General features: G+C 36.5%; 1 protein-coding gene across 1 annotated transcript; it reads right to left on the reverse strand.

Moving 5' to 3' along the window:
- Positions 1-15,710: 15,710 nt before the first annotated feature.
- On the reverse strand, positions 15,711-56,948 carry Slc17a6 (solute carrier family 17 member 6). The gene is made up of 12 exons (XM_070032054.1): positions 56,534-56,948; positions 53,586-53,838; positions 52,034-52,152; positions 32,646-32,760; positions 31,461-31,548; positions 29,973-30,059; positions 26,979-27,121; positions 24,048-24,197; positions 18,042-18,174; positions 17,506-17,616; positions 16,969-17,096; positions 15,711-16,164 (listed from the first exon to the last, which is right to left on the reverse strand). The coding sequence occupies exons 1-12, from the start codon at positions 56,617-56,619 to the stop codon at positions 15,829-15,831; spliced, it is 1,749 nt and encodes a 582-aa protein (XP_069888155.1). The 5' UTR covers positions 56,620-56,948; the 3' UTR covers positions 15,711-15,828.
- Between the last annotated feature and the right edge of the window lie 823 nt (positions 56,949-57,771).

Raw genomic sequence — 57,771 nt, forward strand, 5'->3', positions numbered from 1 at the left:
TTCTATTACTGATTGAATCTCCTTACTGGTTTATTTGTACTTCTTCTTGGTTTGTTTCATTGCTTTTAATTTCCCATGAGTCAGTTATGGCAAGTTGTATATGTGTGTGTTTATAGGTAGCAAGTAGTTCCTTTCTTCTACATTATAAAATTTATTGGCCAGAACTCATTTTAATAGTCCGTTATTATTTGTATTCCTCTGGTATCTGTTATAATGTCTCCTCTTTTGTTTCTAATGTTGAATTCTGAAATATTATATGTCCTAGGAAATATTCCATTTACATTTCAGAAGAATGTGCTTTCTGATGATGTTGAATAGAATTTTTTGCACATGTGTAAATTCCATTGGCCTAAAGTCTATGTTAAGTCCACTGCTTCCTTAGTTATTTTAATATCTATCTATCTATCTATCTATCTATCTATCTATCTATCTATCTATCTATCTATCTATCTATTGGTCAGGATGATCTGCCTATTGCTGAAAAAAGGAAGTATAAATCTCATATGTTATTGTGTTCATTCTCTCTCTGTTTCTCTTTCTCTATGAATCTATTTAGATTTAGATTTTCAGTGTGTGTATTTATTTATAATTGTTACAATTTTTTCAAACTTTATCCCTTTATTATTATATAATAAATCTCTTTCTCATTTTGCAGTGTCAAAGTCTATTTTGTCTAAATATAACTACTCATGTGCTCGTTCATTTCAGTGTGCTTAAAAGTTCTGTTTCTAGTCTTTCACCTTAATTTTATTCCTATCCTTAAAGATATGTCCCATGTATGCATTACATCTTATTCTGTTCCTTGTATTTTATTTTTGGATTGAAAAGTTAAATTCCAAGGTAATTACTAGTGTGTCAGGACACACTACTGTTACTTTATTTATTGTTTCCAAACTTTTAAAAATTAACCTCTTTTCTCACTGCCTTTCTTTGTAATAAAGTGATGTTTTTCCTAGTAGTGTGTTTTGATACCTTACTTTAAATATATTTGTATATCCATCACATAGTTTTGGTTTATACTTGCCAGAAGGCTTACATAAAATACATGCACTGTTTTGTCAATCTATTTTAACCTGATAACAATTATGGTCATGTTTAAAGAACTCAATATTTTACACCACTCTCCTACTTTTATTCTTTTGATGTCATAATTTATACCTAGTTATACTACATGCCACTCAAGAAGTTAAGTATAAGCATTACTATTTTGAGTAGTTTTGGTTTTTGACATTAGTACAAAGAAACAAATGATTTACACATCATTGTTATTATATTATAATATAGTCTGAATGTTTCCTGTGTAAATACTAAAACAATGAATTGTATACTTTAAGATAAATTTGTAATGAGTGTAGTTTGCACTTAATCAAACTTTTTTTTCAAAGAAAATTTCTCAGGCAATAGAAGAGCCATTGGTACCTGTGCTACAAAAGAACTATCAGGTAGGATCATTTTTCTGTGTGTGCATTTCAGTTAGCGAGCCTAGCTTCACAGCTTGATAGAGAAGAAAGCATGCCTTTTTTGTAGGGAGAGCATCCTGAAATTATTTTTGAATTATTAGGACTTGTGGTTTAAAAAAATGCCTCTTTTAGCTTGGAGACTGATCAGAAGCTGTGAATCTATCACTATCCTTATTAAATAAAATCCTGAAAGACCAAATCCTCCTATGGATTAGAACCAAGTTCAAACAGCTGCTAAGCAGTAAGGGGTCTGCTTTGTCACCAATAGCTATCAAGGTGTTCTTTGAAAGTATTGTCTCTTAAGCAAATGGAAGAAAGGTACAAGAGCTCTCTAGCCCTACCAAGGACACGGCCAAACAAAAAGCTATGTAGGATGAGTGCTTTTAAAGTAGTACAGCTTCACTCAGGGACACTGAGACGTGTTGCCTGTCTTCTTGTGGGGTGGGGCACGGGGAGGCACATAGTCAATTAACAGAATTAAACCAAGGCTTTCATAATGTGAGAAATCAAATTCACTAAAAAGAATATATTCTTCTATCACCTCCAATAATGTTTTCCACAAGAATATGTTTTCAGTGCTCAGGCTTACAAGATTGTTTATACTGAAAACTTCCTACAAGCTGTATTCACCTTCCATGTGTCTTTTTTCTTTCTAACCAAAAGTTGCTATTTCTAATTTTTAATGTGTTAAGAATCTGTTCAATGGTAGCTCGTCGTTTGTTGATTCTATGAGGAAAAGGCGGTTGTATTACAGATTCAATTAATCAGAAAGGTGCTAACTCCAAGAGACAAATTAAACTGGTATTTGTATTTATTACCTTGAAGATGAAAAGAGTTACTTGGAAATAAGCTGCAAACCTGCTCCAATCGGAATGCAAGTGAAAATCAATAATTCATCCTCATATATCTTCCTGTACTTTGCTGGCAATTGCAGACAAAATTAACAGCAAGTCTGACAGCCAAAAGGAATGACTCTATGATTCCCCAGGGATAGAGGTAACACCATTTCAATCTCGGTGACATATTGTCCCCGTTTTCCACAGTCTCTGAACCTGTGGGTTTAGATATTTCTTGTGGCTTTGCTTAGTTTATTATTTGAGCAATTATTATTTTCATGTAACCCAAAATAACATGTTGATTCTTCTTGCAAGAAACAGTCATTTATTGGGTATCAAGTACAAAATTCCAATATGATCAAATTAGTAAGGACTAATTATGAGCTGTGGGAAGAGGCATCAATATTTTACAGTGATTGTGCACAATGGGAGAAGAGAGATCATCACGTGTCATCCTCAGGAATTGTCTCATTTCCAGGAAACAAAACCGTAATGTCATTAATCTAGACAAAACAGAGTTTACAGTAAGGATACAGAAGCAATAAACATCTCATAAACATCTAGAATGAGAAATGTAATATATCCAAGCAATATAAATTATATGAACTCTCCCTCTTTCCCTCTGTCCCTCCCTTCTTCTGTCCCCACCTCCTTCTCTCTCTCTGTCTTTCTGTCTCTGTCTCTCTGTGTCTCTGTCTCCCTCCCTTCCTCCCTCTCTACCTCTTTACTAAAAACTGGACCTTCTATCCAAAAATTGGCTTAGACGTTGAGAATAATAATGCTATAGTTATGTATGAGGAGATTGAGAAGATGCATTTTTCATAAAATTGAGCATTTTGACAAAAGTAGATAGCTTCTTCAACACTTCCAAAATGACATGAGACACCAAGAGGTAAGGGACCTCCAAGGTTTATCATGGGTTGAGTGTTGCTAAGTGAGAGTTCTCAGAAAGTTTTCAACTTCCCACCAATGTCAAGGGAAGGGAATTCCTTATCAACTTGCTAAAATGTGCAACAGGAAAGAAAGCAGAAGTTCATGCAATTTCTTACATTCATTCTCTCTTATTGGGTCCAAATACCCTGTGGTTTGAGGGGTAAATACTTTCTGTTAACTTTTCTGAAGGCCTTCTACTTCTGCAGTCTCTCCTTTTTGTGTGTGTATCTTGTAGGTCTTGGTTAATGTTGGCAAATGATGCTCTTATCTTGTAACAGTAATGCCTATCACCATGACTAAAGATCTGTGTATATTCTGCACTGTAAAAAGAAAGGGAAAGGGAAAAATAAAGAAGCAAGAAGAGAAAATTAATCCTATGCTTGTATTTATCAAGGGCAATATGTTCATAATGGACTATGTGGGTCTATTCCCCTGCTAAGTTCATGTAGTATAAATATAGCCACTCACGTACTAAAAGTCCTGTGGTTGAAGTCAGAGCCAGATCAAGTTGAAGAATCATTGTATGGACTTTGGTCAAAGAAACTAGATAGCCTGGATATTTGGTCAACAAAGGACACAACAAATCATTTAACTAGGGATACAGGTGAACCCATTGCAACAATGAATGTACAAGTCGTTATGACGAAAAACGAACTTTATAACTTTGGTGGGGGGTGGGGGGAGGGTTGGGTGGGGGGCGGTGGGAATATGGAAAGGGATAGGAAGGGGAAACAAAGAGGAGGCAGCAATGCTTGATAAGAAATGTACTCATTATCTTGCCCATGTAATTGTAACTCCTCTGTACGGTATTCTCATAAAATAATAATAATAATAATAATAATAATTATATGCTAATCATAATGTGCTGCAATAATTTAGTATACAGGTAAAGGGATGATCATTGACTGCTAGTCTTAAAAAAAAAAGCTCTTGGGTAGCCTTCAGATTCTAACTTCAAGTGCCAGGACCAGCACAAAATATTTTTTTTAATAAACAAATAAGCAGATTTGAACTAAAAATGTAAAATGCTAACACTTTTATTAACATGGACATATTAACATTGCATATGATTAAGGTATAAAATTGGTATATAGATAAAGATATATATTGGATAATGAATACTATACTGTAGATAATTATTCTAAATATTACATCTCTGTTGTTATTGTTTAGTTATGATGGCAAGGTTTATTTTAAAGTCTATCCTTTTAGCAAATTCCAAGTATGGAATGCAACATCTTTAACTCTTTTCCTAATGTTATCTATGCATAAGAACGCCAGAACTTGCTCATCTGGCAGAAGTGACATTTTTAGGACCCCGCTCTGCCATCACAAATTCCTGTCAATTTGTCAATAAAAATATATTCAGATTAAATAAAGTACAGTATATAAGTGCTTGCTTTGTGACTAATCACTCTACTGTTTAAGCTATGTTTGCTTAATTCTTCTGTATTTTTTTCTACAAACTGTAACTTCAACATGCTAAATAGACCAATACAAATGTATTGAACTACTTTAATCTCAGCCATTTGTCACATTTCCTCGTCAGAATCTGGCTCTGTAATACACATATGAACATGTATTTTACATCTATTTGCCTAATACCAGGAAATTCATTTGTTTTTCACATTATGTGAGATGAGCTAAAATTTCAACTGATTATTCAATTTTTAATCTAATTTTATTGTTATTATAAAGGTGCTGTACGAAGGGGTTACAGTTACATAAGTCAGGTAAAGAGCACATTTATTTTTTGGAAAATGTCATCCCTTCCCTTGCTCTCCCCAGTTTTCCCTCCCATCCCTGCCCACAATTTTTATAATTCATTAATTACTTTTATTCACAGCAATCATATTGTAAGCATTGTTATGGTTATCCTTGACATCTGAAGGGATTAAATCCTATTATGGAAATGTCACTGGGTTAATCAGAGCCACTATTCCTAACATTACAGGTGGTTAGATATTACATCATTTATTTTCTCTTTATTATATTTCTTTTATTATGTTTCTTCATTATATTTTCTCTTATATTTCTCTTTATTATATTGAATATCTTATTTATAGACTATTTTTAACTACACTTGTTTTCTACACACGCAAAGATTAGATTCAAAGAATATAGGAAGAACTGAATTAGTGAATTTCATTATTTCTGATAGTGTCTGCAGACATACCTTTGAAAAACTGAAATGCGAAGACAAGAAAGTGAAGAACAACACTGTCATATCCAACTTCTCATTGGCCTTCAGCAACACCGTTATTTTGACAAAGTCTTCTCTACTGGAACTCTCTCCTTCTCATCTTTTAACAAAAGCTATACTCAGAAATCTTATTTTCATTTAAGTTTTATTAACTGAACTTGAAACCCCATCTGAAACACTTTATTCCAAGACCCTTCTGTGTGCAATTGAATCCACTTTCTACTGGCTCCTCAAAGATCCTCAAACCCAAGAATCATGTCATGAGTCAATAGATCCCCATTTTATACCATTAGCCCTCATTTATTGAGTATCACATTTATTGAGTACCTACTGTGTGCCAGGCCCCATCCTTCACCTTTTTATACATAGCCTTAAATTGAATCTTCACGTTCCTATGAGATGTGTGCTTTTTTTCTCATTATGGTTTTATGGATGAGATTTTTTAAACACTTTGACAGAGCTTTGAAGTGGTCGACTCAATAGGAAATGATGTTGGATTGACTTTGGATGTTCAGGGCATCCTTGTTTAAAACATAACTTTAATATCAGGATAGTCTTAGAAAATATTCTCTGTCTCACCAGGCCTAGATTTCTATTTTCTATTCTAATTTCCTTCACAAAAAGAGACCAATAATTGTGTGAGGCTACAGATGACTTGGGAAATTTCTCTTGATCATTATTTTACAGGCAATACCATTCACACCAAGTAGATTTGAAAAATGACTGAACTTTAAACTGTCTGTCTTAATCAAATCTTTATTTAAGTATACACTCTTCTCTTGTATTTAAAGAGCACAATCTCTGTGGTCCTTAAGCTTATCAAAAGGTCACAGTAAGATAAATTATAAGAGGAGAAACGTGGCAAGGAAAAGGAGTGGAGATTTGTAGCAAAAGAAAATAGCAAATCCAGCTACTGAAGAAACTTGAATCAGGGTTGATGAATGTAAGAAGGAAAGTAATCTAGTTCCTGTACAGGTAGGTCCAGTTTCACAGTCCAGTTTTCAATAGGTAGTGATGTCCTGCAGACTTCCTTTACTCACTTATGACTTTGAAAGTTACCAAATGTACACTGTGGACAAATTTTAGAAGCATCAATTTTAATATCCAATTAGCTATAAATAATATATAGTGAGTTTGCTTTCAACTTTTTTCTTCCCTTTCCCTACTGTTTATTCCTGTCCTATCTGATTGTTTCTGTTTATCCTTTTCTGCTTTTCTAATTGCCCAGAACCCTTCTGTGCTTAGGATGTGATCCTAGATAATTCCTAAAGCTCATTTGTCTACTTTTATTAAAAAAATAGATATTACCAACTCTGTATATGGCCATCAAGGTAAACATTGTGTATGCTGTATTTATGTATCAAACGATGGACTACTAACAGAACAATGTCTTTAACTATTTGGATCTTGTCTTTTCCTTCAAAGCTGGAATATGAGAGTGAAGGAACAGCATCTGTGGATATGTATGCATTCAAGACAGAAGGATAGAAAATGAATAAGCATTGTTGCCTCCTCCTTTGTTTATCCCCTACCATCCCTTCCCTCCCACCTCCACAACTACAGGAAATTGACTCATTACCTTGCTCATGTAACTGTAATCCCTTTGTACAGCATTTTTACAATAAAAAACGTACAGAGAGAGAGAGAGAGAGAGAGAGAGAGAGAGAGAGAGAGAGAGAGAGAGAGAGAGAGAGAGAGAAATGAATGAGTCCTCTGTTTTCTCAAATCACTCTGCTAGCCTTGGACTCCCTTGAAGGAGATGAGAAAGAGGCAAATGTTGATCTTGGGTAAGCCATAGAAGGCATTCCGCTTGGATTTTCACAAGCAAGCCCGCAATGTAAGTGCGGTACTAGACATTTTTCCACTGGATTTGTCACTCTGTATCACAGAATCCTTAACTACAAATGAAGCTATTGATTTTTAACTGCCTAAAGGATGTGCATTAGATTTGTTGCCCTGCCCCCATATTTAAATAGGCTTTTCTTCATTTCAAAGCACTACTGGAATCTGTTTCAAATGTATGATATCAACTTAAAAAAAAAATCATAGACCTTCTGGGAAAGCAGCTTAAAGATATAAAAGTTCTATAGATATCCAAATGGAGATCCTTTGGCAGAGAATTTTCTTTTTTTTTTAATTGTGAAAATACTGTACAGAGGGGTTACAATTACATGAGCAAGGTAATGAGTATATCGCTTATCAAGCATTGTTGCCTCCTCCTTTGTTTCCCCTTCTCATCCCTTCCCATCTCCATCCCCTGCCCCATCCAGTCCCCACCCCCACCCCCATGCCAAAGTTGTAAAGTTTGTTTTTCTACATAACGGTCTTGTACATCTCATTATTGCAATGGGTCCACCTGTATTAGCAGAGAATTTTCTTGTATCATCTCCTTTTAACTCAGTCATCTTGTTCATGTTCTATGCTTCAGAAACTAAACAATCTAACAACCTTCTCACCCAGCTTTTTCTGAACTATTATGTATAGACATTAGTCTGTTTTTCTTTTAGAAATTGTTTTAAATCCCAGAAAAAAAACTTTTAATTAAAATTCTTCTTAGGAGAGGAACAGAAAGGCACAGTGCCTGCATGCATCTGATCATCCAAAATAATATTTCTCAAAATGAACTCCAGAAAATGGAAACAACAGGTTTCATTTTTTTCCTTTTTTTTTTGTTCTGCTTGTTCATTTTTATGTCTTTGGGACTGTAAGAGGAAGCACCCAAATGGAGGGACAAGGGGTGAACAAATGCAGCAGTGGTAATTACTGGGCATTATTGAAAATAAACTATACAACTTGTGGGTGTGGTGGAAAACCTGTGGGTAGGTGGATAAAACTGTGAGAGAGCAAAGGAAAGGGTGACATTATCCATAATGAAATACACTCTTTACTGACTTATGTAACTGCAATGCCTTTGTACATTACCACTACAGTAACAATTAGAATTTTAAACAAAAAAAATGAGAGAGGGCATTAGGAAAAAATAAAATAAAATTAGATGAAATTGCAATAACATGAGACCTTGGGTCAATCATTTATAATACTTTTGTTTATATCTTCTTGTTTTACTTCCAGTTTTGTTCCAAGTTAATGTGATGTGTAGGATTTTACATTCAGTGAGCAGCTTTACATTGTGTCCTATTCAGGCATGTTCAGTGCCACATAACAAAGGAGTCTCCTTCACATGATAGTTAAATATGCTTTAATAGAGGCATGCACTGCCTTCAGCCATGACTCAGGACCCTCTCAACAGGGGTTATGTCATCGTGGGTTCTTTCAAACTCCTATGATAGATCTTGCCAATAGGTAGGACCTGAGTTAATATGAAGGCCTTAATTTCATAAGAGATTGTTTTCTTTATTGAGATTTATCACATAAAATACGTAAATTTCACAGTATGGGGGTGATAGTGATAGTTAAAGTCACAAACATATTTTTACCTTCATAAGGCACCTTGTCATTATCAAGGTCTATAAAGCTTATGAGCTTCCATTGCATTTTGGTCCCTTGCCTTCTTGCGGGGTTCATTTGCATGGAAGATCATCCTCTGTCCCTTTATTCAGAGTTTTTTTTATATGTTCTTTTTATTGTAAAGATACTGTACAGAGGGCTTACAGTTACGTGAATAAGTTAATGAGTACATTTCCTTCAAGCATTGTTACCTTCTCCTTTGTTTTATCTTTAGCTGTTAGATGAGTCTCTTGGAGACAACAAATGGATGGGTCTTCTTTTCTGATCCATGCTACAGTTCTTTTTCTTTTGATTGGTAAATTGAGTCCATTCGTGTTTATGGTTATTATAGAAACATGTGTTGTGTTTCCTATCATTTTCTTGCTTTCTTGAGTTTTGCTTCTTTATTTCTCCTACTAAATTGATCTAGTGATATCTATCTGATGTGGTTCCTTGATCTTGATTGTTTTCTTGAGACTTTTAATTATTTTTTGGAATACTGGTTTATTGTTTATGAACTCATTTACTTTTTCTTTTTTGTTGCTGTTGTTTCTTTTTTAATTTTTAATATATATTTTATTGTAAAAATACTGTACAGAGGGGTTACAACTACATGAGTAAGGTAATGAGTACATTTCCTACAGAGCATTGTTACCTCCTCCTTTGTTTTTCCCCTACCATCACTTCCCTCCCCACTTCCCCAACTCCTCCCTCCCCCCACCCCGACATTGTAAAGTTCATTTTCAACATGGTGCCTGTACATCTCATCATCACAATGGGTCAACCTGCATCCCCATTTAAGCATTCCACTATACCCCTTCCCCTTCCCAAATTACAAAAATGTATATACAAGATGCAGAACACTAGAATCAAATACAGTGAAAATTGGGGTTGTACTGTGGAGGAAGAACATACAAAAGAAACAAAAGAATCACATAGTGCATTATAAGTACATTAAAACAATAGGAAAAAAGTAAAAAAAACACTTGTGTCCTGTCTTGGGGTACTTTTCTACCTCTTACCTTTTCTTTACTATTAAAAATGTTTCTGTGTCAAATGTGGATGCTAGCTTTGCTGTATATACCAGTCTGGGTTGGCAGTTGTTTGTTCTCAGGGCATTGATGGTACTTTTCCAGGCTCTCATTGCATTGAGGGTTTGTGTGGGAAGGTGTGCAGTGATTCTGATTTCCTTTCCATTGTAGTATAGCTCTTTCTTTAATTTTGCGGTGTGTAAGATCATCTCTTTGTTACTCAAGTCTAGTGTTTTTACTATGATGTCAGAAGAGATTTTGAAGAGGAAGGCTCAAATGTGATTCCTGTAACTTCTACCTACAACACTTTTACCAAAATGTCGTCACATTGGGATACCTAACTGCAAGCCTGAAGGACAAGTTTTTGCCTTCACATGATTTTACTCTGCTTGCATTGTTTTCCTTATGTTTGACCACACATAACAACAAAAAAAGATACTTCATGTAGCAAATATACATCATTTCCACATGAGCAAAGTCTGCTGGGATTTTGGTGCTGATGCCTTACTTTGGCTGATTAATGTATTTTTCATATTCTCCTTCTGAAGTAAATGGTCTCCTCCTTTGCACAAATGCTTGGGTTTCTACAGGCTGTGGTGTTTGAAGTCCCCAGAGTGACCAGCTGAAAAATATTTTTATAATCCTAGAATCTTTCCACAAAATACCTTTGCTAAGAACTTTAGCTTATCTTGATCTGTGCTATGAGCATTCAAAGGAAAGAATGAAGTATCCTATACCTCAGTGAACGATTAAAGTAAAACCTCCCTGTACCAAGAGGCCAGATTAAAAGATCCATCGGGGTGAAAATTCAGCCAGAACTCTGAGTACCAAGGAACGTGACCTAGAATGATGCAGCTTCACCCAGAAGGAAGGGCTATGCTTTCAAAACTCACTTGCCTCTTTGTTATTCATTGTCCAATGGCCATATATAGAAGCTGTGGCCTTGGGACAGCAACACCAAGGAGGCCATCCTCTTAAATCAGGAAGAATTCCTGCAGGTGCTCTTAGTGTCACCAGAGGCAGTAGCTTGAAGGTGAATTGGCTTTCCAACACCTCATACAACAGAGGCCTGGTAAGTAACCCTACTAGTCATGGAAGTCTAAGGTAAGCTCTTCAAGAAGAAAACTGGTGACAGGAGTAGACCTTCCAGTGTGATTCTGAAGTGCCATCAGTAGTATTAGAACCTAAGTGGTTTAGAAGAGTTCTGGTTTGGTTTGATTTTCAAGCCAAATTTTCATTCTTAACATACTTTGATGATCTCATACTGAGGTACACACATTTATTTTCTTTTAAGTATTAAGGATGAATCTCAGGACCTTCTATTTGCCAGGCAGGGGCTCCATCACTTGAACCATAGGCTCCAACTATTTTTGAGTAGGAATGTGACCACTGCACCCAGTCATTGTGTTTTCCCTGTTCTTGAGATAACAGACACTTGACATTGCACTCAAAAGTTAGTTGAGATAGAGTCTCATATACTTCTTGTTCCCAGGGCTGCCCTTGAACCACAATGCCCATATCTCCACCCAGTAGTGATGAGGACACTCTTGAGCTGCCAGACCTGGCTTTAATAGCTGCTGTTTACAAATAAATGCATTACTAAAAATATAAAAAAAATGGTTCTACCTTCTATATGGACTGAAGTTGTTATTATATTGAATTCTCTGAGTAATGTTAAGCATCGACCACGGAGGAAATAAAAATCACCAAGTGAACAAAATCAGACTTCTGAATGATTTGGAAATCCAGTCACACTGCCAAGTACACTTGTTTTATGCCCTTGACTCCAGTGCTCATTTTATTTCTTGCCCTTTGCTACAGGAGTTCTGCCTTCTGATCCTTGGAGGAATCGACAGCGTGTCTTGTCGGACAGACTTCTTGTCAACACAGTGGCAGCCCAGAGTCTTTGTGACATCTTCCTCACTATCAGGAATCTGTGCTCATTTTTCCATTGCTTTTGCTGGCATTCCGGCAAAAACAATGTTTATGGGGTAGAGGAATTGCATGACCACATTCCTTCATCGTTTAAAGACAATGCCAGGAAACCAAGGCACACACTAATCCAAGCCTAAAAAGCATGGTCAAATTACCCATAACAAAAGAGAGTAAGGGAGAGGCTAACATTAAGAGCAACCATGTTGTGGTCACAAATTGAATAAAATCTTAAAAGCTAAGAGCTTGATAGATTCTCTAAGACCAGAGAAAGGCTATTATGTACTACATTGTATCTTCCAAAAATTTATGTTGAAATTCTAACCCTTAGTAACTTTAGAGCATGAGTTTTTGGGTTTTTTTTTTCCTGGAAAAGGGTCATTGTAGGTAGGCTTGGTTAAGATGAGGTTATACTAGAGTTGGTTGGGACCAATAACAATACCATTTTAAAAAAGAAAGTTATGTGAAGAGACAGACATGTCCACAGAGAGATTTCTGTCAGTACTAATTATGCTACCATTGAACAAGGTAGATTCAGAGCATATGAGAGAGGCCTGTAACACATCCTTATGAAATTTCAGAAATGTTTGCTTATCTCTAGACAGCAGAATGATTGATTATAAGTGGAGCACTGATTTTTACCTAGTGAAATTCCCAGTCAAGAAGTAACTTTCAATTAGATGGGTAATAATGGGATTTAGAAGTAAAAGAAACAGAAAGTACTTTTTCATCAAGGCCACATAGTCTGTATTCTGCTTCATCCTTGCCTAGAGAACCTTTAGGAGGTTAAAATATACTCTCATAGACCTGGCCTCCTTATGTAAAGAATAGAATTTCTAATAATAAAATGTAGGCTTTCAATTTTACAAGGCAGATATGAGGGCCAAATGAGATAATGTATGGGTAAGTATGTTGTGCACTACAAAATACTAGATGTATATGATAATAAAGATTAAGTGAGGAAAATGTAGGATGGGAGGAATGAGAAAAGCAATGTAATTACTGTAGGATTAGGGAATGCTATGGTATTGGGAAAACAGTGCATTAGTTGTGACATTTTCACTCTTGCCTTCCTCCTTACACAGAGAAGGATAGGAAGGGAAATACAACCCCTCTCTTTCCACCAAACACAACTCTGGGACTGGGCTGGGAATGTGGCTTAGTGGTACAGTGCTTGCCTAGCATGCATGAAGCCCTGGGTTCGATTCCTCAGTACCACAAAAGAGCTGGAAGTGGTTCTGTGGCTCAAATGGTAGAGCGGTAACCTTAAGCAAAAAAAAAATCAAAGAAGCTCAGGGACAGTGCCCAGGTGGCAAAAACAAAAAAACTCTGGGGCTTATTTCAGTGGGATATGGAGATAGTGATTGAAGCAATAAATACCTGTTTAAAGTAATCCTTCTTTAGTAATAACCTGATATATAACCATCTAGTTCTTCATCACATCATTTTCTATATTGACCTTCAGTGTCCTCAACTGTAAGTAATGTCAACAAAATTAGCCCAAAAGTCCTTTGAGCAGTACAGTTTCACAAATCTCAGATTCTATAAATGCTACATGTACAGAATATATAGATCATATAATAGTTACATATTTCTCTTTCTGCACACATGTAGAAGAAGGACCAGAGGCTATTTGATCACCTTTCTAGTGACAAAGCTATCCTATTGGGTGTTCAGCTTACTGTTTATTGTTTTAATTAACATGTTTTAATATAGTACCACTATACTATTGTATTTTGGCAAAGTCATTTGAAGTCTAAATTTCCCTTTTTCATTTGTAACCTGGAAATTAATGGATGTATACCTCAGGGGATCATTATGAAGCCTCTTAAGATACTGTACAAAAAATATACCTGCCAAAAACTGGCATAGGCTAAGTGTACAGTGAAAGTTAAATCATGGTACTGATCTGAGAACTTCAGGTTTGTTTCACAATATTCCTCTAAATTTAGCCTCAGGGAAGATGGAGCTCAACTCAGAGAACTACTGCTTAGTTTAAAACTCTCACTACAGAACTATACCTCACACAATCTAGAAAATATCATGTTCTTCCATTAAATCCCGAGAGGCTAAAGCGGCTGTTACTCTTGAGCTTAAATTTAGCTTCATTGGCACATCCACAGGAAAATTCACACTAAAGCTACAAACTAAACATAAACAAATTAAGCCCAAGTTAATGTGTGTTTTTTTAACAAAAAGATAAATAGAGCATTTTATTAACACTTTTTGATGCCACAAAATGACAGTCCACATATTTTTATTCAACACAACAAAGTTATGGTCACATGATATCACTTTGAGACACAAAGCATAAAGTATTTTTTATTTTCTTGAAGTTGAGAAGAATTTGCATTTAAAAAAAAACAAACTTTATGTTTCATATTTGCAGTAGCAGGGCCTCCAGTCACTACTAGCACAATACAAGAAACAGACCAAATATCCAGAACAGACAATTAAATACACCTATAATATTTTGTGTTGACTTGGGAAATGCATTAGTATTTTTTAGAATATTATAAAGAAATCTGATGTTAGCTTTTTTTTTTCAAAGAAAATAGTCATTCCAACCACCCAAACAGCTACTATTAGCAAAATGAAGTTACTATACAGAGAGGAAACTTTATGCATTGCACTTATTGCTTGGTACACAAATGTTGCAATTCCTGTTGAGTTATATTAAGAAATAACAAGCAAAATGCCTCTTCCTCATCTAAAATTGTGACTCTATGAAAGTAGAAATTGCAGTCCCCTAACCCAACATTAGGTGTATGCTGTATTTGGTATTGTGTGAAAATTGTTTATGTTTTGTGTGTTTATGGATATGTATAAGATATACAGATATAGATATAGACATAGATATAATTTTAATATAATTTATTGTCCTATCTAAGACAAATATCTCTTTAATGGAACTTTAAATAATAAAATTTTCTACTTATAATATCTCTATTGTTTATTTTCTCATATTACATAGAGTTCTGTGGCACAACTTTCATATAATATTTAATTGTTAAAGAAGGACTCTAAATCATCGTCTATTTCTTTTGGTGTTAATATTGCATTTTAAGGGCTATATTTTCATAGTAAATTCTTTCTTAGAATCTTTATGGTGTATATTTATATATTTTTTCTAATGCAAGTTACAACCAGTACAAAGTTGTAATAAAAATACATTGAAGTCTATTGATTTTTATAATTCATTTTTGCAAAAAATTTCTGTAATATGCTACATGTAAAGTTGATCTTTATTGAAATGCAAAGTGTTTCATACTGTCAGGTAATGAATGGAAGAACATGAAGCATACCCCTCACTTTACAAATTTTCTTTCACAAAAATAAGTGTTTGTGCCCTGGCATTTTATATAAACACTGCAAGATATTCTTTTCTGAGGCACACAAAATATCCCAAACTATTTAATTAATCCTAAGAATTGCCTCATCAGTACAATTTGCTGGCTGTGAGTGTACCATATGCTTCTTCAATGGAAATACATCTTAATTCTCCAGCTTACTAAATATTGCCAACAGCTGATGCAGCCAATTTGAAATTTGCATTATTTTTTTAAACAGGACTTCTGCATGATATCTTGCAATACAGTGTAACAAATATATAAGTGCATTTTGCATGATCAAGTAGCTTTGGCTTCCTAACTTCTGTAGGATGAGATGTGCCAACTGTTGTAGTTGTGCTTTCTTAAATGGTAATGAGTTTCAGTTCATAGGAATCCAATGAAGAACTATGCGTTTCTACACTGATCCTGTAAATCACAAACGGAAGAATGATGGCCTGAAAGGAAAGGATGAACTTCACAACTTCTACAGATTGCACTTGATGGTAATTTCATGGGTTTGTTTGGATTTCATTTTTACAGCAAGACTTGCCTGGTTGATGTGTGTACATTGTTTACACCACTCTTGGTTATATTTGTGTGCAATCACAATTAATTTAATCACAAACACTAAAAGGACACCCAGTAGTAGTTTTGTTATGAATAATCATCTCGGTCTTTATAGGTATATGCATCTTGTACCTCCTCTTGTACAAACTCTTCCTTCTTTTCCCAACCATTGGGCCAACCTCCATTGGCCTGTGTTGTAGCTCCATAAGATTTGGCGGTACCATAATTTATATAATTTTGAGTAATATCCCCTGTTTCTTCATCAAGTTCATCTTCATGGATAAAGCCACACTTTTCTTCACTTGTTTCCTCAGGATCTGCCCATGGTTGTTTCTCTCCTGAGGCAAATATTGCATAAAAGATCACTCCACCATAGTGGACTAGGGCAGCGATCAAGAAGACATACTGCCATTCTTCACGGGACTGTAGGGACAGAAAATGAATTATGATAATACCCACCCCATGACAGCACCTCTTTATATCTTTGGGAATAGTCAAAGCCTGATTATATAAAGCCATCATTCTTACAGAACCTTTCTATAAAACTATTTGCTATTATTTAATATACTATGCTAGTAATAAAATGTTATGCATATCTATGCCTTGCTGGGTATGTAGATACCAATAATTCCTTTCCATTTCCAGTGATTTATCTTTTCATTAATAAAAATTGCAAATTCTTCCTATGTAGCTTATGCTGCTCTGGAACTCAACATCCTCTTCTCTCATCTCAGAATGCTAGAATTAAAGTATAAATCACTATTCCTGGTTTTCCATTAGATTATCTTTTAATCCCACTTCTTTCCTTTATTGCCTTCTGTTTAATCATAATTTTGACCCTCTATATATACATGAAAGGACAAATATGACAATAATATTCTCCCCTGAACAACTGAAAATTAGTAAAAATGAGGGTTTGCAAATAAAGCTGTGAAAATGTTCTGTCTGTTTTAACAACCAAGGGGAAAAGTTCTTTTATTTGTCACACAGATAGCATAAATAGTTGTTATCTTTAAGGCCTAAATCTGAAAAATAAGTAAGTGTTGAGAAACACCTTGCTTATAGATTAGGGAAACGGGAATATCTCAGATCCTAGGGAAATAACTTCTTCTAGGCCACATTTATCTTTCTTACTTAGAAGGAACGTTCCAGGGAGAACACAATAACTCTTTCCCAGCCATGGCAGAGAATCTTCTATGACTGAACACCTATCTTGTTCTATCTTACCTTGTTTTTGGTCATCGCGCCAACAATGATAGGACAAACCATCCCTGACAATGTGCCAACGCCATTCGAAATGCCCATTAAGATACTAGCATATCTTGGAGCAATATCCAAGTGGTTCACATTAAAGCCTGAAATACACATACAATCTTTGACTAAAGGAATCATAAAAGTTTATGAGATAAAAGTATCACCACATAACTCCTTAAAATATCCCGAGTACATAGCATGCGTTCGACAACTGCATCATTTGGCTAGAAGATATAAGGGGACTGGAATGAGGCATATTTTGTCATCCATTACTTAACATGAGATGTTCACCTCACAGAGTGAAAAGGCTCTCTTCACAAGCAACAAACAATAACAGAAACAGAGAGAAAAATAGTAAATGGAGGGGGGAATGAGTAGTAACAAATCTAAATGCTTTCTAAATGTTTTGATTGTCTAAAAGAATACATATATACATATTGATCATATTACATATACACATAGACATATTAGCAAGATCATAATGTCAAATGCATAAAATATATAGCTTACCAGATATGGCAAATCCACTGAATCCCACTGCAAGTACCAAAAATGAGATCGCTACACCTCTGGTATGAGAATAGCCAACAACAAGAAGCAATGTGGCTTCCATTCCAAACCCTTTGGAAATAAACACACGGAAACACTTTAAGAATTTGTATGAACTTAGTCCATGAGCCCAAACTGCTATAATTGCCTATACTTATTGATTTAAATATTTTGGTTCAGAAAGCCTATATCAAAATAATAATAGTAAAAGTAATATTCAATGCCAGAGGTTACTGAGGTCTTCATGTGTTTAATTTTTTAAACCCTCAGACAACCTAAAACTCAATGGTTGTAAAGGTTAAATTAGTTAAAATATAGAATAACATTATCATTCAATGATGAAAGAGTTATGAAAAATTGAAGGTGGGAAAATGGTTGGACATGAGCAATGAAAGCACAAATTTAGCTGCATTAATGCATTTAGAAGCATTATTCACTTGGGTAAATGAGAAGTTAACGAGTTATCTATTTGTCTTTGCTACCATGTATCCACTTACCACCACAATTCATGATCTTTCTCACTGTAGTAGTTGAAAGGATTTGTTTGCTTCTGAGAAAATCTGCAATTTGTCCTCCAATGGGCACAATGATTGTCATGACTAAGTGTGGCACAGCAGAAAGCATGCCAACCTGATGAAGAAGAAGAAGAAGAAGAAGAAGGTGGGAAATATACATGATCATAAATAACGTGAGCAGCTTGCTGGCTCTGGTGTCCTCAATCCTTCATCAAGTGTTTATGAGTAAAAAGGCAACATGGTGAATCCAAATAACTACTTATTCCTAGAATGAACCCTGACTTCCACAGAATAAACAATGAAACCTCATTTTTTGTTGCTATGACTCAGTAAGTTTTGAATTCATGAATCAACTGTCCTGAACCTTGTGATTCACCCTTGTTTGTCCATTTTATGCTCTTGAATGTACTTGCCCAAGTTTATCCTCAATGTGAGGGAAGAAGAGGGGAAGGAAAATACATAAAAGGGACAAATGAATTTACATACCTTTGTAAGGTTGTAAAGTTCACTTTTAATCATAAGGTTTAAATTGAATATGCATTGTGTAAATGTACATATATGTATATGTATGTATATGTGTGCATATGAATGTGTGTATACACACAACTTTTATAACATGAATTTATTTCAATAAAATAAAAGTTCATGTTATTCAAATAAGTTCTTTAATTTGGGATATTTTCTGTCAGAATCAATATGTGGTCATATTGTTATAATGTAGTTTCCCAACTAAGTTCATAGTAATTATCCTAATCTAAAGCCTAACCCCAAAGCATCAAAACATATTTTAACCATTAATTGTGGACAAGACTCTGTTCTCTAAGTATTCTGAGGATACAAAGTACAAATAAAATTTATGTAATTTGGATATTACCACATATATTGAATGCAAACAGACAAAGAACTTTTATAGATCTTCAAGTATATGGAACCAGGCACTGCTGGCTCAAGCCTGTAATCCTACTCAAGAGGCTGAAGATCTGAAGATTGTAGTTCAAAGCCAGCCCAGGCAGGAGTGTCTGTGAGACTTTCATCTCCAATTAATCACAGAAAAAGCTGGAAGTGGTACTATGGTTCAAGTGGTAAGCTCTAGCCTTGAGTAAAAGGAGCTCAGGGACAGCACCAAGACCCAGAATTCAGAAAAAAAAATTCAGGTTCAGAAAAAAAAACATATGGGTACATATTGGATGTTTATTATTTATGTTTAACAGCTGTCCAATTAGACTGATGGTATTATGAGGCAAAGATTACTTTTGATTTGACAGTGATGTAGATTGCAGTGTAATAGTCATGATTTACATTGTTGATGACTAATTGAAATACTGAATGACTTTAAGTATATGCTCAGACTTTTTAAATATCTCTTCCATACAGAATGGAAATTTTAAGTTTTATTATTAAATGAAGAAAATGAGACTTAGTAGGGGTTAGCTTTTGCCAGGGACAGGTTTTAAGCCAATTCTATCTGAGTGTAAAGACTGAGCGCTTAACTCATATGCTTAGTATAAATGCCATCTGAGAAAGGAAAATAATAAAACAATACAATATATGTAAAGGTGTTTGGTTTAGCTTAAAACAGGGTACTTATTAAGGGTTTAACAAATGTGAGTTTAAAAAGACATCAAATAGTATGCATATGTGCATACTCAAAAGGATATGAACCTCAACTGTGAATTCATTATGATTGTTTCTGTATAAGAGATGGCTTCTTATTTATCTTAATTTTCCACATTGTGATATTCAATATATATTTCTTTGGGAGCAGGAATGTGTAACAAATGTTATGTTTTAAAATGTTTATTAAAGATACATTCTGGATAGTAAGAAAAAAAGACATCAAATATAAAATCAACTTCTGTATGTACAAGAGTAGTTTTATATAAAATAAAAATAACTTTCAATAACAAAAAACCATCAAATCAAAAATATTACGCAAATATTGCTTTGGGGATATCATCTTGAAAAAACACAGTAATTCTTTGCTCTTTGTGTTAGTAGATATATTTCTAATAATGTGTAAAAATATATTTTTTAATATCTGTGCTGTACATTGGTGGCTCATGCCTATTATCCTACTCAGGAAATTGACAGCTGGATCTCAGTTAAAAGTCAGCCTGGGCACATGGATTCAAGACTTTTATCTCCAATTAATTAGTAAGAAGCCACAAGTGGAGGTGTGACTCAACTGGTAGAGCCTTGAATGAAAAAAGCCAAACAAGAGTGCAGGCCCCTAAGTCCAAGCCTCACTACCATCACCTACACCCACAAATACCTTAAACACAGCATGCAAGGATTTGTATAGAATAACAAACTATGATTTTTTTTGCCAGTCTTGGGGCTTGAACTTCTAGCTTTGTCTGTTTATATGGCACTGAGGAATCAAATTCAGGACTTCATGCATGCTAGGCAAGCACTCTATCACTAAGCCACCTTCCCAGCCCCAAATCATGCTTTTTCGTAATAGCAGCCAAAAATTTTGAGAGAGGATGTATTTCCTAAACCTACGTTAATTGTCTTACATTTTGTCTCAGTTTTGAAACATCTGCCAAAAACACCTTTGAAGGCAGCATTGGGCTTTGAATTCAGACTGCACAACTGCCAGACAGGTACTCTACCACTAGTACCTTCCTCCTCCCTATCCATTTTGATTTGGTTATTTTTATATAAGGCCCCCTTTTGCCATGAGCCAGTCTTGGGCTGTAATCATATATATGAGTTAATTCTATATCCCCTTCTTCCAATATCCCCTATCAATCCCAGTAGCTAGAATTACAAACATAGTCACCAAGCTCTTGTCATCTTCACTTAGTAGTGAAAAATTCTTCACTTGGATATCCTCCATTTATTATTTATTCCAATGAATATTTTGGTTACTTTGAATAAACAAAATCTAAGCTATGATAATCATTTATTTTTATTATTTCTTTCTGAGAATATTGTTTGAAAAACACTACAAAAATGCAAGGGTTTGAGAAGGTGAAATATTTAACACCACTAGTTAGAATTTAAATGTACGCCATATCATAGTTTCTTAGGAAACAGGTGGATATAGTCTATATAATCTCAGCAAGCTCAGAGAAGATTGCAAACTTCCTGACAATTATTTTAAATGTTATCTCAAATTTGGGGATTTATCATAAGCAATCACTTGCCACAAGATTAGAATGCACTACTGATAATAATCACACAACAGTTTGTTCATTATTTTAAGGTTTTGCACTAATACGTTAATTTTCTGAATCTATAATTTAGTTTGCATAGAAATTACAGATCCTTAGACATTGGTCCCTCTGTTATGTTTCTCAGGGCCAAAGTTAGGATTATATCTCTCTACAGTTGATATGTTTTCACAAATTAGGAATCTACTCAGAAGCAAGGAGCAGCCAGCCACTCAATCTGTGATCCCTCCCACCTATATATGATGCTCAAAGAAACAAATGATTTCTCTAGATATTGTGATGTTCTCTGTATTTAAAACTTTAAGAGTGCTCATTGATCTTTGCATGGCCTTCCTCAAAAAGCCATTCCCAAGTGCATATAATACAGACAAATTTAATATACATATATACACATAGATGTGTATGCATTAATATATAACAATATGTTAATATATTGTATATTATATATAATGTATATACTATATACATTATGTCCTATATAGTATATATACTATACATAGTATATGCTATACAGTATGTATAGTATATACCATATATACTATACAGTGTGTATTCTATATATAGTATATATTATATATTGCATATATATAGTATACATAATATATATTATATATTAGTATTATTACTATATACACAATTCATTTACATATTATGTATAATACATATTCATGATGAAATATTATATAAACTTCATAGGGTAACTAATTCATGTATCAATGGTTGTATAAACACATTTTTATATTTGTTTGTATATACCAATACTTCACTTGAAGCTTAAATTCAAAGCCACATCAATTTAGATGCAAAACCCAGAGGTTTAATCCTCCATTTCCTCCTCTATACATATTTCACATAAATCCAATTATTTTTTGGTGAGTCTTATCAAAATCTTGCTAGGCACTGGTGACTAAGGCCTTTAATCCTAGCTACTCAGGAGGCTGAGTTATGAGGATTGCAGTTCCAAGCCAGCCTGGGTAGAAAAATATATAAGACTCTTATCTCTCATTAATCTCTCTCTCTCTCTCTCTCTCTCTCTCTCTCTCTCACACACACACACACACACACATACACCCACAACACACACACAGATGACAGAAATGGAGCTGTGGCTCAAGTGATAGAACACTAGCTTTGAGCAAAAGAAGCTTAGGTACATACAGTGTCAAGTCCCTGAGGTCAAGCCCTAAGACCAGCATAAACTAAGTAAATAAATTTTGAAAATAAAAATCTTTACACAAAACTGTTTGTATAGAATGTATCCACACTTTTATTTTAAAAATACAATATGTAAATCAAATAACTCATGTGTACCATATGTTTAGGGTTTTTTTCTTTTAAATATCATTGATTTCTTAAAGCACTTCCAAATAATTGGAGATACAGGGTCAGAATGATCGCAGAGTTCTAAGAACATTAGCCAGCTCCTTCTCTTCCCCACCATGAGACCTGGCTTTATTAATAGATTCTCAGTGTCATATTTGTCCTAGATTATGAAAATGGACTCACACCTCCAGCATCCTTTGTGGAGAAGTGTAACACCTCTCAGAGCTCCAAAGGCTACCCTGGATGTTTGATCTGCTTTCAGAGACAAGAACCCCGTCTAAAGCAGCCATTCTTCTCAGGGATAGGTACCACAGTTTCCTTAGAAACGGGGATAACAAAAGAGCTCTTAGAATAGCTACTCCTAAACTCAAGTTTCCTTCAGTTCCAAGCTTCAGATAGTCTTTTAAGCAGGGATATAATATGAATAGCAAGAGCCCAGCTGGACTTATGTAAGGACATGAAGAGAAATGGCAAGACCATTGGCAGTGCAGACAAGTGCATTCAGGGCTCAACAAAGGGATTGGCAAGGAGCTGGCATTTAGTAAACCTTCATAAATGAGTGAATGAGTCCGTGATTTACCTGAATTTGAATGGCATAGTAAAGAGAATTAACACCACAATCGAATGATCATGGCCTCGGTTCTGTCATTTACAAATGTGATTTTAGGTATATTTACATAATTTCAATAGCTCTGTTTCACCATTAACAGAATAGAAATAATAGTTTCCCACCTAGCCAATCAAACAGGACAGTCTGTGAAAACAAACAGACTTTCAAACCCTGATATAAAGTCACATTTCGAAGTTCATTTATCCTCACAGAAAATCTCAAGATAATTTTATTTCTTAACTAAGTGTCTGGGGCACTCAACACATTGTACTGTAACAGGTAATTGCATGTTTTGTCTCTGTCAGTAAGCTATGAACATTTGGGAATAAAATCATGATTTTCTTTCTGAACCAGCAGAAAGATTCATATATTATATTCAACAAATGCTTGCTAAAATAAAAATTGAGTACAAAGAATATAAAAATCTTACATCTATTAATGGAACAGGTATCTGAGAACACCGAAGAAGAGTTAGATTGGCAATTGCCAATTATTGGTAATTCTTGGTTCATTATTCTATGTACAATTTCATTCGAATAGTATATCCTTTTTTTTTATTACAATGTTTGCTCTACTCTAGACTTAAAGGAAATGACATTCATTTACAGGAAACTACTGTGTGATTGCTCAGAATTAAGACAAAAATTCCAGAAAGGGAAATTCTAGATTTGTTTTGCTGGATTCCCAGCACTAGAGAGCAAATTCATACAAGTAGTAGAATAGAATTAGGACAGGCAGACAGCCTAGCTTGTTTCCCAGCAGATAACTGTTGAGTAAATAAATGAAGGTTAGAATAGAAACTCTTTGCAAACAAACCTAATACCTACTTATGTACAAAAATGGTCAACTATTTAAACTAGGCCAATTATTACATACCTTGCTGATTTCAAATCCAAACACTTCCTCAAAGTATGCTGGCTGACTAATGAGCAGCAGATAGAAAGTCCAGCTCCGGCAGAAGTTGGCAACAATGATTGCGTAGACTGGCATAGACGTAAAAAATTTCCTCCATGGAGTCTTGAATTTCTGAAATCCCCAAAAGAGAGTATTCTTACTATTTTTTAAAATGTTTTTGATACAAATGGGATATATATTATAGTGCATTAGTAGGGGAAGACCGAACTGATTCTTACAACCACTCAGTTAACCTTAGCTATCTGAATAAGTATTGAAAAAGCAAAAAATCAAAGATCAACCCTTTTTTCCAATTAAATTGTTCTAGCTTTAAAAATTATGCAGAAGTTCATGTTTATGGAGTTTCAATTTCCAAAGCATAAATTCTGGTTTCTAAGACTTTTTCATGTTTCAGCTACATTATCACTGCCAAATCAGCAGTCTGGCATGATCGCAAATATTTTCATTTAAATATAGTAAATATATTTCAGAGGAAGAGATCAGAAGAATTAAGAATGTGGAAGTCATTTATGCCTTTACATATGCTTATGATCTCTGAATAGTTATGACATCAACCTTTGGTGACCCTGGTGTGCAAAACTTGCAAAAGTAACATGGCACACAGCTAGGTGCGCCACCCAGCAAGCCCTAGCACATGGCAACCAGTTGTTTAGGATATTTGAGACATTAAAATTATGAACCTGTATATGATTGGCCTAAGTAACTAGCTGTATAAAGCAATAAGTTATAGGAAATGTAAAATTGCAAGTTATAGTTTTATCAGCCTACTTGTTATTCTTTGGGGGCTTATTTGGGGGCTTGTATTTCACAGATTAAATTCCTAGGATTTTTCCCCCAATTATCTTTAATTCTTTTATTTCTTTTTCCACTATGCCATGCTTGTTCTCCATGCCTAAAATCCATGACAATAGACTGTAAAGCGTAAAAAGGATGTTTTTTTTTTAAGTTTGAGCATTACTTATGAAAATAAATGTTAGCCTCAATTACATTTTCTAAGATGGTGTATAATCAATTGCAGTTAATACTTCAGCATTTAAAATATTAAACTTTTTATGAATTTAATTATTAAAATAAAATCGCATCTTTATGTTGGTTTTATTACTTTGTAGTATTTGAGAAGCACACAGTGATACCTACGTTTGACATGTCTAAATATCCATTCTGGACATTGGAATAATAGGTTTGAAATAACTTCATAACACTACATTTATAACTGAACCAGTAAACTTTATTTGGAACAGTAGGTAAGAACACGGTTTTGTTGTTGTTGTTGTTTTTAATGGAGACTAACTTTTAGCTAGAAATTGTAGTTAAATTCAAGAAACCACCCAAAGACTAACCTGTATTTAACTTCTGCTCACAGCCACTGCAGGTAGGGGGCGCTAATGCACCAATCCCAGTCCTGAATCATCAGTACTTTTTGTGTGTGTGTGTGTGTGTGAAAATACTGTACAGAGCGGTTACAGTTACATGAGCAAGGTAATGAGTACATTTCTTATCAAGCATTGTTGGCTCCTCCTTTGTTTTTCCCCTACCAACCCTTCCATTCCACCTCCACAACTGCACTCCCCCCCATCCCCGCCTAAATTGTAAAGTTCGTTTTTCAACATAGTATCTTGTACATCTCATGGTTACAATGGTTCAATTAACAAACTCCAAATGGTCTTCCTTCTGTAGAAGGGTGTTATAATGCCAACCTATCAAGTTCTTGAACTAAAATGTAGGGATTTTTTAATCATGAAAATTCACTTCTGGATAATATTTCATAGGAAATTTCTCGTATTAACTAATGACCCAGATATACTCAGCAACAATAGGTGACCATCTTTTTATCTAGGATGAAATGCAAATTACTTAAAGACACTTATCACAAAGAAAGCATGCTTAGAATAGAGAGCAGTATTTAAAAGAGGAGAGGAAGAAAAAGAGTTTCAATGTAAGAAAATTGTTGGTTATTGATTAAGATTCTGAGGTGCTCAATTTGTTTCTCACGCTGTTTATGCAAACTAGTTTTTCCCTCTTTTTTTGAAGTATCTGATGGCTGTCTATTAACTTCTATGTACTAATGGTACATGAAAAGAAAAATTTGCATTATTGATATGGAACTGCATTTTCAGTGCAAGCAAATCCAAAGAAATCACATAATTACAAGGAGCCTCAGAAAATTATATTTTAATATTTGACATTCATAATAAGAATCCTTAAAGATATTATTTGATTAAAAGATAAATATGTAAGAATATGTTCCATATAAATTCTATTACTGGATGTTTCAGTATTCATAAAACATGTACAATATAAATGCACATGTATAAAACCTACATTTAAAATATTTAAATAAAATAGTTCTTTTCCATAACTGATATCAAATTTTCCAAAATTCAAAATTAAATATTGATTGATATTGTTTAAATCATGTTTATATTGAACTAATGTTAAAGCTCATTTTGCTTTACTGATAGTTATATTTCCCATGTTAAAACTCTTAAGGAAGCCAGGCACTGGTGGCTTACACTTGTAATCCTAGCAACTCAGAAGGCTGAGACCTGAGGATTGTAGTCAAAGCCAGCTGGGGAAGGAAAGTCAGTGAGACTCTTATCTCCAATTAACCACCAGAAAACAGGAAATGACTCTGTGGCTCAAAGTGGTAGAGCACCAGCCTTGAGCACAAAAAGATGGGCTAGTGCCCAGGCCCTAATAAAAGATGAAAAGAAATTACGGATAGAGGCTGTTGCAGTCATGCTTAAGTGAGTGAAGAAAGATGAGTGGATATAAAATAAAGATATGATGGATACCAGATTACTTTGGTTGCATAAGGACTTACAAAATTTTCATCAAGTATGAGGAGATGGGCGATAAGAATGGGAATAGACACCATAATAATGTCCTTACCTCCATTGCACCTAAAAGATTTGCACTCTCTCCAATACTTTCTTCTATGTATCTTCGTTCTTCATCTGTAATAGTGGGGTGCTTTGCAGGGCTCTCATAAGACACCAAAAGCCAAAACATATACCAGACCATTCCAAAACTTCCTGAGAGAAGTAATTTAAAAGAAGCAAGTCAAAGAAAGACACACAAATACTTAAGCAATTACATGTTAAAATACTACCATAATCTCAAAACCAACAAATTCTATACGAGGAGAACTCTTATTTGTGTTTGTCCAAATGACTATAGCCATTTCTTCTCGCCTCTTGTCACCAGACTTGAAGTGTCCCAAAAGCTAGGTTTGTAGCTGTACCTCTTCATTTCTATTAGACAACACTGATACTCAAAAATCTTTCAAAAAGTAATAGTGAATGCTGTCATTTGGAAGGTATTTATATGTCCAATAAACAGTCTCTGAGAAATTCCTATTCCAGGTACTCTGGAAATACAATGATTGATTGAAATTCTTGCCCTCAAATAATTTTATGCAGTTGAATGCTTTTTTTATTTACCTCCTTTGAGTATATGAAACAATCTGCATTTCTGGAGAGGAAAAGTACCTCACTGCTATTTCCTGATAGCTCTTACAGACGTAGCAAAACAGGTTCTTAAACAAAATCCAGAACAATATTTTATCCTAAGTGGATATAGTAGATGAAGAGGAGCTACTAATTTACATGGTAAAATCTGTAGGTGCCTACATATTCCATTTTGTTTTCTGGAATACTATTGCCTAATAGTTATTATTTGGGAAAATTAAAGTTATAAAATCCAAGGCCATAAATGGTTTGCACATCCTTTTGATCACCTTTTTTATTTAGAGTTCTCATTATTAAAACATTTTCTTATTTTGCAATATAAATCTGTAAGCACTAATAATAGAGAAAATGTAAAGTGATTTATTCTGTTTTCCCAGCATCTTGTGGTTTTGGTTTTCTTTCACATTATTCTCATTTTCCCATAGGTAACAATTTAAAAGCCCCCGATCACTATAATACTTTGTCTTTGCTTATTCAATCTCAAACACATGTTCCTTAATACTATACATACCTGCTGATATATTGAATACTGAACACAGAAGCATACATAATTTGAGGTAGACATCATGTGAAAATATAATGTATAATGTAGTATAGACTAAGAATTGCCAAATTCAAATCTTGGCTCATTAGGTATATGATCCAATCAGTAGCAGAATTGATATGAACCCTCACTGTCAAATGGAAAAGAGATTCGGTTTTATGAGCTTGTGAAAAGTTAAAAGAGATAATAATGTGTAAGTCATCCAGAATGGGGGGTGGTTCAAATTAAGCACCCAGTACAAGATAATTTATTTAATTCAATAATCATTGTCCTTCTGTAGCAATTCAAGTAAAGTGTCATATGTCTTCTTAATGTTTTTATGCATTATTAGATTTTTCAGCTTACTCTACTGTATAAGTTTTGTCTGTTAATTTTTGAAGCAAGAATTGAATGCATAGTCCAATTACAGAGCAGAGAATGTAATCCAGAGAATTACAGAGAATAAATAAGCATGATTTACTGTATGGTATTTTCACATTAGCTAATGTTTTGGCTTTGAATTTTTCATTCAACTATAAATATTAAATAAGAGGACTTGAAATAGAGGCATGTGTAAATTACTATTTTTACCATAAAGAAATTATTGTTTGATGGGTATTTATTACTTCAAAGTTTCATAATATTTTCAATTATGTAATGAGCTAAAGCACAAGTCAGAATATTTCACTCACAGCCAAATAATTACCATATGCCCTTTAGGCAAATGCTTCCAAGCTTTGTAGAATTTGGACTCCTCTGAAAACTTGCCTAGAAAAGTTGTATACAGATACATAGGTGGCTTACAATCTAGAACATTTATGGGTCTAAAACCTATCTATTACAAAGAGAGCCCACTCTAAAGCAACATTTGTCGTCACTTAGTAAGAAGAGTCGCTTGCTATGATGAGAACACTTCAAAATGAGAAAGAATCAGGACAGATTTGGAGGTAGCCAGATTGTGCTCTGCAGCATGGCTTCATTCATCTTTCAGATACTCATGCTCATACTTAAAAATGACAATAATCAATGAAAATATCTGTTGGAATCCAGCTCTCTAATATATGTCCTTTCCTAATTATCCAACAGGGCATCTTAATGAGAGAGACTTTAATGAAAGAGACTTTAGGGTACTTGGAAGCAGTAAACTTTCAGTCTCTCATTTCCTGTTTAGATGCATGGTTTAACTCTTTATTTTAAACACAGAGCATTCTTGCTTTAATTCTGGGAAATGAGGAACAAGATGTGCTTTGGAACCAGGCAATTGCTTATATTTGCTAAGGAATGGATTTAGTTTTGTGAATTACTGCTACTGTTCTCCAGTTTTTTACCCTTATTTGGGCTGAGAGAAACAGAATCCAGAAAATGATCCAAAAATGCAGCAAAATGATAAGCGAGTTTCTGTCCAGCCTTTTCCTCCACAAGTTTAATAAGGAACAAGCTTTCCCTTATAGTCAATTTATAAAATACATTTTATACATTGGCTTAAACCCAGGGCCTGCATACTGTCCCTTAACATTTTCTTTTTCTCAAGGCTAGCATTCTACCACTTGAGCCAAGGCTCCACTTCTGGCTTTTTGGTGGTTAATTGGACTTTCCTGCTCTGTCTGACTTTGAACTATGATCTTCAGTTTCCTTAATAGCTAGCATTACAAGTGAGAGCCACGAGTGCCAGGCTATCATTGACTTTTAAAACATGAATTTACAAATCAGGAAAAACAATGGACATAGAACATCTACTGTGCTTCTTCTGAGTCTATAGGAACATATTCTTGCAACAAGAAAGTAAGTTGCACACACAGAAATGCAGTCAACGATCTATCTCTGAGTGTAAGAGATATCATGACTCTCTTACACACATTCCATTTAATTCCATCCTATAGAAATGTAACATACCATAAACATAGAATACTGAAGACCAGCCAGTGTACTGCACAAGAATACCAGCTAAAGGCATAGCAATCACAGCTCCAGCATAGGAACCTAAAGGAGAAGGGAGGATGGGAGAAAAGAAGAAAAGTAGGTGAGATTGGTAGAAATTCTTGACTTCATCTCATACATTTGGATTGGGTCACATATTTGCACACTCAAATGCATACATATGTGCACTCACATTCACATTTACCCCCTCTCAGGTCATGTCTGCACACTTATACAGAAACACAGGACCACAAAGAAGAGAACACCCTTCTAACCTAGACAAAACAGATTTTAAAACAACAAGAGCAGCATTACTAGTTAGTCTCTGTCCTGCACAGACTTACCGTGGCTGGTGACAGAGTGGATCAAACAAGCTAGACTCTGGAAGGCTATTTCTGAAACTCAAGTATTTCCTCTCTTTGTATCAGAGGCATGAGATTGAGATTTGTGCAGTGTTTGTTGGCTTTATTTTAAAATTGATCTAATATGATTCTGAAAATAATTTCTTAAAAGTATAAGCCAAAAAATGGTACTACGTTTGACCTAAGATTTAGGTCTAAATGTATATGAATTTAATATCTACAGGCAGTAGCAATACTAATCTTTTACTGTAAAAGGATATTAAATAATTGATGAGATTGTTTATAATCGCTCTAATACCAAAATTTAAAAATCAATTTATATACTCTCGACTATTTTGGAAAAAAATTATTTTCTTCCTTATAGGTTTAGTATCAAAATGGGATACCATCGGTACTGTATATAGTCAAAATATATCCTTAAATCAATGAATTGTCCTAAAACATTTGCAAGCTAAGTTAGTTTCAGATTAGCTGAAAACACTCCAAATTTAAAAGTTGAAACTGAAATCTGTTAACTCTGCTTCTTGAAATATCAGTAAGGTCAAATTTCTGTCAAATAAGAGTTTTAATAAGTAGAAAATTATAGCAATAATTCTTTGAAAAATCATATGTTCTATGATTTGGATTTTATCACTTTCTCCCACAATAATTTTAACATATTTGTATCTAATAAGAATTCTCATACACAGTTAGATTTTAGTACTAGACAGAATTCAAAATAAATTGAATACTTGCAAACATAAATCTATAGCCTTTAGTTCTTTATAGTGTGTAGACAGGGTTAAAAGTTACATTCTTTGTTTTGTATACATTTGTGTCAGATCAAACAGCACTGACATGCTCGAGAAAATAAGAAAATGGTATTATAAAATTCAACCATGAATTTTATGAAATGGATCAGTTCCCAGAAAACAATACAAAGCACAGAAGAAAGAGAAGTTTGAAGGACAGCAGTAAGAACTAAAGAAAGGGAAATAGTGACGGAAATATTGGTGTCCCGCCTCAAATCTGCATAGATCGAAGGTGAGTTTATCAATCATTTAGTTCCGGCCTGATTTCATAAACCTTGAGCACAATGACTACATCCACACCCAAGACTCACCACAAAAGGATGTGGTCGCCAGCCTGCTCCTCTCCAAAGGAGGAGCCCATTTACTCCATATCCCATGACAGGCCGGGTATGTGACCCCCTGTGTTAGAGAGGACAAAAATCATCATTTAGATTGCAAGGCCACTGGTAACTTAGCACAGGCCTTCTCTGACACTTCTTCCTCTGAAACTGCTACCAGGTGTTAGGGAAAGCTGCTACTCATTGATTCCACGGAATTCTACTCAAAAACTTTCATTCCACACCACATATGATACCGTAGTCTTTTTAGTGACATATTCAAATGGCTTTATTTTTTAGGTCTTTCTTCCATTTCGAATTCCTCCGATTAGAACAAAAAGAAGGAGGAGGAGGAGAAGGAGGAGGAGAGGGATCTCCCTTGCATGAATCAATTTTGCTGAAATTCTTAACATTTTGTGAAACATGGGAGACCTTCTTGTGCATTAAGTCTATATAGGAGGAGGAGGTACGGCTTACATCATTGGAACTCACCCTTCCTGAAAACAACATTTAAAATTGATTAGCCTTTTTATTCTGTTATTTTTTCTTTTTTAATCAGATTTTTTTAAGTACCTTAATAGTTCATATTATTTATCTATCCCTGCTCCACTGTAAAAGAGAAGGCATAACAAGAAGGCCAGATTCAAATTTTTAAATGTTATCTTATTTGAATTCTGAAGACTTATCAAATAAGAACCAATTATCATATTTATTTATTGTTATTATTATTTTCTTGGTCGTGGGGCATGAACTCTGGGTGCTGTCCCTCAGCTCTTCAGCTCAAGGCTAGCGCTCTACCACTTGAGCCACAGCACCACTTCCCGATTTTTCTGCTTATATGGTGCTGAGGAATCGAACCCAGGGCCTTATGCACACAAGGCAAGCACTCTACCACTGAACCACCTTTCCAGCCCCTATATTTATATTCTTAAAGAATATACTCAATGAAGTATTAAAGTAAAAAGTTATACCATGATTAAATGCCAAGATGGATTTAGTTTAAAGCTACTAAAGACTAGTAGGTTAGTTGAAGAGTGTCTAGGCTCTGGGTTTAATCTTCTAATACTTGATCATCTAACATTTTCAGTGTTTCAATAATTATTTAGAAATAAAGTCACACATAAGTTGATTGTACTTATTATCACCAATTTAAAATGATGCTCTCTTCTCGTTCCATACCTCAACCAGTCCCTGTAATATTCTTACAAAGATGACACATCCATAATGCACTCTGGCTGCTGATGGGATTAACATATTTAGGGTAGAAGTAAGAAGTATAGCCGCTCCAAAAACCCTGAAATAGAAAAGACAGAAACACAAGAAACATTGTTTAAAAGAGTCGATATTTTATTGACACTGATCCAAATTTTTCATGTCAAGTTAAGCAGTTAGGACAATCAACCATTGCAAACAATCTTAAAGAAGGCTTTTCTCTACAACAATAAATACACTCGAGATTGATTGGTTGACCATTGTAAATGCATGCTTGGACTATCTAGAAGCTATTATACATCATTTGCATTATAAGAAATACAAGAAAGATCCAATAAATGTGACTATATTTCCTTATACTTCCTTAATTGATGTAATTACAAGCTGGAAATACTTAATGAATCATTTTATATGTGTTTGGTCAAAATTTCTTTCTACCATGTAAGTTACTTATGGGCAAGAGATTCTTTTTAACATCAACCTTTATTAAATTCCCAGCACTTAGCACAGTGCCTGGCACACAGCCACGGAGAAACATTGGGAAAAAATAACAAATGCATATTATTTACCTTTACAAACTGTGTAAAAGACACACACAGAGAAAAGTTTTATGAATTGGATCTTGTGTTAACTCTTCCAAGTAGTTTCACATTTAGATCTCACAGTTTATTTTTGTTGTGTTACTGTTTGTATTTAAATTTATTATCTTTAAATAGTTGTGCAAAAGGATTTCACACCAACATATCCATTTGTGACTAGAGTGTACCTCGAACAATGTCACCTTTTCTATCATTCTCCTCCATCACAACACATGTAAGTCACTGTATTTAGTGTACCTGTTTCAAGTTTCCCTCCACCCTTCTCTTTCCCTCTATTCTGCTTTTGCTTTCTTTGTGGAGTGGGGTCATGGGCTACGTAGGTGGGTTGATTGTTGGAGGCATACTCTAATACTTTATATATATATATATATATATATATATATATATATATATATATAATATGGTTATATACTATATAAATATATTATGTTATATTTTTAGATATTATATAGTATGAATTATACATTATAATATATTATTACATATTATGTACATTAACAATTCAGGAAAAATTGCAGATAATATAGTGCTAAAGGCTATGGCCATTTGTCCCATCATTTTAAGAAAAAATTTTGTGTAATTTTCATGCTGAGAATGAAAAGTATTCCTTAACTGGGGAATTTTCATACCAGTGTCTTGCAGAGATGTTTTGGCACCAGTTAATGAACTTAATCTATGGGCTTCCCACAAGTGTTACCAAATCACACACCAATCCTTCAGTTCAGTCAAGGTTGGTTACCCAAACATAGCTGTTAAGAACCTGGTTTCTAATTAACCTGCTACTGGAAATTGACTGAAGCAGAAAAGCTATTTTCTATCAATCTAGAAATGTGAAAATATATGCAGCTTCTTTCTGCCTTCTCTCCACCAAGGTAAACAGTCCCTCATCATGAGGACATTTATTCCCGTTCTTCTTCTGTCATGTCTGCTTTTGAGTCAAAGATAGTCCAGCATGCTAAGGTTGGAGGGCAGGCGGGGGAGGGTGTCATTTTTAATCCACATCTCTACAACATAGGCATCTTCTTGCAAGTATTTTGGAGGTATAAAACGTGAATTTAGTATTCTATGAAGATAACTTTCCCTCACCACCTTTTCTCTTTTGTATCAAGGTTTTATGCAGTGCTGTTGTCCTATAAGCTGTGAGAAAGGAATTTAACCCATTTGCTGGCTTAAGATTTCTCAGCCTCTGCTGCACAGATACCTTGGACTGCATAAGCTTTGCTCTGAGATAGCTGTGTGGTGTTTTGTATGATGCTTAGTAGCATCTCTAAACTTAATGACTACATAGCTGCCAGTAATGTGCTTTCTCTGAACCCCAAGGTATGAAAACTAAAAATGTCTCTAGCAATTGTTAAATGTTATGTCCTGCAAAAGACAAAATCATCGCCCTCTAGAACTGAATTAATTATGACCTACTACTTGTATGCCTGTTATAACAAAAACTTCAATTAATGAGCATTTATTTACTTGGTGAGAACACCATGAAAATATTTCACATGGCATAAATTCCACAACCACTTAACAATCCAATGATATGGGTATTATTAATGCATTCTATTATTCACAAAGTAACTAAGACTTATGTAAGCGATGCTTTTGTTTTTAATTTGTTAAACAACTTAAAGTCATATCTGTTTTAGTTCTAATGTTGTCTTATTTAAAAGCCAGGGAGGGTTTTCATTAATTTTTATAAATGAAAATATAACATATGCTATGTAGTTTATAATGCATATTTGAATTCTAACTATAAAGGAAGATAATAATTTTTAAATATTTAACTGCATATGGTGACAAAAGCATATAATCCAAGCACTTAGGAGGCTGAGGCAGGAGGATCAAGAATTCAAGGCCAATCTTGGCTGTATCAAAAGTAAAATATTTACAAACCTACTTGACTATTAGTGATATTCCTGAAATAACACATTGATTGATTTCATCTTGTTCATACTTCTCTTGAATGGTGTTTGTAATTGAATAATCTCATAACATGTCAAAATGCTTTTAAATTGAATGATTTATTTAAATATTCATTTTGATTATTGTTTTCCATTACTTGGGAAAATACATCGCCCTTTCTCTGGCTAAGAAAAAAAATCTGTCAAACTTTGTATAACATCATCTTGTTTAATTTTATATAATTTAAAACAAATTCACATCCAAGTAATAAGATGTAGATTATCACATCCTTGTCCTATGTGGGAAGCATCTATACTTTCTCTTGCCACATAGCCAACACTCATTGATGCATGCAATCAAACCTTTGCTAGAGTCTATTTCATGCCAGGGGACAAAGATTATATTTATAGAGCACCTCCTCTACTTTCCCATCCATAATCATCCATAGAAATGTCACAGTGGAAACAAAACAGGCTCTGCTAAGGGGCAGAAATCAGCTGAAAGAGGGATATAGGGAGAGTAAATGAGAGTGAATATGGTCCAAATACTTCTGGAAAGAAGACAAAAGAAAAATCCTGTTGAAATGATTTTAAGAGATAGGTAAATACAAGAGAAGGATGGGGAGGGTATATTGGTAGTATACATTGTATGTATGAATGAAAATGTCATCGTTAAAAGAGCTTATGTGCCAATAAAAATTAATTAAAAGAAGTAACAGTGATAAACATTAATTTCTACAACTAATACCCGCTAATAGTTATAATAAGAATAAAAAAGTTTGCATAACTTTAACAAAAAAGAGAGAGTAGAATTGTGTAATGGTTAAAAAATTAAAACTCTTCCCAAATCAAGAACCTGGTAGAAAAGTAAGCAAATAAACAGAATAGACATTTCTTGAAAACAGAAGTACAAATGAGCAAAAAAATATGTGAGTAAATGTTCAACATACCTAGCCATAAATCAAAACACTATTGAGATTTTTGAGTCAGAATGATCAACATCAAGAACACAAATAGTAATAAACACTGATAAAGATTCAGGATAAATGAACCTACATACATCGTTGGAATGCAAACTAGTCAGTAACCACTATGGAAATTAGTATTAGTAGTATCAATACTACCATATGATCCAGTGATTCCTCTCTTGAGCATTTAACCAAAAGACTTCAGGATACACTATTCACAATATTGAAGCTATAGAAACAGTCAAGATTCCCTACAACTGATACATGGATCATGAAAGTGTGGCACATAAATACATTGATCCTAAAAAAAGTGAAGCTGTGTTAAATTACGCCATTCACAAAGCAACACATAGAGATGGAGATTATAATGTTAAGCTAATAACCCAGATTGAGAATGACAAATAGGTGTTTTCTCTCATATTCAGTTGTTAAAACCTAAATAAAAAACAAACACATATGCAAACATATACAGAATTATATATCATCTATATATCCATACATATGTTTGTATATCTCTAAATTCAAAGATAGAGATGGAAATGAATATACACAGGGAGTGGGGAGAAAGGCTGGTAAAGGCTAAACAATAACAAAAGATAATATATCTGTGAATGAAGATGGCTAAATGAACCTCATGAAGGCTGTTGAATAATATGGGGTAAGAAAAATGGGGAAAACAAGAGTAAAGGAGGCTTCAATCTGATAAAAAAAATACTGCAGGTATATGTGTGAAACAGCATTGTGAGTGAAGTCACTTTAACAATTGGCACACATGTGAAAAGAGAAGAATAACAAGAATATAAAACAGGTCCTGTGCAGGGTGTAAAGGGACAAGTGAATAGAGAGGGTGAAGGAGGGTGAATATGGTTAACATACTGTATTTACATGTGTGAAAATGAAACAAATGTGGCTTTTAAAGATTGGTTTGTGAAAGGAGAAGTAAGAATAAGGGAGAGAGTGATGAAGAGAGTGAATCTAATCAACATATACCATATGCATAAATGAACACATCAAAGTAAAACCTCTTGAATTACAATTAACTGTTGCTAACAAAAACATAGTGGGTGGGGAAACAGTGGTTTCAACAGAGCTGGATTTTCTGGGTTCTAATTTCTTCTCTGCACTTATCACTGAAGAGACTTTGAGTATGTGCTTCATCTCCAAAATATTATCAAAACCAATGCACTATTACATAAAACACAAATAAAGAAGAGTGTGGAGGACATCCCAAGCAGTTAAAAGATATTAGAAGCTGGGTGCCCGTGGCTCACGCCTGTAATCCTAGCTACTCAGGAGGCTGAGATCTGAAGATCACCATTCAAAGCCAGCCCAGGCAAAAAAGTCTGTATGACTCTTATCTCCAATGAACTACTTAGAAAAAGCTGGAAGTGGCACTGAGGCTCAAGTGGTAGAGCACAAGCCTTGAGCATAAAGAGGCTCAGAGACAGTGCCCAGACCCTGAGTTCAAGCCCTAGGACCAGAAAAGAAGAAGAAAAAATAGAACTTGGACAGCAATGATATGATCAGTGTATTATATCTCGAAAGACTGTTGTGAAATGACATGAAAGCCTTCTGTCTGGCACATTAAAAACTAACCCAAAAGTATGAAGCAAAGCATAACAATGATCAATAAATGCTGAATGAGTGGAGAATCCTTGCCACTTCTAGATTCTCATCTTAATCTAGAAACATTATTAGAAAGGTTCCTTTGCTATTCCCGATTTCACAACTGGAGTCACCAAGGCACCATGGGTTGAAATAATTTTCCATGATATACAAGTAAGAGAGTAAGATGAAGGCCTTTGTATTTGCTCCATCTGGTTGATGGCTCAGAATGTCTAATCACTAAGCCCTATTATATTTAACTAGCATCAGTAAACATAGTAATAACCACTACTAATAGTGTCAAATACATGGTTGGCAGGAATGTAAATTAGTGCAGCCATTATGGAAATCAGTTTTGTGGTTCTTCAAGAAACTCAAACACCAGACCTAGTATATATAACCCTCATATGTTGGTCCTGGGCATATATGCAAAGAATGTAGTTAGCATACATAGAGATAACAGCTCGCCATATTTACAGCAGCACTGTTCGCCATAACCAACCTATGCATTCAGATTTGGTGCCATTGACCAATGAATAGAAAAAGAAAATGTCATATTTACACATAATTTTTAAATGTATTCAAACAGAGAGCTAAGATGAGAAAGACAAGTATTGAATGTTCACTCTCATAGATGAACTTAGATGCACATACACACATACATAAACAAATGATATGAGCAGAAAGCAGAAAGCTTAGGAGGAAAACCCATAGGAGGGACAAAGAGAATGATATGGAGGCAATTATAATCAATGTGCTTTATGCGCATGCATAAAAATATAATAAGGAAACCTTTAAAATTGGGGTCAAATAGACACATGAAGAAATGTTCAACTTCCCTAGCCATAAAAAGAATGCAAATCAAAACAACAATGAGATTCCACCTCACCCCAGTTAGAATGGCTAGAATTAAATCTAATACAACAGATGCTGGAGAGGATGTGGCCAAAAAGGAACCGGACTGCATTGTTGGTGGGAGCATAAACTTGTTCAATCACTCAGGAAAGCAGTATGGAGGTTCCTCAAAAGACTCCACATAGAGCTCCCCTATGAACCAGCAATCCCACTTTTGGGCATTTACCCAAATAATCACAAACAAGGCTATACTAAAGCTACAAGCACAACTATGTTTATTGCAGCATTATTTACCATAGCTAAGATATGGAACCAACCCAGATGCCCCTCAGTAGATGAATGGATCAATTATATATATATATATATATATATATATATGTATGTATATGTATATACATATATATATATATATAGGAATTCTATGCCTACATCAGAAAGAATGACACCACCCCATCTGTTAGGAAATGGAAAGACTTGGAAAAAATTATATTAAATGAAGTAAGCCAGACCCAAAGAAACATAGATCCTATGGTTTCCCTTTTCTACAATAACTGGTATATGTCTAGGACAAGCAGAGGAGGTCAAAAGCTATGTAGATATTATCATATAACCTGATGCTAAGTGAAATGAACCCCAAGATAGGGACACAAGAGATTTTATCTTTCTTGTTGTTCTTTTTATTTATTTTTTAAATAATTTTTATTGTGAAAATACTGTACAAGGGGGTTACAATCACATGAACAAGGTAATGAGTACATTTCTTATCAAGCATTGTTGCCTCCTCCTTTGTTTTTCCCCTACCATCCCTTCCCTCCCATCTCCACAGCTACATCATCCCTCCCTTCCCCCTACTTCTTCCCCCCCACCTAAATTGCAAAGTTCTTGTACATAGTGTCTTGTACATCTCATTATTGCAATGGGTCAACCTGTATTCCTATTTAAACAATTTGTTTTTTCCCTTCCACTCCCCAAATGTACTTATAATGTACAATGTGATTTTTTTTTTTTGGTATGTTCTTCCTGCATCGTATAACCCCTGTTTTCACTCTATTTGATTCCGGTGTCCTGCATCTTGTATATACATTTTTCTAATTTGGGGAGGGGAAGGGAAATAACAAAAAGCTTAAATAAGGATACAGGATGACCCATTCTAACAATGAGATGTACAAGACACTATGTTGAAAATGAACTTTACAACTTTGTGAGGGTGGGGAGGAGTTGAGGAGGTGAGGAGGGAAGGGTTGGTAGGGGAAAAATAAAGTAGGGGTTAACAATGGATTCATTACCTTGCTCATGTAACTGTAACCCATCTGTTCAATATCTTTACAATAAAAATATATATTAAAAAAGATTGGGGACAAATTAGATCTAATTACATGATATGTGTGCATAGAAACACATAATCCTAGCTGTTCAGGAGGCTAAGATCTGAGGATCACAGTTCAAAGCCAGCCTGGGCAAGGGAAGTCCCTAAGAATTTTATCTCCAACTAACCACCAGAAAATCGGAAGTGGTGCTGTGGCTCAAGTGGTAGAATGCTAGCCTTGAGCTGAGGTAAGGGACAGTGCCCAGGCCCAGAGATCAAGCCCCACCACCGACGAAGAAGAAGGAGAAGAAGAAGGAGAGGGAGAAGGAGAAGAGGAAGAGGAGGAGGAGGAGGAAGGAGGAAGAGAAGGAGGGAGGAGGAGGAGAAAGAGGAGGAGGAAGAGGAGGGGGGGGAAGAGGAAGAAAAAAGAAAAGAAATACCATAAAGAAATCCCTATCTTAGTATCTTAGCTTTGGTGTATAATGCTGTGATAAACATAGTTCTGCTGGTAGATTTAGTATAGCTTGTTTGTGATCATTTGGATAAATGCCCAAAAGTGGGATTGCCGGATCATAGGGGAGCTCTATGTGTAGACTTTTAAGGAACCTCCATACTGCTTTCCAAAGTGCTTGAACAAGTTTACACTCCCACCAACAATGCAGTCAGTTTCCCTTTGGGCCAGTTTCCCTCCAGCATCTGTTGTTATTAGATTTCTTGATTTTAGCCATTCTAACTGTGGTAAGGTGGAATCTCAATGTTGTTTTGATTTGCATTTCTTTTATGGCTAGATGAGTTGAGCATTTCTTCACCTGTCTATTGGCCATTTTTATTTTCTCTTCAGAGAAGTTTCTCTTTAAGTCTTTAGCCCACTTATTAATGGGGCGGTTGTTTCTTTGAGTATTTGTTATTGGGGGGATTTAATTTTTTGAGTTCTAAGTATATTTTAGACCTAAAACCCTTGTCTGTTGTATGGCTAATGAAGATCTGGAACCAACCAGATTCCCTTCAGTAGATGAATGAATCAAGAAAATATGACACTTCCCCATTTGTTAGGAGATGGAAAGACTTGGAAAAAAATTATACTAAGTAAAGTAAGCCAGGCCCAAAGAAACATAGGTCCCATGGTTTCCCTTATTTGCAATAACTAGTATATGTCTTGGCAAGCAGAAAAGGTCAAAAGCTATGTACATATGACTATATGAGATTATGTTAAATGAAATGAAACCCAAATCACAAAATGTTTTATATTTGTTGCTGTTGTTTTGAATGTACTTATAATGTATTATATGATTTTTTGTTGTTTCTTTTGTATGTTCTTCACCCATGGTATAACCCCTGTTTTCACTGTATTTGATTCCGGTGTCCTGCGTCTTGTATATACATTATTCTAATTTGGGGAGGGGAAGGGAAATAACAAAAAGCTGAAATAAGGATACTAGTTGACCCATTGTAACAATGAGATGTACAAGACACTATGTTGACAGTGAATTTTACAACTTGGGGGGGGGAGATGGGGGGGATTGGGGAGGTGAGATGTGAAGGGATGATAAGGGGAAAACAAAGGAGGCTAACAATGCTGCATAGGAAATGTACTCAATACCTTACTCATGTAGCTGTAACCCTTCTGTACAGTATCTTTATAATAAAAATATATATTGAAAAAGAAATCCATTTGTGAAGTTAATTTACAATGATTAGAAATAAATACATAAATAATTACTTAAAGTAGAAGCAGCAGGCAAAATACAAAAAAAAAAACCCTTTATAAAATGAAAACCTACTGGAATGAGGGACAGTAGTAGCAGTGAGTGTGACAGTAGAGTTCTGTCACTGTTTCTTATGTTTTGAAGTTAGTAGTTTAAAAATACAGCTGCTTATTTTTGAAGAGATTTGCATCTTGTAAAGAAAATCTGGATGTCAATAAGAAAAAGGAAAAAGTAGGAGCACTGCATGTGAAAAAAATGTTCAAAATTATAAAATATTTAGCACCACTATTTCCTATAAGCCAAGGGCTTCTTAAAATGGGAATTTCCAGGCATCCACTTCTGGTTCAGCAGGTCTGTGGAAGCCTAAGAATTGCGTTTCTAACAAGTTTCCTGGTGATAAATTGGCTTTCTAGTCTTGATGTGAAATTTATTCGTTAGCAATATGAAGCCTTGTTCCGGGTCAACACAAAAGACAAAGATATGGGAGTATTCAACTAGAATACATAGAACTGGATATGGCAGAGTAAGTTTTCACTACGGAGGAGAAGGGAAAGGGTAGGATAGAATTACTTGCTGAAAGAGAACTCGATTTTAACAATACAAACTGAAATTCAATTAAAAAAAAAAGAAATTCTTTGGTGCCATTTCCACTGACCTCACTGATCAGATTGAAAGAATAAGTGCCATGTTCTTTTTTGAGGGCAATTCCACAGCTCAACCTAGTATTAATTAGAAATACAAGTTCTATAATCTGAGATAATTCAAATTCCAGCTCTTAAGAACTTATTAGGTATGACCTTGGGCAAGTAGTCATCACTCGCATTGTCTAAGCCTTGTTTTTTCAGTCTGTAAAATGGAAATGATAAATCTCTCCACTTCAACCCAATTATGAAAGGAAACAGTATCTACATCATAGGAAATGATTTCTAAATGATTGTTATTACTGTAGAGAAATTTCCCATTCTTGATTGTAGTTTTCAGAGAATGATTATTCTTTACCCTTTCCTTCCAGAATGATTTTGCCCTGATTATATTATTTCTGAGACTATGGATGCAGAGTTGTTCCATGTCATACTGAAGTCCTAGCTGCGTAGTATGCATGAACAATTGCAATGGGAATTCTTTCTCCCATACAGCAGTCTTGCATGATTGGTGGAGATACAAAAGTCTCTTGATCTCTATTCCAGGATTCCATCTAAATTATCTCAATAATTTTAAAAATCTGACAGCCTTTTCTAAATCTCTCCTGCTATAGTACCCTAATTTTTTTATTCCTTCCTTTCTTTCTCACTTTTTCCTCTATAAACAGACATGCATGCGCGCACACACACACACACACACACACACACACACACACACACACACACACACACACACACCTTTCCTTTCCTGACTGATCTCCTCTAATGGATGTTACTAAAGCTGTGTAGATCTATTTATAACTGAAGAGGTCATGTGATCTACCACTTTTTCTTTTGTGTCCCTTGGAGAATGGAATCCAGGTCTTTATTTCCTCAATCCCCATGATATTCATAGACTGCTTTGTCTATAGGAAATGAGCATCAATTACTTTTTGCCAAGGCCTTAAAGAAAAGATCCTTCCTGAAATATACCTCGATGACAATCAAACTTTCTTCCTAGAACATTATTTATCTCAATACTCTTTTTAATGAGTTGATAATTTACTTTTCTTTTTTTTCTTATTTTTTTTTAATTGTGAAAGTACCGTACAGACGGGTTACAATTACATGGGCAAGAAGTAGATAAAATACTATTCTGGTTCTAGTATCCTATCAGTTCTATAAAACAATATTTGTACCAAGTGAGTGAAGATTACAATCATGGGATAGAATTTAGAATCCTCCTGCAGGTAAATCCTCACTTGGGATAGCTGCTGAGTTCAAACACATGGCCCATTCTGGCCAAGACCTCCAAACAACATTTAATCTGCTGTATTGACCACAGCACAGAAAGCAAGGTGTCTGACAACAGGTTTTATCTTTCTTGCTGTTGTTTTTAATGTATATATAATGTACTATGTGATTTTTTTTGTTTCTTTCGTATGTTCTTCCCCATGTTATAACCCTTGTTTTCACTGTATTTGATTCTGGTATCCTGCATCTTGTATATAGATTTTTCTAATGTGGGGATGGAAGGGAAAAAAACAAAATGCTGAAATAAGCATACAGGATGACCCACTGTAACAATCAGATGTGCAAGACACTATGTTGAAAGTGAACTTTACAACTTGGGCAGGGCGGGGTGGATTGGGGAGGTGAGGAGTTAAGGGATGGTAAGGGAAAACAAAGGAGGTGGTAACAATGCTCAATAGGAAATGTACTCATTACCTTACTCATGTACAGTATCTCTCTCTCTCTCTCTCTCTCTCTCTCTCTCTCTCTCTCTCTCTCTCTCTCTCTCTCTCTCTCTTTCATATATATATATATGAAAGCAAGGTGTCTGAGCCTCTCCTCTCTAGTATAAACTACAAGGTCAGGCTTCAGATGTGATAGAGTATGCTTTTAATGTCAACCACTATGGTATTTGATGTAATTGTGCATATTTTATTATGCTTTCTTGATAACCAGCATTTTTGTTTAATCTGATGATAAATTACAAAAACACTAGAATGTAACATACTTAAAATACTTCAAAACACAAAGGAATAGATTATGTGGAAACATCTTAATATTCACATGAATTTTAATACTCTATCATAGTTTTAATTTGACACAAACAAGTAGGTTTTACAGCACTAGTGTTCTCAAAATAGTTTGCACCATTACAGATATTTCAAGTTTGGTCCTTGATCAAAAGACTTAATAATAGAAAATATAAAAGCTTAGAATTATTCCATACTTCTATTCTCTTTGCTATGGATCTATCTTAGAATTGGATAATATAGTAGCTAACCGACTACAAAATATCCTTTAGTAAAGCAGACTATAACTGAAAATAAGACATCCTGGTTTATATGCCCTAACTCTTCCTTTTATTTTCTTAAGTACTTAAGAAAATAAGTTGGGGCTGGGAATGTGACTTAGTGGTAGAGTACTTGCCTAGCATTCATGAAGCCCTGTATTGGATTTCTCAGCACCACATAAACAGAAAAGTCTGGAAGTGGCGCTGTGGCTCAAGTGGCAGAGTGAGCAAAAGAAGCATAAAGAAAATAAGTCAAATAATTCTCTGTTCAGTTTTTAAAGAGTAAAAGAGGCATCTTGATGCATGTCTTTCAGGATGATTGTAAGGAAGAAAGTATACATAAAAACTAAAGTGATAGATATATGTAATTATTATTCCATTCTGAATACAAATGCCTCCTCAAATGAACAGTACAGTAATTAGAAAGATTATTTATAACTCATATCCTCTCTCTTCCTATCCTCACTAACTCACTAACACTCTACTTTTAAGAAAAAAGGCCATTTTATTGCTGAACAATGTGTTCCACATTGCCTGGAAAGTCTTTGTGTGTGCACTGATTGCCACTCATTTTACCTGTCTCTTCTGTGTTGTGCCGGCATTGAATTGGCTTCTTGGTTTTGCCTCACTTTAGTCTAAAAATGTTTGGGAGAGCAACTAAAACCACTTCTGAGAACCTGTACCACAAACTGCTGAGCGATTCACATCCAATGCTGTCCAAACTGGCTTAGCTGTGAAATTCTCAGTTATCATCCTATCTATGTCTTGTAGCAACAAACACCCTGGAGAATCAGCTCTAGCCCAAAAGGATTTCCCTGATAAAGTGACAGGAATATGGGTGACATGCCATTTATTCTGACCATATCCATTTTTCCTAAGTTCAATCAATGAATTTCCATTTGAACTGTGGCTTGTCTAGTGTTCCTCACCCCAGGTGGGAACTAATCCTCTCCTAGAGGTCTGCAGGAGTAGACTGATCCAGTCTGTTTAATCTATTTAATCTAATCAAATCAGGGTCTGGGTGCCTCCCTTTGTCACATCTGATGTCCCATTCCCATATTAAAAAAGGACTACCCAGGCACAAGCCAGCTCCCTGTGTCCCTTGGTACATCATTAAGCTGTAAAAATGACTTCATCACTCATGACAGAGAAATTAGAATGCCCCAGTGGTGGCATATGGCAATGGAAGAATTGCTGTACCAGCTGCCCACCTGACTCACTCCTGTGAAATCATGGCCCTCTTTTCCAGAAGCAGCCTCTGCACTGCAGGCGTGGAATGCTGCAGCAGCAGATATCACAGTAAGGGAGGGGTGACAGACAGGAATGGAGAATGGAAGAAAGAAAAGCTCTCCTCAGCAAAACATGTGAAAGCCTGGGAGATGTCTCCCTACACACACACACACACACACACGTTCATATATATACACATTCATATGTGTATATATATGCATTCATCATTCATCTGTGGTAAAGGATACTTTCTTTTGTCAGAAAAAAATGTAGGTTCCATTAATCCAGATACCTGACCTATATAGAGCCCACAATGAGAAGGAAGCTACAGTTCTGATAAGCAGCTAAATGAGTGTGATAGAAAGAAACATCTCTGGCTTTAAAAGGAGAGGTGACTACATACAATTTCAACCAGGGTTGATGGTGGCCTTCTGTAGCAAGTTTTATATTCAGTCTGAATTATTTTCTGATGAAAGAAATTTGCAATATTTTCACTGAAAGAGTTAAGAAACCCCTTCTTGCAATAGATAAGTAGAGAGGAAAAATTATAGATCAATACAGAGTGTATATTGGGGTGTGTGTGTGTGTGTGTGTGTGTGTGTGTGTGTGAGAGAGAGAGAGAGAGAGAGAGAGAGAGAGAGAGAGAGAGAGAGAGAGAGAGAGAGAGAGAGAGCGCTTAGCTAATAGGTCTTAGGAAATCTCTTCCAAGGCTTATTCCAATTTGTATTGTTTGATTTCTGTGAAAGAAAAAGAGATGAAGCAGAAAAAAACTATTTCTGAGCCTAAAATGAAAGATCTTACACTTAAAGTGTCATTTTTTTAATCTTTCTTTAAAAATCAAATTCATGGGATGTTGGTTTTATAATCAGTAAAACCAGAATATTTACCTGGAATTGGCCAAATTTTATTTTACAAATAAAAATGCACATTAATTTTTAAATCATGTATTTAGATACTTCCACTTCTTTAACAAAACATTACTTCCTTCTGTATTTCAGAAGAATGATTGAATTATGTTGTTGAAATCCTCAAGGAAAAATAATCCCTTTTTTTTTTTTTTTTTTTTTTTTGTCCGTCATGGGGCCTGAACTCTGGGCCTGGGCACTGTCCCTCAGCTCTTCAGCTCAAGGCTAGTGCTCTACCACTGGAGACACAGGGCCACTTTCAGCTTTTTTCTTTTTGCTTATGTGGTGCTGAGGAATCGAACCCAGGGCCTCAGACATGCAAGGCAAGCGCTCTTCCACTGAGCCACCTTCCCAGCCCCCCTTCTTTTTTTTTTTTAACCAACAAAAAGTCTAAACTACCCTCAGTCTTACTCTAATCTCTACTATCTTCCAGAAGCTCAAGTTAGAAAAAATGCTGAGGAGGGAAATAGTCCTAAGCACCATGTATTTTCCTGTTAATTATCCTACCACTTGTATAGGCTATCATCAAAATGTGTAGTTTTGTCCATTACAGAGTAAAAGAACAGGATCATTTGTGATGTAAGTAAATATCATATGGGAGCTATGTACACATAAGTATGTACACATAAGTAAGTGTGTGTGACAACACAAACCAAACAAAAACAAAAACTCTTAAGGATCTCTTGGGTCTACTATAGGCTTTTGTCTCTTAATTCATGGATTTCTCCCCTGGATTTAGTGAATGATAGATTGTGGTCATCCATTCAGAGAGCAGATGGCTTAACGTGTTACTGAAACATGTGTTAACAATTCAGCAGCCAATGTTAAGCAAAGATGCAGTGCAGGAGTAGCTTGTAGTCACACATCACAAGACACCTGAACTCTAGCCACCATTCCGTGGGGAGAATGGAAAAATCAGCACCTCTCATTCTCTATTTCCTATTCTAGTTTGTAAAATGGGCAGGTTGGAATAGATGAGCCCTCTGCAGGTTTAACCTGGGTTCCTGTTAGGGGAGGTTACTATACACTCCAGCCAAATGTAATTCTCAGACTCTTCTTTAAATATATACACACATACTTGCATATATACATAAATATTTCTTCATTACCAACATTGAGTTAAAAATGCAAGAAATATCTGAACAAAATGTTGTATTTTCAATCACCTTGACTAAAGAATAGGTGTAATGGAAAAATAAAACCATAAGCTTACAACAGACAAATCTAAAATTAATTTTTCTAAGTATACTTATGCCTGGCTATAATTTAAAGATTTTCTACACTGAATTGCTATCACTACTCTTGACTGAAAATATATCTAAGATAACTCCTCAAAAAATTTCAAATGAGATTTAGAAAATTTTTGTCTGAACAATAGTTTCATTTCTAAATTTACAAGTGTATTCACAATAATGAATGACAGCATCTGATAGTTACCTACTACTGAGCACATGAAAAGATTTTATGCATATCTCCTACTGAGCAGAAATGTGAAATGGGTACACTGCTATTTACAGAAACCTAAGCCAAGGACCAAAGAGACTGAATTATAACTTGTGCTATTCAGTTATTAAGGAACAACTGGTCATTCTAAACTCACATAGTTTGGCTTTAAAGCTCAAGTCTTACTGCTATTAAGATCCCAAATATATTACTGTAATGTTCATTTAATTAATTCAATAAATACCATGTACCAGGCTATACTAGCAATAGAATAATGCATGCATATATGTGTATATATACACACACATATATATATGGTCAAAACTACCTGGATTCATGCAGCTTACATTTACTAGGAGAAAGAAGACACTAGACAAAAATATAAAGAAGCAAAATATTGGTGATAAGTGCCATGTAAAAATTAAAACAGCACAAAGAAAATACCACAGGAATGAGGTACGGAAGAAAGTTTGCATCGGATGTATGTAATACACTAGATAAAGATGATAGTCTTTGTATGTATACTGTTACAGATTAAACCATAGTGTTGATCAAATTTCCTTTGTTATGTCAATCCATTTATCATTATGTCCCTGGCAAAATAATAAATAAACAAATAAATAATAAATGTCTCTCATAATCAAATGCCGTGCTCAATTTCATTTCAGAAGTTCAAGTGCATGGCAAAACAATCATAAGGAATTCAATATTTGCAAAATTTTAATTACAATTAACTCCCTGACTTGTATTTAAAAGAAAATTACAGTCTCTTCATTACAACAGTAAATATTCTCTCATCTTAAAACATTGTAGATTGCTAAAAAGGAACCTGCCTTTGTCTTCCTATTCTCCTCCTATGACATGCAGGAACTCTTAAGAAAAGACAAAGGACAACTGTTGTAAGAGATCTTTGCTCCCCTCCCCCAACTCTTCCTCTCTGTGAGCCACAAAACAAAAGCACTTAGACTTTAATAGAAAGAAGACTTAGAATCTGTCTTCTAACCCAGAGTGGGGTCTCTTTGTACTTAATAAAAGTAGAAAAGCCAAATCATGGCTGTTTCTTTTTCATTGAGAAATTTGTCAGGAAGTAGAATCAGGAGCCTGTCTCTCCTGAGGAACTCTCTCCACACAACTCAAGTTCCTCTGTGCCCATAGCAATGATGGCAAACAGTTTCCAGGGTGAGCTTCTTTCCCAACAACAGAGAAAAGAATATGCCCAGAACTCCACCCAAGGGAAATTGCCTTCTACTATTAAATTACCTATATGGAGTAGTTTATATGAATGGCCATGCAGTGCTTGTAGGTGAAAGATTTGTTATGCTAGGTTGTTTTTTTACTGTTTTGGAGTAAAAATCCATCACAATAGGAAATGTACATTGTAAATCAATTCTATAAATATATCATATTTTCATTTATAGAAAGGTTTCCAGTATAAAATTTCCTAAGCTTTCTAATGTATAATTCTAGGATCAATTGCAGATCCCCAGCATGTTAATAAGAAGTGCATTTGAATGATTGCATTATTTATGATTTTATGGTTTTATTTTCTGGTAATTTTGGATTGAACTCAGGGCCTTACACTTATTAGGCAAGGGCTCAACCATCTGAGCCTTTACTTGACAGAGACAGGGATGTTGCTTGAAAAAATAGGTGCTTGTCTTGAACTATATCCTTATGATTTCTGGCCCTGAAGAATCTAGAATTACAGGTATAAGTCACCATGCACAGCCATATCCTTAATGTATTTTTCTTACTTTCATAGTCAGATGTTATATGTGTTTAAAACTTATTTTCGGAGTAAGCTTCAAATGTATTTGTAATGGTCTGCTATATCTTTTAAAGGAGAGAAACTATATCAAAATTCTCAGATATGAGACCATGAAATTTTCATATGATAAATAATATTTTACCACAAAATTTTAACATGTAAGACAATATACATACAATGTGCATGAAATTATTAAGTCCCTCTCCTTTGAATATTCATTTAAAGGTAAAGTGAATTTGGACCCAAATAAAAATATTAAAAGCTTTTCTTTGAGGAGAATTAAGTTAAATCAATTTAAAACCTAACTCACCATTTTTCTTTTCAGTGCTGAATGTGAAATAAAGGATAGCAGCAAGCTAGCTTAGTTTAAATGAGGAAAATCTGTCTATTGACCCCACCCCCCAGAGTCACCGGGATGAGAACATCCCCGGTGAGTTTTCCTGGCAGGAACAGGTTAGCATTTTAGCTTTTGGCAAGCTGAAGATTCTGTCTTGGAAACAACTCTTAAAGGTATCTCCATTATAAACACATATTGCAGCACATTGCATTTTATGTCATTTTATTTTATTTTTGTTGTCCGTGGTGAATTCTTGGTTGGATGATTTTTATCTCTTTGATTAATAGCATTTCCAATATGTACCTTTAGACTACCTTCCTGGATATTTTATTGTGTTTTAGGCAATAAGTGTTAGGAATAAAAAGATAGCAGTGATTATAATAGAAATATCAATATAAAAATTTACCTGTCCAAAACTAGTAATAATAGAATTCATATTTTTCTCCTACTGTCAATTTATCTTTATCAGAGTCACAAAACTGGACTCTAGATGGCTAGTCATTTTATCCTAAGTTGATTCAAATGTTTATCTCCTGCTTAAGTGTTAATCAGCCCAAATTGCCAGATAAGGACCATATTCAAAAAGGATTATCGCTAATCTAACAGGCTCTCGTCTGGACCTTTTAGAAATCCAGCTCCCAAGCCCTCACTCTAGCACCAAAAAACTCTCAAATAAATTTCCCAGAATTCGTGTGGAGGACTGGGGACTCTGGGCTAGAAGACGAGTCTCTGACAAGAGGACTCTGACTGCAAGATGCTAGCGATGGAGCTGGGAGCTTGCACTTACCCTGGACGGCGGGGGGGGGGGGGTGGGGGGGTGGAGGGAGGAGAGAAGATGCTATAAAGAAAGAAGCTTGGAAACTGCCAGTGCTTAGTGCCTTCTCCCAGTACCACGGGAGATACGAGCCTGAACCAAGTCTCTTAGTCTTTGAGGTCTCTAATCAGCCAGATCCCTAAGGGCGGGCATTGTTAGGTCCACACTTAAGACTGAAAGAGTAAGGTTTAGTGGTTGTTGTTCTTTAATCCAAATGCACACAATAAAGGCGCGTGGGGCGGGGGGGGGGGTGGAGAAAGCTGCCCCTCGCCCTGCACTGTTCAGGCCTCGCTGCTGTGACAGCGTCATTGAAGGATCCTTTCGCTCCAGCTTTGAGGTGTGGATGCTGGGGGGGGGGGCGGGGGGAGGTGCTTTGTGGAAGCCGGCTCTAGGACCTAGGCAGCGACCACCGCGCCCCAGGCGGGAGGCCCTGGGGCGCAGCAGAACTGCCTTTCCACACCCCGCCCCCCCCCCAAGAAGGAGCAGAGCTCATTAACAGGTGGAATCGCACCCTGGGAGCCTGAAATCCCGCCTGCCTCCAGAGAAACACACCCTGTAGATTCTGAGCACCGTCTGGGCGGGCTCCTAGGCCGGGAATCCTTCGGCACTACGGAGAGCTGGGGCACCCAGGAGAAGCGCGGGTGACAGTGCAGTCAGCGGAGACTCTCCGTCCCCAAGTTTGCCCCGACCCCAACAGTACGTCCTGGCTGCCGACTTCCAGATCTGGCCTCAGCTCTTACCCTGTCTTACAACATGTCAAGTCAACTATCTATCTATCCCGAGAACCTGCTTCAGTCCCCAAGCAGGCAACTCACCCAACCGAAATCTTTGGGGCTCTCGAAGGAGAGACCTGCCGTGCTATCCTCTAGTAGGTGTGTCCCGGGCTGGACGATTTCTCCCAGGATTTCCCAAAGGCCTCGGAGCAGTCTTTGAAGGACACAAACACCAACCCCCAGTAGCCGACCCCATGCCCCTCTTCCCCCTCCCCCATCCCAGCATTACCTGTTGGCTGCAAGGCGAGATGCGATGTATCCACCCGGAATCTGGGTGATAATGTAGCCCCAAAAGAAGGAACCATGGATCATGCCCACGGTTTCTGGGTCCCAGTTGAATTTGGCTTTCTACGGTGTGAGAGAAAAACAAAGAAAAAGAAAACAACACCATGGTGTGAGGTGGGCAGAGTCAGAATCGAAGATTCCTTTCGGGCACTCTGCGGGTGAGAACTCTAAACATGCAAGGCATTTCTTGATTTCTGAGGTGCGGGGAGGGGAGGGTTCTTGGGGCTCAGTTTTTCGTTTCTAACAAACCTGTCCTAGCTCAAAAAGCAGTACTCATGAAGAAAATGTTTTATGAGGAAATACTAAGCCAGTCGTCCTAGATTCGCTTCCTGATTCCTGCCCGGCTGGTAACATGAACTTAAAATGGGTGAGAAATCTTTAAAACCCTTTTCTTGGAAATTCAGACTGCTCGCTAAGATGTCCCTTAGCCAGGTCGGGATAGAGTCTTCTGATGGATTCTCCAGGATCCATTAGATCAAGGCAAAGCTGTGAGCACATTTGAGCAGGTGTGACTTGCAGAAAGAAATTCATCCCGTGTGATCTAATTTTGGGAAAGGAAGGTGCAGGTTTGCAGGCCCCGAAAAACTCCTTGTCTGTAACCTCGGGGATGGGTTTGAACAAAAATGAGTTGGAATCGGTGACTTGGCGAATTTGAGGAGGGAAGAGGATCAGGATTGTGGGTGAGGGCCAGGTCTAGAAGTCAAATCTAAGGCTGGGGAGTCCAAACAGCTCTGTGGAGTGAATCTGGAAAGAAACTGGGGCAGAATATCCGCATCCGAACGGGGCAATCGTTCGTCTATCTTGCAGAAGGAACGAACTGGTACCATTTTCCCCCCTCTCCTTTTGAGTTCATTTTAAGACCCAAGGCATTTTTTCCCCAATTTGTAATTTCCAATTTGTCTTCTCAGCGCTTTTCTAACTGAGTTTACTGGGGGGTGGAGGATTGGATGTTCCTATACAAAAGGAGCAACGGGTTTCTATGACCTTGAAGTGACCTCCTATCTTTTGGCATCACTGCCCAACACAAGCACTGTACGATAGTGGAGTGGCTGCCCTAGGAACCCGCCTCGCAGGCGATGTAGTATCTCTCCCGGTAAGTCAGGCGGACCCTTCCAAAGGCCTCTCTCAAACGTGCTCACAACGCGTTTCACTTCCCTAGTTTTGTTTGATTAATCACAATGGGTGTAATCTGGAGGAAGTCGGGGAGAAGTATAAGTGATACGCTACTAATTGTTCCTCTATATTTCCCACTAACAGGAAAAAAATATTTCGACTTAGATTGCATTGGCACTATCAGTCATCAGCTTGTAGTAAATCATGTACAGCAAGCTGGAGAGCTCACTTCCTCTTCCTAGATGAGGACGGGAGAGCTAGGCTAGAAAGTGGCTTGGAGAGAACCCAGGCCTCCTCGTGCCAAGTGGGTGAATGGGGATACACACAGGGGATGCGGCTGTGTGTGAGGCTGGGGGCGTCTGGGCACGCCGGTGGTCGCCCACCTCCTTGATGACTTTGCCCCCGCGGTGGATCGTGCTATTGTTAACCATGTCCACGATGGCCACGCCCAGGTTGCAGCGAATTCCAAAGGAGATGCAGAAGCCCAGGCCGCTCATGATGGCGATGATGTAGCGGCGGGGCAGGCCGAAGCAGGTGCAGTCGCACAGAGGGGCCTTCTTCTCCGACACCTCCAAGGGCTTCCCATCCTCCGTCAGCTCAATGGTCTCTCCACCCTCCTGCTTCTTCTCCAGCACCCTGAGGATCAGATTAAGGAGGAGGCAAAGGGACCCAGGGTGAGGCAACCTCTCACCCCCAACACTTGTATATTCTCGTTTTCCCAGGCGGGTCGAGGCTGACCAGAATCGTGCTGACCCCGCCTTTGCCTGAGGAATCGGGGTGGTGAGGCCTCCCCCACCCACCCCCCTACTGCGTCGGGCGTCTGCGGAGGCTCCCCAGCACTCACTCCTCCTCCTCCCTCCAGAGTCCTCAACTCCTAGACCTTGAGGCTAAGGTATCTCATCCCTATCATCTTGGGATCCAGCCTCCAGGGTCTCCATTTAGATCCTGGCCACTTTGACCTAACTTTCAGGGTCTACAATTTGTTAGGGAACAGGTTAGCTGTACGGGGCCTCCCGGGCTCCTGGGTGAACAGCTCCCCATCCTCAGACGCTAGGGCTCGTGACTCTGGCAATGGCCCTGGGTCTTTTCCAACCCACACAGCCTCTGGTGTGCAGCGATTCCTCTTCCTTCTCAACCAAGCTGAAGCTTTGGAGGGAGTGGGGGGGGGTGAGAATGCGGAGTTTCCCCTCCCCCAGGAGGCCCTAGGCCCCCACCCCACTCCCAGTGGGGGGAGGCCTATCTTAGTGGCCACGCCGCCAAGAAGGGCGGAGGCATCTCTCCCGGAGTGTCCAGCACTCTATTTCCTTTTTCTCTAAACCCAGGGTGCCTGATCAATGTTAATTCCCCCATTACACATCGTTTTTATTTTATTTTTTCTTTTTACTCCAGTTGGAAACAAAGGCCTCCGCAGCATATGGCCGACACCTAAGCTTTCTACTGCTAGAACATGAATAATTAATTATCCACAACCTTGCGTCATTACTATCTGGATTATAAACACAGAAAGATCTCATGTGCTCATTTCCAGAGACATAGAATGAAAGACACCCCACCACCACCACCCCCCGACAAAGCGTCTACACGAACTTTTGTTATGATGTGCCACACTGAGGTAGAAGATTTCATGTCAAGAAAAATGAGCATAGTATTTCACAGGATTCCACCCATATGATTTAATTCTTTCTGAGCTTTGGTCCTTGGGGAAGAGAGAAAAGGAAGGGAAAAGGTTTTGTTGCTACGATTCACAATCTATCCGTGAATTTTGCAGTCTTGAAAGTGTGTGAAAGAGAATAGTTCTATAGTCTCCTGATATTGATTCTTTTAATACCTGATCCCTCTGGGCTTACAATTTGTATTTATTTCCCCAACCAACCACAGAATTATTTCAAAACTGTACCCTTTCAATATGGCATGCTAGTGAACACACACACACACACACACACACACACACACACACACACACACACACACACATTAGTAAAGCAAATAAAAATTTAAGATCAAGGCTGCACAGCTCAGGATCCATTGAGGCTGCCAAGGAATCTGAGGCTTCTTCCTTTGAACACTCCCAAATTCTAGAAAACATCACCTGAGAATAACTCGTGAAGGTGTTTGCATCTAGGTGAAGGTATATCGCTGCAGTCCAGTTCCAGCCTTAAAAAAATCATTGAAATTTTTGAGAGGGAAAAAATTAGCCAATTTGATACTTTTACATGGTCTTGATATACCTATAGATGCAAAGCGGGACTCTGCACCTGAGCTGACCACCTGATAGCATCTGGGCTGGGAAAGAGACGCCCTTTGCAGGGTGGCGTTGGGACTGCAGGGCGCCTGCGGTATCTACTGCGGCATGAGTGGATGATGGTGCTTATGTGAAGCCCACCAAAATGCAGAAATTTGGGAGACGGGGGATTGCACTGGTCATCTTCTCTATATGCCTTATAATTTACAAAGGCTTCGGTTTCCCAAATGTGAAAATTAGTTCTCTCTGGGAATCGTTTGCCCTTTTGTATATGAACTTTCTCACTGATTTTATCCCTACCATTAACAAGAAAATGGTGTTATCAGAACAAACCAGAAAAGATTTAATTTTTTTCAATTTCCAGCATAACTAGCACCATCAATAAAAGAAGAATAAAATATTTAAAAATGTTTTCTGGTACCTTCAGGGTGATTTTGACCAATTATTACTATTATAGTTTTTTTTTCAATCAGCATGGTTACATATCCCAAGCAAGAAAGAGACTTCTAGAAGAGGCTTAATAAATAAGAAAACATATGCATATTATTTTAGCTTCTGAGACAGGAACTACTTTAGCTGTCAATTATCAATATATTTTTCACCCCTCTTCTGTCAGTACCAAAGGAAGATTGCATGGCTAATTCTCTACTGTAGTTTGAAGCTGATTCCTCGTTCACTTTTCTTTTAAACGGTTGGCTTTTGATACTTATTTGTCTCCATGAAAGCAATTTAATTTTCTGCAATGAATAAACACATACACACCAACTCTTCGACCAAGTACCAATCATTTCTTAATTTCAAGGAGGCTATGTCCTAGGTGGGAAAGGATGGGAATCTTCAGATACCAAAATAAAACTCTCTCTCACACACATACACGAACACATGCACTAACAGATAGGTTCATTTAGTGTAACATTCCTGCATTAATAAGCAGGTTTCCAGAGCAGCCTTCTTCCATCAGAGCAGCAAAAAAAGACCTACCGATCATATTACAATCTCTCTAAGCAACCAAGATTTTACGGAAATGGCCCTGACGATTTTTTTTTTCCATGAACAGCCCCAGGTAAGCATGGGTTTTCTTTCTCTTACCTGTAGATCTGGCCGAGGGATTTTCCAGCAAAATTCTTTAGCCCCTCTGTTCCTGGGGCCAAAATCCTTTGTTTTACCGACTCCATTCTTGCAAAGACTGATGACCAGGTCTTGCCAGTTTGAAATAGTGATTGCTAAGAAAGAGGAGGGTTGCGCATACTGTCTTACTCGCTTAGGGTAGGTGTGAGCTTTTTTCTTCTCAGAGGAATGGTACTGGTGTGCCTCCAGCGAGAGTGAGAGTAAGCGCGGGGAGGGAGCGTGAGGTTGAGAATACAACGGAATAGCTGCATACAACCCACGGGTTTCCTAATAGGAGAGTTGGTAGACACAATCAGAAAGTCTCATTGGAAGGGGGAGGATCCGGTGGCTCAGGGCGCACGCAATGCCATGGTATTTGGGCGGGTGCGGAGGACTCCTGGTCCTGGAAGTCAATTCATGGAGAGAGGGGGGGAGCCAACGATAACAACAATATACATTCCCGATTTTTTTTTTTTTGAAAAGGCTAATTGCAATTCAACCTCTTTTTTGCTTTTAAACCGAGGAACCAGAAATGTTACAGAACCCTTTGGAAGGGGCAAAAGCCAAAGAATATTGCTCTTAAGAATGGTGCCATTGCTATAAGAAGCTAAGCGCCCTTCAAAACTCAAGAGAGCATCTCAGGTCTCAGGTGAGCCATGCCGGTGTTAGTTATTCCTCCCTTTCCGATGGTCTCCTCCCATCACGCCGGCGCAATTCTGCTCTGCGGTAGAGGCGAATTAAGATGGAGAAGGTTAGTTGTTCCTTGACGACGCGAGTAACTAACAGATGCGCGGTTCTAATTTGGGAAGAAGCATCAATGAACAATTTTCAGAAACGCTGACCGCGCCCTTCTGGGCTAGCCTCAGCGTAATGTTTCAGCACCACGGACAGCGTTAAGTTTCAGGAAAACAGGATGCTGCTTTTGGCTAGCCCGGTAGCCAACTTTCTGCCCACCAGGGGGGCTGGGCAGCTAGCTCTGAGCAAAGATCATTGTGGGGTTCTTCAGGAACGGACGTGTGCTATAGAAACCAAGTGGGAAGATGTCATCTTCTCCAGCTTTGCAGAGAGAACGCTGTACTGAGCTTCGCTAAGAAGGACTTCATTAAAAATGGACAACTTTCTTCCAGTTTGCTACATTTTGCCCCGTATGCTGGTTCCAGTTCTGACAGTTTCGCAGGGAAGGAACATCATAGCATATTTCACTGTCTGAGAAGCTTCTA

The sequence above is a fragment of the Dipodomys merriami genome, unplaced genomic scaffold (assembly GCF_024711535.1).
Source record: "Dipodomys merriami isolate MVZ:Mamm:240054 unplaced genomic scaffold, mDipMer1.0.p SCAF_21, whole genome shotgun sequence".
Classification (NCBI taxonomy): domain Eukaryota; kingdom Metazoa; phylum Chordata; class Mammalia; order Rodentia; family Heteromyidae; genus Dipodomys; species Dipodomys merriami.

Excerpts from the sequence above, each read along its gene's own strand:
- Slc17a6 (XM_070032054.1), bottom strand. The coding sequence starts at position 56,619 with ATGGAGTCGGTAAAACAAAGGATTTTGGCCCCAGGAACAGAGGGGCTA. Across the intron at positions 32,761-52,033 it reads TCTCGCCTTGCAGCCAACAG|GGTTTTTGGAGCGGCTATAC; the intron begins GTAATGCTGGGA and ends TTTCTATTTCAG. Across the intron at positions 16,165-16,968 it reads GCGCGATGACCAAAAACAAG|TCCCGTGAAGAATGGCAGTA; the intron begins GTAAGATAGAAC and ends CTGTCCCTACAG.